Here is a 65,174-nt window from a genome sequence, read left to right as displayed (position 1 = left end):
TTTCTCAAATCACGTTAAAAAAAATCAATTGCTTATTAGGAGAAAGCTAAAGAAAAAGATGAAATGTTATCAGTCAAATAATTGGATTAAAAAAAAAAGGAATAAAACAACAAAGATGTAATTTTCAATACATTTGTATGTTGAAACATCTATATTTAAGAATCCATCAATATGATCCCATTTCATTGTCCATAATATCAACTTCATGTCCATTGTAGGGATAAAGGCCCAGAATGACATGTTGGGCCTTGAGCTTTTGTCCGAGAACGCTGAATTGTCTAAGGAGAAGCAAGTAGTTATCAGGAGTCCCTAGTGAGAGTCTTATAAGTAAGGAACGAACGAAAGGTGATCCAAAGAGGAGCTCCTCCTCGGATATGATGAATGCAGTTCAAGCATGCATTCAGCAACTAAGGTAACCAACCAAGAAGCTTCAGTGATAGGAACGTGTCTCATGAACGTGCAAAACGGAAGGAAACTCAAAAATATCTAAGGGAAAGCTGCTACCACCGCATTAAATGCACTACAGCTATTTTTTTGGCCGCATTTATGTGGAGAAGACCTTTGAACAGTGCTGCCTTGGCGAACGCAACTCACAGAAAGCCAAAGAGGGTGTCTGATGGGACAGGTACTCAAGTAAAGGCTCAGATGATCAACAAGTGTAGGATCAAGATGGTCTAGAGAGGGCTATATAACGTGAAAGATCCTCCATGGAAAAGGGGGAGGAAAAAACTATAAACAAATCTATAATAAAGCTTTAAGAGTAAATATTTAAGAACCAGTGTCCTCGGACCAATCCGAGAGCGTTATTCCTTAACAAACTTCTGTTATCTTTCTCTTTTTAGCATCAAAACTTGTTTTTCTGTTATCTGATTCACGAGAGCCCAGTTTTCCAACTCATTCTCTACAAATTTATTGTTTTGGGCTTAAGTCCATATACACGTTGGGCTAGAGGTCTAAATCAGGTCCTTACATCCATCTATATTTGAATGTACTTGATCAAATGTGTTGTGATTGTTGTTGATCTTGTCTTGGATAAATCAAAAAGTTTTTAAGTCTTGTTTTAAAGTTTTTAATATGTCGTTGAGCGGTTGACGAAAGTTTGTTTTCAACCATGTGTTTTGTAAAAAAAAAAACAAGTGTTTTAGTGCCTTTCGCAGTTTCGCCTCCATTTTACGACCTGGTCCAATTCATGGACTCAAAAGTATTTGATCACTTGGAAGTAGTGATTTGGCGACCTACTGATGAGTTAGTCGCGACCTTAAAAAACCCAAGTGCTTGGAACAGTGTTTTACGTGTTGGGACGGAAAAATTTGTTGTAATTCACTCAGGGTTGGTTTGGATTGAGATTCAATGTAATTGTAGACTTGCAGTACATTTCAATTTTTTTTTTTTAATAATTTTTAATAAACATCAATCTTAAATAATATAGGTTTTAATTAGTAAATTGAGTTACAATAGTCTTGGCTTCAAACAACAAATGTATGTACACATGATTATTTTACCTTTCCATTTTATATTGCTTTTTATTTTTCTTAAATCACATGAAAAAAGTCACCATACATGATTACTTATAAGAGCATTAGTATCTGAGATGCCAAAAAAATTCTATTTTACACTCTAAAAACCTACTTTATCTATTTTACCATCTCATTTTATAACTCTCCCAACATCCCAGTTTCTATTTTTACAAACAACTCATTAAAATAATATAAAATATACCAACAAAAAATATTAAAAATTATTATCTCCTCCATCACTTCATCTCTGTCTCTACACACCAGCACCACCAAACCAACCACTTAGAAACACCAAACACCACCACCACCTCTAAAACTCCATTAAGGCTGTGTTTGTTTTCAGTGAAAATCACTTCCGGAAATACTTTTCCATATTTACGGGTGTTTGGTTGCGCATGGAAAATGCATTTTCCGGAAATGCATTTCAGTTGTCCTGTGTTGGGGTGTAAATTGATTTCCGTTTTTATTTTACCTTCAAATACTATTTTCTAGAAAACAGAGAGAGAGAGAGCTGAGTGAGAGGGAGAGAGGAAAAAGAGCCCTCGCGCAGAGAGAGAGAGAGAGAGAGAGAGAGAGAGAGAGAGAGAGAGAGAGAGAGAGAGGAAGAAGAGACCGAACCCAGAAACCGACTCCGACGAACCCAGAAAACCCAAGACTGAGCTTGTTCGTCGCGCCAATCGCACCATCGGCGAGATCGTCGCACCCCAGCACTGATCCACCCAAAACCGATCGTTCTCGTTGCACCCCAAAACCGACCGTCTCGACCCAGATTCGTGATCCCCGATCACGATCTCGCCTTCACACCGATCGCGATCGCAGCACCATGCCGATCGTGATCACAGCACCGCGCCGATCGCGATCACAGCACCACGCCGCGCGATCTCGCCTTCGCCTCCGCCACGCGATCTCGCCTCTCGTCGAACCCAGTCGCGACCGAATTATGAAATTTTTTTTTTGGGTTTTATTTGTGTTTCTAGATTGAGGAATGAAATTATATATTTGTTTGGCAGCTGAGAAAATGTGAGCAATAATAGTAGAAAATGTGTTTTCTATGGTATTTTCAACAACACAACCAAACACCAGAAAATATTTTTCACAACATTTTCTGAAATGCAACCAAACACTTAAAAATATTTTCTTTTCCTGAAAATAGCATTTCCGGAAAATAAGTATTTTCCGGAAAATATTTTACATGAAACAAACACACCCTAAAACACCAAACCAAACCCCCAAACCCACCATTGTAACACCAAACTAAAATCCAAAATTAAAACCCATAGAACAAATCACAGCCAAGACCCACAAAAACCTAGTCGAGCAAACCACCCACCCATGCCTACACACGGCCACCCACAGCCCCGACAACCCCACGCCGATCTGCGCTAACTTCAAGAACCAGAACCACTCCAAGACGACTCCTTGGGTTCATCCAACACCACCAATGACGACTCTTTCTATCTCGTCGATGGCAAGCCTCCACCTAAGCCCAAGTTCAGCCCTAAGTGGAGGTTCCAACAATAGCGCCAGCTCCCTCAACGCTGCGACGAGGAAGTTGAAGCCAAAAAGCATGAGGTCAAGAAGGAACGCGCTTAAACGCTTCAAAAACCGTATAACTCACACGAAGCCACCCAAAGCAGATCTGAATCTTGAATAAAAAAAAAAAAAAAAAAACGATAGAGAGAAAGAGTGTGATTGAGCAACATGGAAAGAGCATGGAGCTTCTGCAATTGGGAGAGAGAGAGCAAGAAAAGTGACTGAGATGAGAGGTGAATGAAGAGAGAGAAGATCTGATTTTTCAATTAAATTAATAGTATTTGTTTTACATCCAAGTGAACAGTAGGTTCTATATATAAGAACCAACTGTCCATTGGTTATAAAATATATAGGATTCCCATACCCAGATGGAGCATGCTTTTTGATGTTTTGGTTGTAAAATAGCAACTGGGGGTATTTACACCTCCCAATACTAGTGCTCTATGGAGAAATGGGTTGGGTAGGATAGATAAAATTCACTTACTGATTATAACCTATTTAACCAATTAATTAAAACTTGAATCCAACCCAATCCAATTATATATATATATATATATATATATAGAGAGAGAGAGAGAGAGAGAGAGAGAGAGAGAGAGAGAGAGAGAGAGAGAGAGAGAGAGAGAGAGAGAGAGAGAGAATCAATTTAGATTTCAAATTGGAATTCAATTATAGTCTGATTTTGCGTCATGTGTCCCATCTGATCTAAGTTTTTAAATTTTTGTAAAATTGATATTTTAAGATTAAAAGAAAATATTGAATATATATAAAATATATATATATATATATTTATTTATAGCTTTTTTAAACCAAAGTTTAAAGAAAATTCAACTAGAATCAAAATTAAAATTTGCTTTTGTTAGCTTTCCATACAAACTAAATTGTTTAGATTTTTGTTATTATTTTTTCTCTAAACTAATGAGTATAATTTTTATACTGTTTCTATTCGAATATTTTGTATGTGAAGATATTGAATATAACAAACCGTAATTGAGCTGAACAATCCCATGCACCTATCCCCATTCAATTTAGGAGATACTATTTGACTAATTTATTATTTTATTTTGTATTATATTTGGTAAAATTTCACAGACAATAATTGTGAATTGATATTTAATATATAGTATCCAATAGTGATTTTCACGATATTGGCGTTACCAATTGTGATGGTCCTTTTTCGATGGTGACCTTTTAGACCTTAACGCCAATATTATGAAAATCATAAGGAAAAACTATTTTAGTACCATTAAATGTCCTGATCAAACTATGTTCTATATGGTTAATAACTTAAACTAACATCAATAGCACTACTACAATTCATCATTCTCATGCATAAGCACCACCCAATAACCAATGAATATTTTTTTATAGAAAAAATCAATGAATATATATATAACTAAAATACTACTAAATTCTCTAAAATTGCCAAAACACCCTTAAATCTATAAAATTACCAAAATGCCCATAAACTTTCAAATTGGACAAAATATCCTAAAAACTCTCAAAATTACCAAAATACCCTTAAAACCTAAAAACTCAACCCACGTTATAATTTTCCGCCAAGGTGATTTGGGATTTAATAATATGCAATTTTTTGGTTTTTTGGTCTAGGCCAAATATCATGCTTATAGTAGGAATTTCTATGGCTTAGACAGTTCGTTCCACACGTTGAGCATAAGTTCAGTGGTTGAAAACTTGAAACCTCTGTAAGCTATCCATGGAAGAGACAATGTTAATTGATTATATTCATAGCCCTTTATTTTATATTGTATTTTATACATATAACAAAGACATACTCTGTAGTATTATCATATGATAAGGAAAAAAAAAAAAAAAAAAAAAAAAAAAAAAACAAGCCAAAGAAGAAATTAAAAAGGAAAACTAAATTCCAATATACTTTTCTTTATTTGTTCTGTGCTCTTGCTTAATTAGTAACCTTAAAAGCTGAAGCATCCAAGAAATTTCTTTGGTGTATATCCATTAGAGCGGAACTTTTTAGCCATCTCCTCTACCTTAAGGAAATCTTCTCTTCGTTTGGCTTCGATTGTCGCCCTCCTTTCTTCTGCTGCCTTGTGGAGCTCAGCAATTTTGTTTTTCATTTGCTCAGCATATTCTACCTTCTTTTTATCGAATTTTTCCTTTTACATAGAAAAGGGTTTGTCAAATTAATACTATTCAATCAAGTATTGATGTCATGTCATATGCTAATATTTTCAAACTAATAGCTGAAAATTTTGTCATGGGCATCTGAACATATCATAACATTTGAGTATGCCACTAACAATTGCATAAAATATGAAATATTTTATATTATGCCCAAAATGAGTTTGCTTTATTGATAATCGAGAGTCGAGACATGCACTTCTAGTTCTAGAAAGAATGTTCACTATCCTATTCCTAGTTAGCGGAGCCTTGTGCTTGTGCATCAATAAGGAAGCAACAGAACAAACACCAAAGAATAAATGCAAGCAATCCAAGAGAGCTTACTACCTCAATCTGCTTCAATTGTGCTTCTACAGATACTTTCTTGCTATTTTCCCATGATCCAACGGCAGACAGATTTTTATAAGCCCTGTTGGACAATCCCAATACTGAGTTATACTATAATCAAGCTGAAAAATGTCATCTCCTTTATTAATAGTATTGAGAAAATGTTCCAGAATATTAATTATTTAACTAAATTTCATGTTTTGATTTGTTGATTCAATTTCTTTGATTTGGCCTTGGCTAGCAACTTATATAGAATTACTGCATATGTTCCAATAAAAATGATTAGTAACACTTCAATAACATAATAAATAAATGGTTAATTTTAATTTTGTGATTAGAGACACATTATTTTATAAGATTTGTGTGGTAAAATTTATAATATGTCTAACATTTTATTATAAATTTTGCTATCACAGATTCCCTGAATATCTTTTGAAGTCACATTAACTATCAAAGCTCATGATTAGATTGGTACAAAGAGTATATATAGTAAATTTAATAAGATGGATACAAGTACACAACATTTTCCAACTCAAAATGTGTAGGTTACAAAAATAAAATTTTCAAATTTGTAGAGATCGGACCAACCAAAATTGTTTTTTTTTTTTTTTTTGAAGATAAATAAAATTCTATTTTAGCATAATCTAAGTGTATATGTGTGTAAAGTTTCCTCTTAGAGACTTCAACTTTAATCTTTGCCCCCCACACTGTCACAAGCTCTAATACTTGTTTAATCACCAAGAGTAATGTTTTTTTCCCCAAATTAAAGTTAATTGATATAATAATTAATAACCTTCTTTAATTTACCCTCTAGGAAATTGGGCTGTACAAGAGAATACAAAGAGAAGGTGAAAGGAATTTGAAAGTTTAAGATAGCCTCTTACTTATTCTCTACTTTCGTTTTTTCGCTCTCTTCCCATGCTTTAATTAAAGCCAACCTTTTCTCAGTTGTCACCTGTGCAAGCACTGCATCTGAGAAAACAATTTACTCTATCAATTTGAAAAAGATATCAATCTCTTGATTCTCTTTCATATTCAAAGTAATATTGTACAAGTAACTTAAACCCTTTACCTCTATCAATTGCACCCTCCGAACTTTCCTCAACAGCAGGATCTGCTATTTCTGCCACAATAAAGTTTCAAACAAAATTACATAAAGAATGAACCGGTCCCACACTGAAGTAATCTTTGATTCTTAAATGGTATCACCCATTGAAGGTAGTAACGAAAATAAAGAGTTGGTCAGTTTCAGCTGCAAAGTGCAAACTCTTTTTCAATAACAATAAGAGCTAGAAAGAATTTTGTGACATGCATTGGTTTAGTACGTAGCCTGTATGCTCTCTTAGTTTTCCTGTGGTTTCAACGGTCAATCATATCATAAAAAAACGTTACAGAAATTGAATGGGTCATGTCTATGAAACAGAAAGACTGGGTGACCAAGCTAACATATTAAAGGATACAAATTGCTCTCATGTTCTAGTAGGCCTATACTAGATAGTGAATCGACCATGAGTTAGGTATTGATATATTGATATTCACAGTTGGACACATTTTCTGAAAACTTGGGGACAAATGATTTACATCCTAGTGGTTTTCCAGCAATATAAGCATATCAGTTTAATTTTTTGAAGCATTACAGTCTCAGAAGTTAGAAGTCATTGTTAGAAATCATTATATATATATATATATATATATATATACCACTACGAGAAGCTAAAAGGCAAAAGAAACCTTCTTCTCAAATAAATAAAGAAATAAATAATGGCAAAGAAACCTATTATATATTAGATTTGGGATATTAGAATATTAGTTAAATTATTGAATTTACGGTTTGTTGATAGCTAGAGCCGGCCATAGGTCTTGGTCTAAAAAGCCTCCAAATTTCCAAAATTTGGAGATAAATGACTTCCAAGATTTGACTTTTTAAATGAGACCTAGGATGGAAAGTAAATTCCAACTCATATAACATGATTTAATACCATGATAAACTACTATTTGTCTAAAAAACTTAAATTATCAAGATGGCCCCCTTGATATATAGTCAATGACAATTATAATTTGACTTCAGCGAGGAAAATATATAAAAACATATACCAAACATACTTATATGTATATATTAATTTAATTTAATTGTGTAATTATCCCAACTTACATAAATTTATATTATTATGTAACTATCCCAAAATTGTATTCCTTATTATACAAATTTTTATGGAGGTGAAATAATTAGTACATATAGAATTTGAGCTCCTATCAGGTTTTTGCTTTTATATAGAGTTATAACTCATTCTTGTTCTTTTCCACTTTTTTTTCTCAAAGCTTTATTTAGTTTTATATAGTTTGAATCTGAAAAGAAATCGATAGAATAGGAACGATTTTCTTTCCTTTAAAAAAAAAGTGAACGTGACATAAAAAGATGTAATTGTGTATTGATTACAGTATGAAAAAAATTAATATATCAATAAGAAATAAATAAAAGAAATTCACCTCAAAGTTTTAAGATAAACATAGTTTTTAATTATTATTTTTTGGGTGAAAAAGGGGGGCAATTGTCTTCCTTGCCCTTTTCCCCCTCGGCATATTGATATAGTTTGAGGTTTTAGGCAACAATTTGAAGTGGGGTTTTTTTTTTTTTCATATTCAAAAGTAAATTCAATAATATTTATTTCACTTTCTGAATTATAATTTTCTAATTTTAAATCCATTTTTGTTGTTTTTTAGTGTGATATTATTACTAACAAATAGTAATTTATCATGTTATTAAAACATGTGGTTTGAGTTTGAATTCACTCTCAATCCTATAAATTTAAAATGTTAAAATGTTAAAATCTATCGGTGTTGAGGTTACTAATTAGGAAAATATTACTTTTATCACACTCTTATGATGCATTATTAAGCTCCAGAGAGCTTAATTCAGGATATTTCTACGAATAGGTGCCAAGTAAATATTTGAATTAAGAAAATCTAAAGCATTATAAGGCATAATAAATTAGAAGTACTGAAAAAGAAAATCAAGAAACTAATTGAACATCAAATTTTCATAAATTAACTACCCAAGCAAATAAGAATTAACACTAGATTTGGTAGCAAAGAAACTGTAAGAGAGAGTAGTTCTCAAAATCCTACATTTTTTCATCTAAGTATAAATTGGGATTTTAAGAAAACCACAAACTCTATCCTACTTAGACTACAACACAAATATTTTGCTTCCTTGAGGTGAACTTATTAAATCAAAAGCTCCATTTTCTCTCACTTAGTTTTATCAAGAACCAAAAACGAGAGAGAGAGAGCTCAAAATCCTACATTTTTTCATCAAAGTACAAACTGGGATTTTAAGAAAACCACAAACTCTACCCTACTTAGACTACAACACAAATATTTTGCTTCCTTGTGGTGAACTTAATAAATCAGAAGCTACATATTCTCTTAATTAGTTTTCTCAAGAACCAAACACACTCACAGAGAGAGAGAGAGAGAGAGAGAGAGAGAGAGAGAGAGAGAGAGATCACTTACTCTCCTTAACTGGAGGAGCGGTCTTGTTCTGATCAGGAGGAGGTGGGATCACAAATTTCCCTTCAACTACACTCAAGTTAAAATAAAACTTCATTATTTTATATAGTTTTTATATAGTTTGAATCTTAAAAGAAAAGGTGACATAAAAAGATGTAATTTTGTATTGATTAAATAAATAAAAGAAATCCACATCAAAATAAGAAAACATCAAATTATAATGTGGAGGGGGCAAAGCTTTAAGATAATCAAAGTCTTAAAATTTACTGGTGTTGGGGTTAATTATTCAATTGGTTACAAGTATATATTAGGAAAGTATTACTTTATTATTACACTCTTACGACACATTATTATTAAGCTCTAGAGAGTTTAATTAGGGATATTTCTAAGAAAAGGTGCCAAGTAAATATTTGAATTAAGAAATTCTAAAGCATTATAAGGCAGAATAAATTAGAATTACTGAAAAATAAAATCAAGAAACTAATTGCACAACTAATTTTCATAAACTAATTACCCAAGCAAATAAGAATCAACAATAGATTTGGTTGCAAAGAAATTGAGAGAGAGATATCTCAAAATCCTACATTTTTCCATCAGATACAAATTGGTATTTCAAGAAAACCACAAATTCTGCCCTACTTAGTCTACAACCCAAATATTTTGCATCCTTGAGGTGAATTTAATAAATCAAAAGCTCCATTTTCTCTCACTCAGTTTTATCAAGAACCAAACACACTCAAGAGAGATATCTCAAAATTCTACGTTTTTTTCATCATAGTATAAACAGGGATTTCAAGAAAACCACAAACTCTACCCTACTTAGACTACAACATAAATATTTTGCCTCCTAGTGGTGAACTTAATAAATCAAAAGCTCCATATTCTCTCACTTAGTTTTCTCAAGAACCAAACACACTGAGAGAGAGAGAGAGAGAGAACACTTACTCTCATGAACTGGAGGAGCGTTCTTGTTCTGATCAGGAGGAGGTGGGATCACAACCTTCCCTTCAGCTACACCATTTCGAGCTAGCTCCTCATCCTCTTCTTCCTTTTCTTTTTCTTCAACAGGTGCAGGCTCTTGATCAACTTTGAGGGGCACCTCCTCTCCCATAACGTATTCTTTTAACTTAGCCACGGCTTCAGATCACTCCAACACAAACCAAAAGCTACAGTTCTGAAAGTAGCACACCAACTGTCACCACCAACTTAATTTTCAGTTTGGAGAAGATAAACTCAGAGAACAAGATTTTTATTGGAATCCAAAACAAGCAAACTCTTCCAAACTGGTGGTTGTGGTAGTTGGTTCATATATATAGAGGACTTTGTGTCTTGACAAATTAGCGGTTACTTAATAATGTCCCACAATAAGTTGTGCATTCTTTTTTCAGTGTTTACCTAGTCACAAAATAGATTTAAATCTGGTCTAAAATAAAATTAAGTTTAACTTATCTCCGAGAATATGTGTCAAATTCGGACCTAATTACTTGAATTAAAAAAAAAATAAAAATTACAAGAGCTAGTCCAAATCTTTGACGTGCAAAACGCCAGGTGTTCTAATCAGCTAATGACAGCAGAGCAGTAGTAGTTGTAAGACATGCGTTAAATATGTAATGGTGAGCCATGCGTTATTGCGTTGCTTGCAAGGTGTCACGTCCTTCTTTTGCTTACAAAAATGCATTCATTTTTTAAGGGACAAAAAAAATTAATTTGTTTTTGTAGAGTCATGAGTCATGGGTATTTTGTTTTTTTAATGCTAATGACAGTAACAATAAGATGAGTTATACATCGTTTAGAAGTCTTTAACTCCTAAGGTTAGTACATGTGTCGCATTGTTGTGTAGAATAAAATAAATACTATATAGGACCCTGTATGCCGTGTCATTGAGAGGCAAATTTCCAATCGTTATCTTGCTTTTGTTTGAAATATACATTGTCTTTTGAAGGTGTAAAAAGGTATGATCCGGAAAATGACCCTTTTTTTTTTTTTTTTTAATAGAAAGAAAAATGACTAAAATTTTGATTCAATTGAAGTTGATACATTAAGTATACAGCCTTAAAATTTTGATTCAATTGGAGTTGATACATTAAGTATAAAGCACTATTTTCGCTTAATTAATTAATTTTTTTTTTTTTAAATAGTGTCATTGCGAGGAGATTTTAGAATTAACTAAGACAGTTACGATTTTATAAAGATTCTCATAATAAAACGTACTTTAATCAAACGGATATAGTTAATATGGGACAGAAACAGTGGCATTAGATGGGACAGAGGAATTGCAATTTGAGTTTAGTTGGATATTAAACAAGTGCTTATTTAAGAAGTTTCGCCAAAAAAAGAAGTTTCGCCAAGCTCACATTCAAGCGTGCTTGAATATTGTACCATCACCAACTGTTTTTAAATCTGGGCTAACGTTTTCTGTTTCTTAAAAAACATACAAGTTAATTAAATCTGGGCTAATGCATCTAATTTGGCTTCCATATTAATGAACCTGCATGTTGTATTTATAAGCTACAAAGTAAACCATTCCTTGAAGCCGGCAACTTAGCCTAATTTTCATCACAGAAACATTAAGAAGAATAGACCATAAATCGTACTATTTCAAAAGGCCAATAGCTTATGAACCGAAATTAAAACTGGTTGGACCGTCTTTTTATTATTGGGGATAGAATTTTTTGTAAGTATACAAAGTTTGCTATTAAATTCAAGGTTTAATTCTTAAAAAGGAAATCATGGTTAAATGAGTAAATTCATTATTTTTAACAACCTAAATTTTTTGAATAATTGATAATTTATAGTTTGTAAACTAAAATTATAAAGACAAATGTTTTAATTTATGAATTGCAATGCATAACCAGTATGTTATTTATTCATTTTCTTATTGTGGTAATTAGGTTAACACAAACGATGCAAAGGAGATTCTCAAGCTTTCCCATTCCAAATTCTGAATACTAGATAGATAGGATCATATGGCCATACACTCAAACTGGCTCATACCAGGTTAGGAAAGGGTATAGGTTGTTCCGTTGTTGGCTAAGGCTAACAACATATGTTTTGTATGCAGCATGTATAGATAACTATTAAAAGTGATACTTTGGTGTACAAAGTTTCCACTTTTATGAAGTATGAAAAGAGATTAAAATAAACAGTCTTATACTTAATTAATTTTTGTTTGGAAATGCTAATTATAGAACATATAGATAAAATGATAAATACTAATTAGTTTAAAAAAGAAGAAGGTAAATATAGCTCATGAGCTCAAAAATACGGACAAATAGAGAGGAAAATGATACAAGTGTTATGATATAAGGCAGCATACATTGGGATTTGGGTGGCAAGGTTTATCTTATTTGACGTTTTATTGGCTTCATCATGAGGTCAATAAATAAATAAATAAATGAATCGCCAATCAGATATTGGCTTCATTGTTAAGCAATGCCCAACCACTTTAGAAAGCCACACAATAAGCTTGCATATTAACAAAAGAAGGTTTAATACTTCGAAGGTTTAAACTCACACAAAAAGAAAGAGGAAAAATAAGGTTCTAACAAAAAATAAAATAAAAACATCGAAGCTAACTTTCTTTCTACATTGACTTTTAATACTTTATTTGTAAAACTAATATATTTCATGCAAAGTAGAGATATATATTAAATTGAGTGAATGACCATTTAAAGAAAGTTATATACTACTATCAGTTTCTTCGAAGTTAACTTTCTTTTTACATTGATTTTTAATATTTTATTTGTAAAACTAATATATTTCATGTAAAGTAGAGATATATATTAAATTGAGTGAATGACCACTTAAAGAAAGTTATATATTTTTGTTAGTTTCTTTAAGATCTTCTCTTCTTCTTGTATGTGTGTTAAAAATACTTAGTTTCTTAAAAAAAAAAAAAAATATTCATATGTTATTTATTTCATTTACTCAATTATTTGTCTTGTCACTCTATTGTTAATTTGTTATCCTTGGTATTTTACAACAATGAGGAAAAAATTATTAATCGCATTTTAGGTGGGCGTTTAAAGTGTGTTAATTCTTAATTGGTTGAACTATTGTATTGTCTCTTTAATTGTACCTTAATATCATGTGCAGACCTTTATGACATAATAGCATTTGGGAGATGGAAGACGGAAGCATCGAGGCCCACTACATTGCAGGCGGATCTCATATTAGCAGTATCCCATGGGTTGAACGTAGTTTTTTTTCATAGCATAGGTTAGCTGTGCAATAATAAATTGAAAAAGTAGTCTTCACAGTAACTGGGTAGGACAATGGTTTGAAGAGAAAATCTTTCAAACTCTTTTTAATTTTTTTTATTAAATGTAAAATTTATAGATTATATGTATTTTATGTTTTTAATAAGCATGTCAAGTTTTGTTTAAATCAAATATTATTTACTATTTGATCAAAAAAATTATTTTTTATTCACAATTTTAGACCACAAAAATTTGAAATTTAAATATTTGATTGATAACATAACTATTAATTTGATTTTTTTTAGGTGTCTATGGATGTTTTAAAAGTCACTATAGAAAAGAGTGTCCATTGGAGATTTTGGTTTTGTCGACCGTATCTTTAAAACTTAAAATGTTGGTGTTATAATGGAGGTGTATTGAAATACTCATAAAGACATTTGTAAAAGGGAAAAATTGTCTGATTAACAGGTGCCCTTAGAGTATTTGTTAATAGATCATTTAAAAAAAAAAAAATTGAAATAATTTTTATGAAAAATATAAAATGGTATAACAAAAATCAGTCACTTTTTTCTTTTATTATAATTTTTTTTTTTAAATATTTCTTAAACCAATGTCATTCATAACTTTTTCTAAAGAAAAAACAGGAAGAAATAAACCATTGATGCAATCATCCCCTCTCCCTCTCCCTCCCCCCATCCCCTCCATTGCGGTCAATGTGTTATGGTGTCCAGTCCTTTTATCATGCTTTTTTTTTTTTTGAAGGGGTCCTTTTATCATGCTTTGAATTTTACAAATCCTTTGCCAATTTATTTATTTGCTCTAGTTCGGCCTAGATTTTTAGTTCTAGGTCTATAGCTCTTATTATCGATGATTAGCGTTTGAACATGAGTTTTTGTTGAAAAGGCTAATTTATTTTCAGCAGAACCCATATTGAGAATGGATTAGATTTTGAATTGGGGGTTTGTCAAAGCGAACAAAAAAATCATATTTTTTTTCGCACTGTGTGAGGGGGACTGATTTGAAGTCTGACCCTTTTTCAATTTGTGTCAATTCGAAATTTGGTGGTGGTTCTAGAAGCTGGGTTGGCGAATAAAATTTTCTAGAGTAGTCTTGGCTAATTTAAACATCCTGTTTGTTTTAATGGAAATTTTTTTGTGAAAATAGTTTTTTTTTTTTTTTAACATTTTCCTATGTTTGATAGTATCATAAATAATAAGTTAAAAGAAAACTATTATTGGTTAACAAAAAAGAAAAAGTAGTAAAAGATCCTATTAAAAAATAAGTCATATTTTTTTAAAGATTGCTTTCTTCTAAAATTATCAACAAGAAAAAAAAAATCTATCTCAGATTTTCAAACCATGCTAAATAAAAAAAAAAGTTAAAAGAAAATATAGAAACTATTGAAAATAATTTTATCTCATTCTAAGGTTACTATCAAACATAAAAAAATAAAATAAAATAAAATAAAAAAGATAATTTAAAAAAAAAAAAACTTAAAAACATTAATGTGGAATAACACTTCCCCCTAATGGGAGATAATGATCATATATAGACCTATATGACATCAAAGCATCATGAAAATAATGAAATAGGCCCGCTAGCATATTAAGATGATATATGAAGAACCTCTATTTTAGTACATAAAAATAGTAAAAATAAATTCGAAGCTTTTTTTTTTTTTTTTTGGAGTAAACAGTAATTCTTCTATCCTTGACTCTAGGGAAGATTAAAAGTGTTCCATTATCCTTGTTGGAGAATAAGTTGTAAGAATTTCAATTTTTGTTTTAATTCATTGTAGATGAATCTTGTCTATAATCTTCAATCAACGTTTTATTAATCTTTTCCTTTCTTGGTAAGAAATACTCTTATGGTGTTATGGTATTTTATGCACTCAATCTCAAAGGCATGGCCAGCCCAATTCCTACCATCTGAGCTAAGGCCCATTAGCAAGTTTTCTTCAACCCGGTAGAAACATCTTGGGCTTTCATCATGGTTACTAATTCCCATGTGGGCTCACGTCTAACCTATTTAGTATTCTTTCTCTCTTTTGGATTTCCTAAGTTGCATACCACATCAGACCCATTAAAAAAAAAAAATCAAACACACTGTTGGCGCATTTTTTTATTATTAATTTTACAAAATATAAATTCTACTATAATATAATCTAAACATATATTTGTGTGAAACTACATTTTAGAGACTTAAACCCCAACCATTACTTCTTTTAACAAGAACTTTTTATTTGTGAAGTGACCATCACGCTAAAGGTGTGCGGCTATATATGCATAATTAGATAAATATGAATTCTAGTTCATTATTATAAAGTGTTTTTTTTAGTTGAAAAAAAAAAGATTTAAACTTTGTCTTCACCAAAATGTAATTACTATCTTGGTCAAATGATAAAAGAACAATTATGAACACCATATATAGAATTAAGTGCCAAAATTTTCTATTTTCCATGATCTTTTTTATTTTTATTTTTTATATACAAGATAAAAATTCTGCTCTAGCCTAATCTAAATATATATGTGTGTGAAGTCCCCCTCCTAGAGACTTGAATCTTGATCCTTATCCCCAATACCTCATAAGCACTTGTACTTATAGAGTGACTATCGCAAGAACCTATAGTTAGCCAAACATTTGCATAGGCAGAGATTCTGCTTGTGAACTAGATTCATGAGCTTGCTCCTTTAACAAAGGACCCACACCCTAGAGAGAGAGAGAGAGAGATGGGATTCTTTGATCACGTGAGACCTGTACTCTTTTTGGCTGTCCTAGCACGTGATCTTAACTTATTTATTTATTTTCCCAATTTTAGCTGAATGATCTTTATTTATCCTTGGCACTTTGAAGTAGATATCTTTAATTGCATCTAATCTATTCTCTCAACACTTTTTTCACTTTTCATGAGCAGCTTCCATAGGGGGCAACAGTGGGGCAGGACAAATCATGGTATGTGAATATGGACCTTCCTATATACAAAAATTTGGGACCCTCTTTGATGGTGTCTTTAAAATAGGGAGCGCGCGTGGATGGGGTCGACTACCTTCACGTGAGCACCTTCTGTTGTCTCTCATGTCATGCGTACACACATAACCTCATAATTCCACCCCCTGTCTCCCTTAACCCAAGTCCTTGTCCACCATAAAAGAAGAAATGAATGGCATCCTTGAGAGGAATAAAGAAAAAGTAAAAAAAAAAAAAAAAGGTTTATATAATTGTCTTTGTGATCTTAATATTTGTACTAGTTAATGATATAAAGACAATGTGGACTTTAATTTCTTATGTTGTCACGTTACAGAAAAGATAAAGTGCTAATCCAAAGAAATCACCTTCACGTGGCTGAAAAGAAATGAAAGAAAATAGCTAAACCTGTTATCTCATGCCTCCTAAGGACATTATTAGGATTGAGATTAAACACCTTTGCATGACAGTGTTATTGTTTCTTAGAATTCTTTTTTTTTTTTTACCTTATCACTTTTTGGTGAGATATGGCTAACTATATATGAAATTTAATATGGCTATGTTGGTGTAACTTTAACCAATGTTACACCAAGTTAATTCGGTTTTTTTTTTTTTTTTTTTTTTTTTTTTTTTTTTTTTTCACCTTATTTGACTTTTTGGTGATATATATAGATGGGTTCAAGTTACATCACTCAATATTTTTTAATTGATTACGAACTTTAATAAATCCATTATTGGATTACATTTTCTTAGTGCATTCTCCATACTTGCAAAATTTCAAAATGATTAAATATCGATAGTCATATCATCAATCAATTGTTTAAGTTCAAGTTTTTTGTTGTTTAAAATAATGTATAAAAGATGAGTTTATAAATCGAATGGTAAATAATAATTGATTGGCATGAATATATATTAGTATACATGTTAAGAATATGTAGAACATGTAATCTAACTGTGTAATTTTTAAAATATGAATTCAATAATAAGTTATTGGATGGTATAACGTTGTTTAGAGTTATATTAAGTGTAACTTGAATTTAACTCATATATATAATTTCATATCCTATTACTTAAAAAAAAATTATATTTTCATACATTTATAAATATTTTAATATTAATCTAATTAAACTACAGCATAACTTGATTTTACTCCCTCTCTATATTTCTTTATGTAACAAACTAGGTTTAATTGTTGATTGTTCCTCAAAAAAAAACAAAAAAACTAGGTTTAATTGCGTTATGACATGAGAGCTGGCCCTCTTTCCATCTTCAATTCTATGATTAATAACAAGCAAAAAAAAAAAAAAAAAAAAAAAAATCTATGATTAATAATATACCTATGATTAAAAATAATTAATTATCACTGGGGTTTAAAAAGTACAGATAAGCGACAGGTTTTTATTTTTTTTATTTTTCATGGTCCATTAATATGCTCTACGTCCAATATTAAGGGTTGTTGAATAAGGTCCCACCAATTACACCTCCCAAATTGATTGGGACGTACCATGTTAATGATTCTTTTTTTTTTTTTTTTTTTTTGAGGGGAACCATGTTAATGTTTCTTATTTCTTATTTTTCCTTTATTAAGGATAAGAGGTTTTTTTTTTTTTTTCGGTGGTGGGAGAAACGACGGGAGAGAATCAATCATGACAGCCTTATCTAAAATGACAATATAAATTAGTTCTTCACCGTTGAGTAACTAAGAGCATTAAATGCTATAAATGTTAAATTTTAACATTAAGTTTGTAAAAAGCACCAAAAAAATAAGTTACAATAAACATATTAAACTTTAAAAAAAAAATAGCAACTGAGCCTACTGAGCTATAGTGAGCTTTCATCTTTGAAAGCTCACTGTAGCTCCAATTAAAAAAAAAAAAATTATTATTATTTTAATGCTTGTGGTGGAAAAGGTGGTTTGGGTAATTGTTTTTATTATTATTTTAATGAGTAATTTATATTATTTTAAATGAAATGATAAAAAAATAGAACTTTTGATGTTAGGTGTATTATAGAATATAAAATGAGTTGTTAAAATTGATAAAGTGATTTTTTAATATGCTAAATACTAAAAATTTTAAAAGCTTTGATGTGAATACTCTTGATAAGTTTAATAAATTTGTTGGGCCAGAGGTTCCAAGTTTTATTTACATATTCTTAATGAGATTCTCAAAATGTCTTGTAGGTAAAAGGTGGAACAGAATAGTCAAATAAAAGAAAATGGATAGAGGAGATGGATCTAAATCCATTTAAAATACATAAATGTGTATAGTTAATAAAATAAATATACTATTTTCTTCTTTCTTTATTTTTGTAGTTATTTTTCTTTTTAATCAATTTATAATTTTGAGTTTCGAATTTTAGTTTAATTTGGAATAGCAAGCAGTTTTTCCTAAGATAATTATGCAACCTACTAACTAGCAAGTTTATCAAATTTTAACCCCAATTGACAGCTAAGTTTAGGCTAAGCTAACAATTAAGTCCAATTTGTATGTGATTAACCAGTTAACTTGAGCATAGATAAAGTATGTCAAAACACAATTGAAAACCCACCCACACAAAGTCGGAACTCAAACATAACACAAGGATGTATTAAAATTTAAAACCCAAGTATTGGGTATAAAAGCCTCTCTATGGCTTCATCGCTAAAAATAATCTACTAGAATAGATAGTTGCAGTGCATAATACTTAGAAAACCCAAGTCAAGTAGTATCTAATATTTATGTACTCAAGCCTCTAATTTCCCGCTAGCGATTGACTCCACGAGTCTTTTCTCTAAGGCTCTAATTGCAACTTCAAGCCTCCAAGGCTTGGTGGCTTCAATGCTTTCCAAACACCAATTTACATTCATAACTCTTGAGGTAGTGAAGAATGTGACATCATCAATCTCCTCTCATTGTATATGGCTATGTTGAGATGAAGAATGTAGAGAGAAATGGGTTTTTGATCTAGGGTTTATCTTGGCTCTCTAAGTCTTCAATTAGAAATTTTTGGGTGTGAAAAATCATGGGAAATGAGGCTTAAATAGATGAGCAAAAGGCTGAAATTGTGAGAAATTAGTAACTAATTTCTCACAGGTTTTGACGATTGTAGTGGGCCTTTTTGGTTATATCAGGCTGGGCTACCTCCTGCGGTATTGGGCCAAAATATTCTGAGTAAGGGAGTTCAGACCAGTCCAATTGCAACTCAATTTGGTCCGACTTATACACAAACTATGCCTCGTTTGCCAAGAGCGCACTTACGGCAGGCAGAACTGTTTTAGATGAGTTGTGGTAGGCAGATATGATAATAATAAGATAAAAGAAAGTACTTTGACTCTTTAATTAAAGTGAATAGATAATCCCTAATTAAGAAAAGATAATCATAGTTTAACAACAATTATTTTTATAAAGAAAGTAAGGGAAACAAGTGGGTAGTATATGGGTTATTTAAAAGAAGAAAGAAATCAGATTAAATCTAATCCGTAGGAACAAAACCAGAGAGGGAAGAACGTCTCTTCTCAAAGTGAATAATCTCCCAGGGAAATCCTGCCGAGGATATTAATCACTTTAAGGGAAGCGGACCTGAATGGTTGGTGCACAGGAGAACTCTTTGTTTTTGGCAAAAAGCAGGACTTTGAGAGGGAGAGAGGGAATCAACCTATTGGTGCATGCCTGCCGCTCTAACTCTCTATCTTTTTCTTTCCTTCTCCTCTAATATTCCCCTTTCTTATCTTTTTTTTCTTTCTTCCTCTTTTTCTTAATACTTGTTTCCTATTTCCTGGTTTTCGAATTTCTAATACTGTGGTGCGTGTTGTTGTCCCCTGTACACAGCAAGGGCCTTTTTTTATAATGCCTACCGTGACCGGGTTTTACTATTTTAACCCTTATGATGTGAACCCCGTCAAGAATAACGAGACCCAACAACGAAAGGGAACCCAAGATTGTTCTATGGACAGATTCAAATGGGAGACCTCGACCCGTTGTTTATGACAAACAAGAACCTCGGTATAAGGAAGACGCCACAAACGGTGGTAGAAACTTCGTTTGATAAGTTGAGATGAACGCCACGGGAATTCCCGATAAGTTCGAGTAGTTCTTCAAAGAACCAAAGAGAATAAACCTCACAAGTTTTATCAATAATCTCTGAAAAACGTTTACAAACTTAGGGGCCTATTTAAGGGCTCCTCAAAACTTGATAGACAAGAAAATATATTATAAAATAACTCCTAATTGATACCTAACCATATTAGGAATAAAGTTTGACCTAAAAAGCATTAAATGCACCTATAAACAAGGAAATAAATCACCTAAACCTAGAATAACGTTTTTTACATAGACCCAAAATATTTCATGCCAATTCTTAGCCTTGACTGGATCCTTGTAGAACTTGAATCAAGTTGACGATTTTTTGTTGCCCATGTGGATCATGCTCAATGGGTCTCCATGAATTTGCTTGAGCCCATAACTCTTGGATGAGTCTGTTGAGTACATCCTTGAACTTCTTTGCTCGTACTCTCGTAACTGGCCCAATTGGTACTTGAACGAGATCCTTCGAAACGGTGCCTTGATCTCCATCATTCCCCTCCTCTTGAAAAGGATTTGCCCTCAAATCACCACCTACATCAAAAGGACTCAAATCAGTAACATTAAAAGTGGCACTTACATCGTACTCACCAGGTAAATCTAGTTTGTAAGCGTTGTCATTGATACGCTCGAGGACTTGGAAGAGACCATCTCCTCTTGGGAGCAATTTAGAACATCTTTTCACCAGGAATTTTTCTTTTCTCATATGCAGCCAAACCCAATCTCTGGGTTCAAAAACCAGTTTGTGACGTCCCTTGTTGGCTTGTGTGGCATATTGCTCCGTTCTTCGCTCAATGTTGAGTCTTGCTTTCTCATGAATCTGCTTTACAAAGTCAGCTTTCTTTTTGCCATCGTTGGGCTGCACTTTGGATTTAGCTTGCCTACATGTGACACATCTACCACAAATCCGTTCGATATCTCGTTTCATGTGAGGCCAATAGAAGTGTTCCTGCAAAATAGCTAAAGTCTTTGAAACTCCAAAATGTCCCATTAATCCCCCACCATGTGATTCCTACACTAATAACTCTCTTATAGAACAATTAGGTACGCATAGCTTATTTTCTCGAAATAGGAATCCATCAAGCTTAAAGAACTTACCAAAGGCGATTTTCTCACAAGCTCGATATTCCTCACAAAATTTGTGGTCTTCAACATAAAATTCTTTAACGTGTTCAAAACCAAGCAATTTTGCATCAAGTGTGGAGAGTAAGGCATACCTGCGAGAAAGTGCATCGACGACTACATTCTCCTTACCTTGCTTGTACCGAATGACGTATGGAAACGTCTCTATGAACTCCACCCATCGCGCATGCCTTTTGTTTAGCTTGTGTTGGCCCTTCAAGTATTTCAAGGACTCATGATCGGTGTGAATCACGAACTCCTTAGGCCATAGGTAGTGCTGCCACGTCTCTAAAGCCCGAACCAATACATACAACTCCTTGTCATAAGTTGGGTAGTTTAAGGCTGCCCCGCTGAGTTTCTCACTAAAGTAAGCAATTGATCGTCCTTCTTGCATAAGAACGGCGCCTATACCAATACCTGAAGCATCACATTCAATTTCAAACGTTTTAGAAAAGTTGGGTAAAGACAACAAAGGTGCGTTAGTCAGCTTTTCTTTGATTAATTGAAATGCCTTCTCTTGTTCTTCTCCCCACTGAAATCCAACGTTCTTCTTGATCACTTCGGTAAGCGGTGCAGCTAAGCTACTGAAGTCCTTTACGAACCGCTGGTAGAAACTAGCAAGTTCATGAAAACTACAAACATTACCTACACTTGTGGGGCTCGGTCAATCTAGGATTGTACGTACCTTCTCTTCATCAACCTGTATACCTTGTGCACTAACAACAAATCCCAAAAATACAAGCTTATTGGTGAAAAAAGTGCACTTCTTTAAATTAGCAAACAACCTTTCTTTCCTTAGCACATCTAAAACAGATTTCAAATCTACTACATGATCGTCTATGTTTTTGCTATAAATGAGTATATTATCAAAATAGACAACAACAAATCTGCCTATAAATGCACGTAAAACATGGTTCATAAGTCTCATAAAGGTGCTCGGAGCATTAGTCAAACCAAAAGGCATAACTAACCATTTATACAAACCATATTTTGTTTTAAAGGCGGTTTTCCATTCATCTCCTTCTTTTATCCTAATTTGATGATAACCACTTTTTAAATCAATCTTAGAAAATATGCAAGAACCATGCAGCTCATCTAACATATCATCTAAGCGTGGGATAGGATGACGATACTTTACCGTTATGTTGTTGATGGCTCGGAAATCAACACACATTCTCCACGTCCCATCCTTCTTAGGTACAAGTAAGACCGGAACTGCACATGGGCTCATGCTCTCCCTCACGTGCCCTTTCTCCAACAATTCACTTACCTGCCTTTGAAGCTCCTTTGTCTCCTCGGGATTGCTCCTATAAGCTGGTTGGTTTGGAATGGTTGCACCGGGAACAAAATCAATTTGATGTTCAATCCCTCGGATTGGAGGTAACCCATGTGGTGTTTCCTCGGGGAAGACATCCTCGTACTCCTGCAAAAGAGAAACAATAGAACTCAGCAAAGCAAGGTCAAGTTCGTTAGTGTTTAAAAGTGCCTCTTTGTACAAAAGTACAATCGTTGGCTTATTTGAAAACATTGCTCGCTTGATCTGGCTCACTTTTGCATAGAAATTCTTTTGTTTTCTCTCTGATTTTCTCTCAAGGGCCAAACTTTGATTTTCTTTTTCTCCCTCATTTTTCTCGGCCTCTCTCTGATTTTCACTCTTTTTCTTTTGCTCACTCTCTTTCTTTTGATCACTCTTCTTTTGTAATCTTACTTGATCCTCGTATACTTGCTGCGGTGTCAATGGTACAAGAGTGATTGATCGTTGATTAAGTACAAAAGAGTACTTGTTCGTAAAGCCATCATGCTTCACTTGCCTATTGAACTGCTATGGACGCCCTAGCAATAAGTGTCCCGCTTGCATCGGTACTACATCACACAACACTTCATCTTCGTATTTACTAATTCGAAATGCAACTAACACTTGCTTGTTCACCCTGATCTCACCACTATCATTTAACCATTGCAACTTGTACGGTCTAGGGTGCTTTACCATGGGCAATTCCAATTTCTCCATCATAATTGTGCTTGCAATATTAGTATAACTACCACCATCAATAATCACACTACATACCTTGTCTTTAACGTAGCACCTAGTGTGAAAGATATTCTCCCGCTGTATTTCATCAACTCCTTTTGCTTGCAAGCTCAATGCTCTCCTCGCCACCAATGTCAATGCGCTAGGGGCTAAATACTCCTCCTCGGAAACATCCTCTAATGACGGCATGTCGTCGGTGTCGGAATCTTCATCATCGGTCACAATTTCACCATTGGCTTGCAACACCATGACTTGCTTGTTTGGACATTGACTTGCTATGTGGCCCCTGCCTTGACATCTAAAACATTTAATATCACGATTCCTAGAGGTAGAGGCTTCGGTTTTACCCTGAGGAACGTGGCTGGTGGTCGTGGACTTGGGCTCGAGTTTGGGCGTTTGTGACTTGTCCAGCGGCTTAGCATGACTCGATTTCCAAGAGGTAGAACTAGAGTTATGGCCTGCACGTGTCCCATTCCCTCTCTTGAGTTGTTGTTCCACTTTGATAGCCATATGCACCATATCTTCCAATTCCACATAATGCTGCATCTCTACCTTATCATGGATCTCCCGATTTAAGCCAAGCAAAAATCTAGCCATTGTAGCCTCCCGATCCTCCTCTATATTAGCGCGGATCATAGCAATCTCCATCTCCTTGTAGTAGTCCTTTACGCTTCGACTCCTTTGTCTAAGACCTTGTAGCTTTTTGTACAACTCTCGGTAGTAGTAACTTGGAACGAATCGCTTTCTCATCACTACTTTCATCTCCTCCCATGTGTCTATTGGGTGTTCTCTATTCTGCCTCCTGTTTATCACAAGCTGATCCCACCAAGTAATAGCATATTCAGAAAATTCAATCATGGCTAATTTTACCTTCTTTGTCTTGGAGTAATTGTGGCAATCAAACACGAACTCCATCTTCTTTTCCCACTTAAGATATGCCTCAGGATCAGACCTACCTTAAAAGGACGAAATCTTCATCTTAATACCACCCAAGTTGTTATCTTCGCGATTCCTAACTTCTCTAAATCTTCCTCCAGGTCTCCTATTGCTAACAATGGAATCCCAATCTTCTTCTTCATCAAAACCAGACCCATAACGCTCTTCATCCTCCTCCCTCGGTGGAACTCTTTCCCTTCTACGCAAATTACAACCATTTTGTGGTTGCTCCTCACGTCTATTCTCCATTTGATTTATCCGTTCGTGAACCTGCGTCATCTCCATCTTCATCACACGCCTCATCTCACTCATCATGGCCTCCAAAAACGCTTTCGGATCAGCCAATTTTGTATCATTTTCGGCAATGCTCTTACCACTATCGTGAGACATGATTGCTGCAAAACAAAGGTTAGAAGAAAAAAAGAAAAAAAAAAGGAACCTCACAAATCACTCCCTTACGTGTTTACACTCAAGAATGTGGATCACTCTCCACTCGTGTTTCACTCAAAATAATATGGCTTTTACCCTCTGATGTTCTTACCATTCTTGCCTTTTTCCACTTGATAATTCTCTTTTAGTTCTTTTGAAACTAAACAAACAACTCAAAATTTCCAGCAACAATTCACTAAGAACTAATCAAGGAATCTCAAATTTGAACGTAAGGAATATGGAAATTTTCAAATTAGAATTAGAAGGAATATGGCAGTTTTGGAATTTTGGAAGCACAGAATAGTGATTTTTTTTTTTTTTTTTTTGGTTCAGACTCCTTTTTGTCTTCTTCTTCGAGTTTTTTATTTTATTTTTTATTTTTATTTTTATTTTATTTTATGATCAGCAACTAGCTTTTAAGAATAATGAAATAAGATTTTGAAATAACTAAGAGATGTGAGACCAGACCAATAGTTTAGACATCAACAAGACAAACAAATATTGAATAGATAGGGTAAAGGAAATTCGGCTAAGAAGAGATAAATATGTTAAAGGATAGGCAAATCTGAACTAGAAACCAGCTCTGATACCAAATGATGTGAACCCCGTCAAGAATAACGAGACCTAACAATGAAAGGGAACCCAAGATCGTTCTATGGACAGATTCAAATGGGAGACCTCGACCCGTTGTTTATGACAAACAAGAATCTCGGTATAAGGAAGACTCCACAAACGGTGGTGGAAACTCTGTTTGATAAGTCGAGATGAACGCCACGGGAATTCCCGATAAGTTCGAGTAGTTCTTCAAAGAACCAAGGAGAATAAACCTCACAAGTTTTATCAATAATCTCTAAAAAACGTTTACAAACTTAGGGGCCTATTTAAGGGCTCCTCAAAACTTGACAGACAATAAAATATATTTTAAAATAACTCTTAATTGATACCTAACCATATTAGGAATAAAGTTTGACCTAAAAAGTATTAAATGCACCTATAAACAAGGAAATAAATCACCTAAACCTAGAATAACGTTTTTTACATAGACCCAAAATATTTCATGCTAATTCTTAGCCTTGATCGGATCCTTCTAGAACTTGAATTAAGTTGACGATTTTTTGTTGCCCACGTGGATCATGCTCAATGGGCCTCCACGAATTTGCTTGAGCCCATAACTCTTGGATGAGTCCGTTGAGTACATCCTTGAACTTCTTTACTCGTGCTCTCGTAACCGGCCCAATTGGTACTTGAACGAGATCCTTCGAAGCGGTGCCTTGATCTCCATCACCTTAACTACCTTTGTCTGGTCTGGGTGTACTTGTTGACCACCACTGGTTCGTCTGTGTGCCACTCCCCATTGCTAGACAAAAGAAAACTATTTTGTTTGTTTGTTTGTCGTGGCACCCTTTCCTGCTATGGTGTGGGTGTCTTCTCTCTCCCTATCCCTCATGGCATGCATCTAGTGGTTCCAACTCAGTTTTGCTTCTTTTGGGTGGTATGTCATTCCAGCAAGACACTTCCCCCAAAAGAGCCCAAGCAGGAACCTCAAAATAGGTTTTTCCCCTCTCCTCACCGCTAAACCATGCCCTCTTACCTCTGACCCATGATCTCACTGTATCCTGTATTGGCTGGGTATAGGTTGGTGAGGTCTGGGCCTTGTGCGTGCCTCTCTTCCATGTATGTCCAAAATCTGTTTGCTGCTCATGCGTTTGCCGTGGTTGGCCTGCACAATCTGCTGTCCCTTTTTGACTATTTTCTGGTTCCCCTTTCCTTTATAGCTTGCCACACTTAGGGGCTGGGCCTTGCTTGATGGTGGGCTTTCCCTTTTTTCAGCCCACCCTTTTTCCTACTACCATTTCCTGCCATACCACTCTATCATTCCTGCTGCGAAATTGTTTGTCTCAATCCTACTGGGCCTCTTTGGGCCTGCCATATATTCTTCTCCCAATGGCCCAGTACATCCATTGGTTCTTTTATTACATCACTGGCGGGCTCCTGTGTCTCATTTGTTTTCTTTTGGGCGTCCCTAGCCCATTTGCTTTTCTTGGGCTTCCTCGGCCATTTTCTTAACTTTACATTCCTATGGGCTTTTACTGAGTTCTTTGGGCTTCCCCGGCCCAATTACATTATCCCTCATTCTTGGGGTTCATGGGCTTGCCATCAACCCCTTACTTTCTTTACTTTTATTACTTTGGGCTTGCCGTGGCCCATTCTTACTTTTCCACAACATATACTGCCCATGGTTTGCTTTTTCTCTCTTTCTGGGCTCCTTTAAGCCCATTTACCCCCTCAAGGTCCATTTGTTTATCTCATGGGTCTGTGATCCATTATTTATGTCGCTTGGACTTAATGAGTTTTCTATTCATTTACCAACTCTTTTTTGTCCGCGTTGTTGGGCTTCTCCTTTCCCTTGGGCTTCCAAAATGGCCATCAACAACGATTTCGCCCAAGTTGATCTTCTCAAAATGTCTAGCGAATTTGCTATGATCACTACTTTTCAATATCCAAATTCATCTATGACCTCAATTTTTCTTGGGCAAAAATCTTCAACTTGTAATTCTGAATTCCAGCTTCACACATCTTCTACCCAATACAAAATTAACTCCTCCACAAATTTACAACTCAATGTTCAGTAAAAAGGTTTAAAAAAAAAAATACAATCAATTTCCTAACCATTGTAAATAGCAAGGTAGCAAGGTGCCAACACATATTGTAAATAGATCTTTTCTTATCTTAGTATAGGTAATCATTCATTACAAAGGACACCTATAGGTAAATACTACTATACACATTTTATTACATACAAGTTTACACTTTATACACACCCATAAAATGCACTGAAATCATGACTTCAAGTTATGATTTTGAAGATTGCAACTTGAAGCTATGATTTTAGTGTATTTTATGGGTATGTGTAAACTTGTGCGTATAATAAACACCACTCATAGACCTATTGTCCTATTATAAATTCCTTCACACACACACAGATAACAATCAAACTTTCTGCATTGAATTTTTATAAAAAGATCGCAACTTTAATTAAATTTATGTTTTCCATCTTTAATTTGGTTCTCCATTTTGAATTTTTCATTTTAATTGCTATAAATGGAAGATAATTACCAACCATAAAGCTATAATGGCCCCTACTTTCCGATTAGATTCTGAAGATGATAGCATAATAATAAGCCCCAAAAGAGGTTCCTCTTTGCAATTTGATGCATATAAACTTACTTAAGGTGTGGTTCTGCCTACGTAAATTTATGGTAAAGCTTTAGAGTGGAAGTCATGATGAATAAGTGGCTTAAGGGTCCCTCTCATATATATATATATATATATAAGTCGGAAAGGCTGAAGGGGACCATCTAGCTAGTGATAATAACCGTCCTCTCTGAACAATTACATCATCAAGCAGCAACATCCTTTGTGGTTCTTACTTTTACCTCAGTGAAGGTGCTATCCTGTCTTCTAGTTCTGCCTTCCCCAGCCAATTTCTTTTTCTCTAACATTATCCTAAATGTCATTTTTTAAGGTACATGCTGTTGACATAGCCTAAGATCACTGTTGCTTTCCTCTTAGATTTTTTCTTGGAGCTTTGGAATTGGAACCTCCTTATGCACCTTAAATTAGCCTTGTAGAGACAACAAGACACCAAGAGAATAATGGTGTTCAAAATTTAAAGGCTATATAATTTCGCCTGTCCGCTAAAAAGGAATTGGTGGCATTCATATCCAAATATACTCACCATATTGAATTTTACATACAATATGATATGGATTGGTGTTTTTAGTGATTGGTCATAAAAGATTTCACAGTTCACACATGTTAACATTTGGCTATTGAAGCCAGGTTTCATCCACAGCTGATATAAATACGTTTCACATGAATTTACTTGTCTCACATAAATTTACTTAGATATAAACATGACGAAGATGATTAATTGCTGCCATAAAATGTAATAGAACGACACAAACATTGTGAATGAAAAAAAAAAAGAAAAAGAAAAAAATAAGAAAAATATGAGTACACTTCAAATACAATGTAATGAAATGGAAATGATGCTACATGAAATTACAGAGAAGTCCCAGTGCATTCAAGTCATGGGGTAATGTTCACACCTTATTGAGAGTTTCTAATTTCAGCTATGATCCATCCAGTAGGCTCCACCTATTTTGAGGACAGCCAAATTGTGTGGACTATAGCCAACTTATAGATAAGTATTTTGATATCTAAAAGTTTGTCAAATCCAGCTTACATTGATGGATAGAATTCAGGAATTAAAAGAATTACCGCCTAATATGTAACTCATAGTCCAATTTGCTATGAGAAAATGAAGAAGAAAAAAGTGTACTAAAGCAATTATGAAACTGTGGGTAAAATGAAAATAGACAAGAAAAACAGAACACCACGAACTTATCTGGAACCATAAAAAAAAAAAAAAAAACCATGACATTGTCGAGCATCCAAAAACTCAAGCTTTTAAGGGTCCAATCAAACCATGTGTTGTGGTTCGATAGGTTGCAACAAGATAGAAACGTTACCTTAAAGGACTACCCCACAAAGTTGGACCACCCCTAGAAAAATAGGCCTCATGAGCTAAATTGGAATTTTGGTTGAGGATCCCAATTGAGAGCAGTTAGGTTGGCAGTTGGGGTTTGCCAAGGTGGGAGTCCTCTCAAGTCTCAACTCTCAAGTTGTGACTCATATTGACGGACACACTGCTTTCCCAATTGTAATACGTGTGTAGTGTTATTGTATTGGTTTGTTTGTGACTCAAGGTGAGACTAAATTTTACCAATAATTGTATTACATATATTAGTGGTGATAATTACACACTATATACTTAGCACGGTATAGGACACAGCTGAAAACACATTTTCAGCTGTAGTATGTAACTTAGTGTGTGTAACAATAATTAGCATTCATGTGACTTGAAAGTAATAGTGCCTTAACAATTGTATGGTGTATTGGTGATTTTTCTGGTACTATATATATGCAGACGCACGCTTTAGATTCACGTGGACTAGTGATTGATCATAGTTAAACCAAGCTCACCTCACGCCCAACCCATGACCAGCTTTAAAGCCAAGTAAACAGAGACAGAAAGCAACGTCTACCACCCCCTATTGTAAGCATTGCCTCATTTCTCTTCCATGTACCGTTATGCCATACCTTCCTCATCTAACTTAAAAATCTCCTACAACCCAATAAAAGAAAAAGAGTTAGAACCTTAAAATGATACCTTGTAAAGGCAGTCAAATAATTTTCAGGATTACAAAATTGTTCAGGGGTACTATAGTATCTCCAAAATTGTACCTTCACTAACCTACTTAGAACATTGATTTGGAAGATGCCGTAATAGACACGTTTGTTTGGAATTTGGAGATCTTTCTATCTACATTTTTACGTTCGTAGTTTGAATAGAAATATCTTGTTTTCCACTTCACATAAATTACCAAACGGCAGTTGCATTAGTTACTCGTACCTGTATCTTATTATATGTATATAGTATAGTATGATTAAATTGATTCTACATACAACGAAGATAATAGGACATTCTTATACTTCGTGTCAAAACTAACATTATTTTTTTGTATTGCAGATGGTTTTAGTTTAATTTGGGAAATTTTTGTTCCGTAATTATGGTATGGTGTACTAATAAGCATTTTAACCCATACTATTAGGACTTCCATATAATATAATGGAAAATTCCATTTCTTTTAGATAAGTTTTTGAATTTTTATCTTTCGCTAAATTTGACAGAAATTCTAACCTCAATAGGTAAAGTTCCTTGTTACTGATGGTTAGTAAACATTGCTCTGTTTTAAGATTTAGAGTAACATTGTAATTGCACAATAATGAAGAGAAAAAAAGATGCAATTACACCCCCCACCACCCCTCCCTCTTTTTTTTTAGAAACAACAGTTACCCCTTTAATTTGTCTACAAATCAAATTGATGTACATAGGGTCTAAAATAAATGCGCCATCTTTCAAATAAATATTAGTTAATTAAACAATAAACATTAAACAGTGTCAATAGTAAAAGAAAATTATTAGGTACTCCCGGAATATCATAAATGTGTACTCCCTTCTCTCACATGAATGGTGGGTCTTACCAATGATTTTAGGAAAGTTTTAATACCACTTTTATGAAAAATGAAAAAAGCTGTCAAAATATTAATTATTTTTTTTCATTTCCTATAAAAACTTTTTTTAAATGGATTATTAATCAGTACTCTAAGGGCACTCATTAGCATTTCCCATAGTAAATTACCCCATAATAAATTAATCCGAAAGAAGACTTAAGTCAAATGTGTTTTAAATTGTTTTAAGGAAAAATAAAATTCATTGGTGAAATTTCAATGTCAAATAAATGAAAACATCTATATCTTCTCTGCCGACCATCCATCAATCTGACCTGGACATTATTGTTACTCCAAACACTAGACCAGATTATGAGGGGTTATATGTAAATCCCAATACTAATTTTCTTTTAATTTTTAGTTGAATAGGTCAACTTCATGAACCACATAATCTTCCTCCAACCTAATGAGGTGTGTAATTTTAATTGGTATCAAGCCCGTGATGCCACTATTCAGATACCATTAGTAATGACAAAAAGTTCAATTCTTTCTAATCTTTTGCTTTAAATTATTAGAATGTTCATCATGATTTTTTTTATCAACTTTCTCATTCAACATTGTGACTAATTGTGTAATTTTGTGTTGGGAACTTGGGATTGAGACCCTTCAAAGTAGAAAGAATCCAATGCTGTCCCTTGTATGTACATATAGTATTTACAGCTCCTCAATCACTAATGTATTAGTACAAAATTATTAAATGGAAACCATATTTCCATATTAGAAAAATACATGACAACAAAAGCTTACATAATAGTGATAATACTTATCTTGAAACTGTAGACGCTAAAATGGAATTATTTTGGTTAAAATGTCATTTTCCAAAGATCAAGAAAATCAAAGGGTACATTGTATTTGTATATACTTAAATATTCATTACTGACCGTTGGGGTTGGCTTACACTCTCTCTCAAAGCCACCGATACTCAAACTACTCTGTCGGCGCCAAGTCCCAACAAAGAAATAATGAAAATACTATATTGTCACCCAATATTTAAAAATCCCAACCAAATCGTAGAATGGTTAAATTAATGGTGTCAACTACCTAAAATAATTAAATTCGCATTCTTTATCAATGTAGTCATAAATATCATACATTTATACTAGATTCCAACAAACCCAGATGAAAAAAAATAATGTACTATGAGCAATTATGCTATGAACCTAACTTTAATGGGGTTAATTCATCTCTAAAATCAATGTGAGCTAGTATATGTAATACATTATTTCAATCTATAAAGTGCATGTTTCACATTGATTGTGACAGTCTCTTCAATTCTACAACTTCACTGCATATGCAGGAAATAATAGAATTGCTGTTGCTTACATTACAATGTGCAATTGTGGAAGCCAGGACCAAAAGGGCCCTTTATTAAATCACTGGTCCAAATATGCCACCTTATAAAAGTGAATGAAAATACAAGAAAAATACATTGCTTCCGAGGCCAAAATACACGGAAGATTCCCATTTGAATGACAATGACACATTCACACAAACCCAATCATTCTATAAGGGGCCAACAATGCAAGGTCAAAAATCCATTTAACTACTTGGACAATGCACGTAATATGCTCACACGCAATGTGACAATGTAAATATTTTTCTATACCAACTCTTCCAGCCCACCAAGAATCTAGTCAATAAGAATGACTGATAATGAACATGGTATTGCTATGTTAAAAAAAGAGCCAAAAAAGAAAAAAAAGAAAAAAAAGGAAAGCAACTAATGATTTTGCCTAATATTTTTAGATATGAGTAAAAAAATCACTCAATTGTTATCTTCCCCATGTAATAAATTAATAATTTGACAATTTCAAAAAATTTCTACCACCTCTACCCTTAGTTCCAACCTCATAACACGTAAGACAAAATCAAAGTTCATTCCGATGCATTTAACTCTATTTATGTGAGTTTCAGTTAGTTTAATTGGTAAAATCTCTGATGGTTAAATAAAAGATTTGAAATTTAATTCTCCCTACACTAAAAATTGATTGATATCTTAATTTAATGATAAAGAATTATCATCTAGAGCAGACTTTATAAGTTGAAACTTAAAAAAAAAAAAAAATTTATAATTATGTATGATTAAGAAAATTATTTACTTACGTATATTTTTTTAATACAATTATAATTTTTTTTAAGTAAAATAATTTGACAAAAAATAAACCCAAATGGTAATCATATTTTTTTTTAATAGCAATGAAATCCAATTGATAAACAAAAAGTATGCTTAGTTGGAATTTAACTAAAAAAAAGAAAAAGAAATAAAAAGCTGACAACACAGAATACCTATTAAAGAAAAACATTACAGAAAAATACAAGGGCATGTATGTCCAAACAGATAAATAATCGTACTTGACCATATACAGAAACCACTAAATTACCAACCTTTACCTAATCCTCATTTTTTTACTAATTAACTAATCAATTAATAATCTAAGAGAAGCTTCTCCTTCAATTTTAAATTATTTTTTCACTTTTTTAAAATATAAAAAAGAAAAAGAAGAAAAAAAAAAAAAACCAAGTGTCATCTTTCCTTGTAAAAGACTGTTACAGAGATATAAATGCTACTACTTACTACTTTCTCAGATCTGTTTGTTTTCCCAACTCGCTCCGAGTTCTTTTTTCTTGCACTGAAAACCGATTCCAGAACTCGGTTTTGTTTGGTTTTCACTGAGTGAGTTGAACTCGGCATTGGATCCGCTCCCACTGTCTGTGTCAACTCGCTGCTCTCTGTGTTGCTGCTTTTCCCAATGAGCTAAGGTTGCTGAGCTCCACCGTTTGGTTTCGCTTGCATTTGAATCGCGAATTGTGATGTGCCGAAGAGGCCTACCGGAGCTCCGGCTGAGCTCGGATTATGGTTACTGAGACTTGGAACTGAAACAGAGATAAAATGTTCAAGTCAGCGAGGTGGAGGAGCGAGAGGAACAAGATCAAAGCAGTTTTCAAATTGCAGTTTCATGCAACGCAGGTAATTCTATCAAATTTTTTTATCGTATTATTTTTTTTTTAAAAAATTTAATATAAATTAAAATTTTTTTGTCGGTTTCAAAATTTTGAGTCCAATTCTATTGAATTTTGTTAGAACCGGATTTTTTTTTTTTTTTTTTTTGGGTACTACTAGTGAAGATATGAGTTGAATTTGCCTCTGTTTGGTTGCCGAGAAAATGTAGGAAAAGAAAATGAAATCAAATGAGTTTTAACTTTACCGAAATTTCGAAACAAAAACAGGAAGCAAGAAAGAAAAAGTCTAAGACTAAGAATTTTCTTTCCTGTAATTCTTTGGAATTAAAAGAATGTGTATGTGAATAGGCATTGTAGTGAGAATTAATAAGAGCAGTGAGGTTTTGTGATTTCAGGTGTCATATTTTGGTGCGGATTCATTGACATTATCTTTGATTCCTGCCGATGTGGGAAAGCCAACGGCGAAATTAGAGAGAGCTACCGTTCGGAACGGGACGTGTCAATGGGAAACTCCGGTTTACGAGACAGTGAAATTCAATCGGGAGCCGAGGACTGGGAAGATCAATGAGAGAATCTACCAAATCCTTGTCTCAACTGTATGAAATAGTAAACCATGTTATTTCCAAGTTTCGATAAGTTGTGTCATTGTGTGAGAGATTTTAAGATTGTAATTTTGTTTGGTGGGGTTTGTGTTTTTGTAGGGATCATCCAAAGCAGGTGCTATTGGGGAAGTTTCTTTTGATTTTGCTGAATATGCCGAGGCCACAAAGCCTTCCTCTGTTTCTCTTCCCCTTAAGACTTCGAATACAAATTCAAATGCAGTTTTACATGTTAGTTCTCTCTTTCCTTCGAATTCAAATCCTTTAGAGCTTTTTTTGCTAGCTCTCATTATTCATGGTTGATTGAAGTGTTGAATTGAACTTGTGATTCTGTTTTTCAATAGGTATTAATTCAGAGGTTGCAGGAAAATGTCGATCAGAGGTATAAAATAATCGTACTCAGATTCTTTTCTCTTTGAAGATTGTGGAGTTTGCTTTTATAACTATTTATTGTGAGTTTACCCTTGTTCAATAATGACTTTTTGCAGAGAGGTGGAAGAATGTGAAGATGCAAAAATGGCATCCGAGGATAGGAGCTTGAAGACCTACTTAAGCCATGATGATGCTGATGAAAGCATTGCAAATCATCATATTGATGTAAGGTTTCATCACATCCAGCTGAAAAATTTTCAGTTTCCTTCAAATTCATTTATATATTTTGTCACAGAACTCAAAACTTATTTAATTTTTGCTCTGTTTAAGGTCAAATATATGAAAACTTCTGAAAATATAAAATATGAATAATTATTGCCCCCCCCCCCCCTCCCCCCTCTTTTTTCTTGTTCATCTTGAATTGGTTTAAAAAGAAAAAAAAAAAACTTTATTACGTTTTTCTTTTCCTAATTGTTTCGCAGGTTGGGCCAATCAACAAAACTACCCATAATGTTGAATTGAATGGTAACTGTACAGACTCTAGTGGATCTGACATTACATTGTCGAGTTCCGAGAGCAGCTCTGGACTTAATACTCCACGTGAACTTGGAGTGAGAAATAATAACATTCATCAAGACTCTTCTAGGTTCTTATCATCTCTTAGCCACAACTCATTGCCTCATAATCCAGCAGTAAATTCGTCAATTACAGTATATGAGGAGTGGTCAGGTGGTTCTGATCACGGCATAAGTACTGATGATTCAACACATAGTTCTCATGATGCGCATCCAAGAGAAAGATCTCAAGAGGCTTCAGATATTGAGATTGAAAAACTCAAGGCTGATCTTGTTACTTTGGCTAGGCAGGCCGACATTTCAGAGTTGGAATTACAGACCCTTCGAAAACAAATTGTGAAAGAGAGCAAAAGGGGGCAGGATCTCTCAAGAGAAATTGTTAGCCTGAAAGAGGAGAGAGATGCACTCAAGTCAGAATGCGAGAAACTCAAGTCCTTCCATAGACGTATGGATGATGCAAAAGTTAGAAACAGGTTGCAGTCAGAAGGTGGGGATCTGCGTGCTCTTGTTGAAGAAATCAGACAAGAATTGACCTATGAGAAGGACCTGAATGCCAATCTTCGGTTACAGTTGCAGAAGACACAGGAATCTAACACAGAGTTGCTCCTTGCTGTAAGGGACTTAGATGAAATGGTGGAAGAGAAAAATGGGGAAATATTGAATCTTACCAACAAAATGGGATCCAGTGAGAACGCGGAAGAGTTAAGGGGAACCCTCTTAAAAAGTGAGACGGATGATGATGAAGAGCAGAAAGCACTAGAAGAGCTTGTGAAGGAGCACAGCAATGCCAAAGAAACATACCTGCTAGAGCAAAAGATCATAGACCTCTATGGCGAAATAGAGATTTACAGGAGAGATAAAGATGAACTAGAGATGCAGATGGAGCAGCTTGCACTTGATTATGAGATATTGAAACAGGAAAATCATGACATGTCATATAGACTAGAGCAAAGTCAACTACAAGAACAACTGAAGATGCAGTATGAATGTTCATCTCCTTCTGCAGCCATAAATGAACTAGAAGCCACTATTGAGAGCTTGGAAATTGAACTCAAGAAGCAGTCAAATGAATTCTCAGGTTCTTTGGCTACTATAAGGGAACTTGAAACCCATATCAATTGCTTGGAAGAAGAACTGGAGAAGCAGGCTCAAGCATTTGAAACTGATCTGGAAGCTGTGACACGTGCCAAAGTTGAGCAGGAGCAAAGAGCCATCCAAGCAGAGCAAGCCTTGCGAAAGACAAGATGGAAAAATGCTAGTACAGCTGAAAGGATTCAGGAGGAATTTAAAAGGCTCTCAGTGCAAATGACCTCTACATTTGATGCAAATGAACAGGTGGCTGCAAAAGCAATGATGAAAGCTAATGAACTGCAGCTGCAGAAAAGTCAACTAGAAGAAATGCTCCAGAAAGTCAGAGAAGAGACCAACTCAGTGAAGGACTATTACGAGGAAAAAATACATGAGCTTTCCAACCAAATTGATACAAAAACAGATCAGATAGAACAAATGGCAGAGGAAATTGATAACAAGTCCAAGCAGCTTGAATATCAGAAGCAGCATGTCAAAGAACTTAGGAGGGCTTTCTCTGAGGAGACTGAAATGCTCAAAGCTGAAATAAATAGGATCACAGAAGATAATATATGCCTTTGTGAAAAAACAGAGCAGCAAGAAAAATTGCAAGCTGAGTTGGAAAAAATGTCGACATCAGTTAAGGAATCTGAGTTGCTGTTACAAAGTGGAAATACAAGAAGAATTGAACTGGAGAGTACAATTGCTTTGATGAAGAAGGAAGTGGATAAGTCTCAGGAGGAGTTAAATAGAATGAGGCATCTCAAGAATGAGCAGGAAGCAACCATTGGAGTCTTACAATCGGAGATGGAAACAATCAAAGCTCACAGTGATGAAATGAAACATTCATTGTTTGAGGATGAGGCTGAGAAAGAGAGACTCAGAAAGCACGTCTTCCAATTAAAGAATGAACTAAAGAAAAGGGACGATGCAGTAACCAGTATGGAGAAGAAGCTCAAGGATAGTAATGGACGCACAGCAGTTTCCGATGCAACTAAAACTACTGTGAAAAACAATAGATCCCCTCCAGCTCCCCGTGGTTCAAAAGAAGTTGCCGGTCTGAGGGAGAAAATAAAATTGCTTGAGGTAAATTACTACTCCAGTTAGTATATAAAAGCATGAGTTTTGATACATGTATGTGTATGCATAAATGATTATGTGTAGGTGACTATGCCAAAGGCAAAGGTTTTGCTAGAGACCACAAGATGATTAACAGTTTCTTGTGTGTGGTTGGTTATCAAGTTATATTTACTGTCCTTCATAGTTCATACATATGTTTGGCCCTCCTACACACCGTCTAAATTGTTTTATAAATTTATTTTCTTGACTTGTTTGTGCCAGTTGTGGTGGATAAACTTGGATCCATTGTATTGATAATTGTTTTTTTCCGACAGGGACAAATAAAGTTAAAAGAAACTGCCTTGGAAGCCTCAACAAATTCCTTTTTGGAGAAGGAAAAGGATCTTCAGAACAAAATTGAGGAATTAGAGAGCAAAATGGAAGAACTCAATCAGAGTAGTGCATTTCTACAGGTTTGCAATAGCGAACATTACATCATGCATCATACATTTAAGGCTCATATTATTCTAGTATTATAGCAGTACCTTCTTGACCTGCCAAATTTCTTTATCATGGTCAGAGGATCAATGAAGGTTTGATAAAAACCTGTTCGGAGTTCTGTTTGTTTTTCCTGGTACTGTTAGAGCTTAATTTCATTACAGTTTATAAGTTTGAGTGCCAGCCTAAAGCATTTTAAAATGCATTCTGGGTTTGTTCCCTTTCTAGTGTATAATTTCCAATGCCATTGAATTGCACTATCCTATAAAAAAATTACTTATTCAATGAGTTATCTCAATATGCAGATACTCGAAGATAGAAATGGCATTACTTCAACTAGTGATATACCTGAAGAAGCAGGAACTGCAGCTGAATATTTGTGCAGTACTGTGTGTCTGCCGAATGGAAATGGGAATACATTGTCATCAATCAAGAGGTATGACTTGAAGACCGACTGGTAGAACTTGTTGGTAATGTGGATAATTGCAGTGATACATATTAGAATTTCTTTCTAATTGCAAGTTACTAACATTATTACTAAATGTTTCTCCTCAGCAATGAGGAAACTTCATCAGAGAAAGAACTGAAAGCCTCAAGTACTAGTAATAGAGATGGAAACCTTGATGACTTCATAGCTGAATTGGCATCATTAAAGGCGAGGAACAAATCGATGGAAAGTGAACTAAAGGAGATGCAAGAGAGATACTCAGAAATAAGTCTCAAGTTTGCAGAGGTAGAAGGTGAAAGACAACAGCTTGTAATGACAGTAAGGAATCTTAAAAATGCCAAGAAGAGCTAATAATATTTTCCTGATACGCTGGAAGATATATACCATGTATAGTTAAAGTCGCAGGGTGGTGTATTTCCCACTTGGCAATTCAGATCTGCAGGTCCCTCAAAAGTGAATAAATTAATATGTACATGGGTAACATATTTTTTTGTTCTTTTTCATTTTTCCCCCTTTTAAATTGCTATATGTCAGCCCCATTGGGTATATAATAGAAAGCTGTGTAATAGTTTTTCAATGTAGCTCAGTCTTATTTTGCGTCCAACCACACTCTCTCTGTAATTCTTTTAGAGCTTGTCATTATATACGTGACATTTTTATCATTACTGTATTCTTTTCTTTTTTTAATAATATTTCTTGGTTGAAATAATACAAACGAACAGTTCTGGTTCTGACTGTATGCGAACAGGATTGCATCTTTGTCTGTAGCACTTCCAATTGTATCATGCTTTTAGAATTTTTGTATGCCGTGCATATATTTGTTCAATCCATTACCTCACATTGAAAATGCGTGAATATTCTTCACAATGGCTAATTTCTCTCACATTTTCTCCCTGTAAAATTCAAATTGCTTGCAATTTTACAGTGAATACAAATTATTGGATGACTTGCTTACAACATCAATTCATTAATGGGACCTCTGATCACTGAATCGTATCGTCAAATTGAATTTTTTTGTGAATCTGTTTTTTATGAAAACTATAGTCGCTAATTTGTGATTTTTTTTTTTATTTATTTTATTTTTTTATTTTATGGAAACTAGTCGTTAACTTATGCAATACACAAATTTTGCATTAATGTGATAAGACATGCATTATAATTAAATAACATTTTTCCACTACCCAAAAGACTAAAAATCCAAAAAATGTTAAAGAATGAATACAAAAGAGATCTATTATTACAAGGTAAAAATCCTTTTATAACATGACACTCAATTTGTTCTAGAGCAAATTAAAAAAAAAAAAATATATCCATAACAGGGATCTCAAATCTATACATGGAGAAACTCTATGATTAACTCTCAATGTGAGTGTATTTGATAATTGCTACAATTATTTCTTAGAAATCTAAAACTGCTACTCGCCTTTACTTTTTTTGTATCACTTAAAAGTGTTAATTTTCTTGCTGGTGAATAGTGGATCTATTCTTGAAAAAAGACAATGTCTTAGATGAAGAATCCTTGATTGGGAAAGACCTATATGAATGCAAATCTTAGTCATTGTTGTGCTACTAATGACTAATATATTTTCTCGATCATAGGTTACTAAATTATGTGAAAAAAATTAATATAGCTAACCTATTACTAGCCAATAAAAAGTAATGCATTTATATTCAAAGTTATAACCCTTCTTTGTCAATTATATTAATACAATCATATTTTTATTAAAAAAAATGTTAGAGATAAGCCAAAAATAGAACTATATAAAAAAAAAAAAATAATAAAAAAATAAAAAATAAAAACTAATTCAAAGGAAATGGACCAAAGTAGATTGAATTAGACTGACATAGACCGAAGTGGGTCGAAATGGACTAAACTGGACCGAATAAACTGAATTGGACCGGATAAACCAAACTAAACATAAATGGACCGAATAGACTGAAAGGACCAAAGTGGACCGAAATATACTGAAAGGACAGATCTAGAGTGGATTGGACTGAAATGGACCAATATAGCTTAACAGAAGTGCAACAACAATAGATTAGAACCAAAGCTAGCTAGTTACAGTAGCTAAGTTTGCAGATAGGGACTAGGGATTGTTTTGTTATGTAGACATATATGAACACATGAACACATGATTGATGGAAGCTAGGTCAGTCAACCATTCAAACTTACTAGGGCATAGCAATTTCCATAGTCAACTTGTTTTATTTATATTGGTTTTGTAATAAAGCGTGATTGGTACGTATCAGATTTGCTATTTGGGGTCAGGTTTATTTGGGGTAGCGTTGAGACTATTTGCTTCGTAGATCGGTACTGTTTGGTGGATATTGTGTAATGTGTTACGCAACGGCTTCATTGTGGGAGTGTGGCATACCGGCAATTGGCATTTACTATGTGCTTTGGTAGCGTATTTCAAGGTGAAAGGGGTCGCCTCGCACCTTCCATTTCAATGTTAGGCACAATGGATACGTAATGAGTTTATGCGACCAAAAAAAAAAAAAAAAATGATATATGATCAATAGACCGCTATTATTGAAATATTGAGTGAAACATCTACAATATGACAAAGGATTATTGAGAAGAGATTATTAGGTTTTACTCATATTTGTTATTAGGCCAATGAATTTGGGCCCTTATGGCCGTAGTAGAGAGGATTGGAGAGGAGTGAAGTGCATCAGACGGAATAGAACAGAGCGAAGCTCATTAGACTATGAGTATTTAATTAGAGTTTGTTTGTATTGGGTAAGGTTATTATATATCCATTGTTGTGACCCTATCTTCTGATATAGTGGATAATTAATTAGTTGTTCCCATGGGCATAGGCACACTGTTGAATTGCATAAATTCTTTTTGTTGATTTCTTTCTTCTTATTTCTTTAATTTTGCTTAAACCGATACTTTCACTATAGAGACATACGTTCCCTTGTAAATTATGATTACAAAGACCTCATAGGCCCTCTTGGTAACAACTCTTGCAAAGTTGTTACTAAAAAGGGTTATGAGGCCAATGCGCCTTAACAACTCAAGATGTCGCGTTTACAGCTATTGTTAAAATAAATTAGATATTTTAGGCCTTTTGAAAGTAACTTTGTTTCAGGTTTTTTTTTTTTTTTTTTTTTTTTTTTTTTTTTTTTTGTGGGGGGGGGGGGGGGGGGGGGGGGGGGTGGGTTGAAATAAAGGGGGTAAATTAAGAAGCAGCGAGTACCAATAAAAGAAAGTGGAAATTGAAATTCTACTTAGGTGTTAGTGTGTTACTATAGTAAGCCCTACTTTATCGTACGTACAATCAATTCTTGAACTAGGGATTTTTTCTTTTTTTTTTTTAATTTCGAAAAATGGAGTTTCTCTGTAAATAAATAAATAAGTTCTCACGTATGTGATAACTGTGTATGGCATGAGACCGTCACAGCAATAGTAGTGTTTGTCATTTTTCAAATCTACAACTTTTAAACTCGCAAGTATGATGGTTCATAAGAGATTGTTTATCAATAAACCACGCCTCCTAATAAGTAGGGTAAAGAAGTTGCAATGTTCCATCCCATATGGTTACCATAGCTTGAGGTCACTCAAGTAGGGTCCTAATAGCATTAATCGATGGACATCCCAAGTGAACAAACATCATGCAAATATTTGAGTTCAGAACGTTCACCTTAACCAAACAATATGGGAGTATATAAGCATTTGTTCTTAGACCACCGACCCTCTATACAGTACTAGAAGTTTTTATTCAATGGAAACTATTCCCATATGATATCAATACCGTCCGTCTATATCGAGCAATATTGGTTTTCTTTACCCAAACATGCATTCAACAAAAAATGGCCGTTATATTGTTAATTAGTTCTATGATATTCACATTCTACATTGCATTAAGCCGTACGTACACAGTGACTAGAGCCATGACAATGGAATGGTCTACGTGAGACACCACCATCAAAGTCAGCACATCGTGTCCTAGTCCTACTCCTGAGAAAGAGTGCTTTTGCCTTGCCTGCAAAATCCAAATCACAAAATCTTATATTGTTGATGGCAAAGTACGTTAACTTATAAACATTATGACATGATAGCTAGGCTCACCTCTGCAACAAGTTCTCCCATGCTGTCGGTTATTTTAAAAGCTAATTCACCAGTGGAGATCTCTAGCATGTAACAACTTGCTTAAGTATTTTCAGATAGCATAGTAACTTGATAGGACACATCTCCTTTGGGAACTCTGAAAATTTTTCTTACTTGAAATAGTGGCTCCTCCTTGTTATACATTGAAGCATTATCGCATTTATATAAGTCCCAACGTCTAAAAACCCAAAGTTTCTGCACAAACAAATGAATAAAAGTACATGTGCATCAGCGCATATGCATTTCAGTTTATATAATGATTCGCTAGCAAGGTCATATTCAAGTTATCCATTAATTAATTACAAACATATGTAGTTTTAGTTAACGTACCTTTCTAAGTATTGTAAAAAGAACATTGCCTTAGAGATCCATAAGATTCAGTTTGTTGCTGCATTTCTTGTCATAATTATCAATACGATAAACAATCTCGCCATTAATTTTCGTTGAAAACGGTACATCCATCTCCCTGCAATATCACGAGAGATTTCATCCATATAGTGAATGCTTCTCTCTTTGAAGTAATATAAGAAGAAGAAGAAGAAGAAGCATTGAAGCAACATTAATGGATGTGGGAACATGAACCTTGTCCATTTGAAAAAAAGTTGGACTTGAGCTATGAATAGAGCTTTAGGGCCAGCTCCAAGATACTTGGTGACTCCTGTTTAATACTTAGGGTAGGTGTATAGACGTGTGAGTGGTAGTCATGCGTAGAAAAACAAAATAATGAACATAAAAAAAATAATATAACATTATTTGATCCAAACTAAGTATGGTCATACCCATTAGGTAATGGATATCCAACTCTATTCGATCCAAATATTTTGGATAATGTTCTTAATGAGTAGGAAGTAATTGGGTAGGGTTTGGATATTATCCAAAATTTTCAGGTAGGTTTTGGATATTACCCGTTTATCCATTAATATTACCCATTTAACTAATTAAATCTAACCCAAACCCAATTCAACCAAATTATTATGGTAAACCTAAATCCCAACACACCCAATTACCCAACAATCAAAATTACCAAATTGCCCCTAAAACTTGAAAATGACCAAAGTACTCCTAAAATCCTCTAAAATTGTTGAAATGCATGCACCCTAAACCTAGAAAATGACCAAAATAACCAAAATAACTCCCAAAACCTAAAAATTACCAAAATACTCTCAAACCTAAAAAATGATTGAAATAAGCCCGAAACATAAAAATGACCAAAATATCCCCTAAACCTAAAAAGTAACTGAAATACCCTCAAAACCTAAAAAAAGACTGAAATACACCCGAAAACTAAAAAATGACCAAATTACTTCCTAAACCTATAAATTGACCAAAATACCTTTAAAACTTTAAAATAACCAAAATACCCCTGAAACCTAAAAATGACCGAAATACCCCTTTGAAAGCTATAAATGACCAAAATACCCCTAAAACCTATAAAATGACAATAATGCCCCTAAAACCTATAAGATGATAAAAATACACCCTAAACCTACAAAACTATCAAAATAACCTTGAAATCTAAAAAATGACCAAAAGACTTCGAATTTTAAAAAATGAACGAAATACCCCAAAGCTTAAAAAATAACCGAAATACTCCCATAACCTAAAAAATAGCCAAAATACCCCGAAAGCTAAAAAATTACCAAAATACACCTGAAACCTTATATTTACCCTTTGAAACCTAGAAAACTACCGAAATAGCCCTAAAATATAAAAATTACCGAAATACCTAAAATCTAAAAAATGAAAGAAAAAAAAAATGCCACCGCAACCTAAAAATGACCGAAATACCCTTAGAGTCTAAAAAATGAAGAAAATAACCCCGAAACCTAAAAAATTACCAAAATTCCCTCCAAACCTATAAAATGGCTTAAATATTCTTAGAACCTTTAATTTGACAAAAATACCCTTGAAACATCCAAAATATTACAAACCTCTATTTTGGTAATTTAAGAGGTTTCAAGTGTATTTTGGTCATTTTACAGTTTAGGGGTATTTTGGTCACTTTAAAGGTTTCAAGGGTATTTTGGTCGTATTAGATATTTTGAGGGGGTATTTTGGTCGTTTTAAAGGTTTAGGGCTATTTTGGTCATTTGATAGGTTTCAGGGTATTTTTGGTAATTTTAGAGGTTTGAGGTTATTTTTGTTCATTTTAGATGTTTTGGGTGTATTTTGATCATTTTAAAGGTTTAAGGGTATTTTGGTCATTTTATGGGTTTAAGGGTACTTTAGTCATTTTTTAGGTTTAGGGTGCATTTTTATCATCATATAGGTTTTAGGGGCATTTTTGTCATTTTATAGATTTTAGGGGTATTTTAGTCATTTTATAGTTTTCAGGAGTATTTTAGTCATTTTTTAAGTTAGGGGGTATTTTGGTTATTTTATGTTTCAGGGGTATTTCAGTCAAATTTTAGGTTTCAAGGGTATTCAAATTATTTTTTAGGTTTAGGGGTTATTTTGGTAATTTTTAGGTTTCAATAGTATTTTGGTCATTTTTTTAGGTTTCGGAAGTATTTTAGTAATTTCTTAGGCTTAGGGGGTATTTTGGTCATTTTTACTGGTTTTTGAGCATATTTGGTGATTTTTGGGGGTACTTTAGTCATTTTGAGGTTTCATGGGTATTGTTGGTAAAACATAGTTTGCATCGCATACAAAACATACGCAGCAGAAAATTAATGGATCTATTTCATTCGCAATTGATAATATGTACTATGTAAATTTCAGAATTTAAGAACAAGAGAGCGTACCTTGGTGAAGTGAAATTCAACACCAAAAATTAGAAGTACTTGAGAACACTTTTAATCTTCACTCTAATTCCACTTATGCCCAAAAATTGTGGCCTCTCAATCAGTTTATATGTATGTGTTCAATGGAGAATAAGAGAGTAGCTTACACTCATATACACACAATTTCATTCAAATTAAAAAATTATGTATGTTTCTCTTTTTATATATAACTGATTATCTAATTGGGCTAGTCTCTTGAACCATTCCAATTGGGCTGTAGTATGTGGTTTGGAGTGGGACCAAAATAGACAAATAAGACACCAGCTCCAATGGGTTTTGGGCCTTTTTGTCAACTCTTGACAAACCCAAAATTATCATTAATTATATTTAATACCACTATATAAATATAATTGCATTTCAGGACTTATTAATAAATTATATCCCAAGACTTTATTATACATTCAACCCCTTTATTAAAATATTTGTAGTAATACAAAGTTATGAATGTTGACTGCTACTTTGAAGATTACTACATCTTAATCCTTGAGTACTCGATTTAATCCCTTAAGTTATTCATCATATATTTATGAAATCCAATTTCATAAATATATACTTGAGTAACTTCTTACTAAAGTGGTTGGGTCTAACACTCTGAATAACCAAACCTATTAAACTTATTTCAAGAGAATATTTTATATCTCCGTTAAGAAATTATGAATTCAATCTTGAGAATATATGTTCCTACAATATTAAATGTGGCTACCCAACATACTGAAATTTTGATCGTGACTTTAGATCTCACTTCTGATATATCAAAGCAACCTATACTTCATGATTAGGTTCATTATTTTTTCAAGATTGAGAGTTCATGTAAATAGAAGTCGTGAAATTTATTATTCACTTGACAGTTATTAATAGAATAATAAATCTCACAGCGATCCAGTTCAATATGTCTTAATACTTAAAACATATTAACATATCAACTAGAAGTCTTCATTTCCATGATCAAGAAAAATCATCTCAGTTGATATGTTATAGTCTTCGCAGATAAAATGCCCAATTTCATTACCGACTACGAACTAAAATTTTGAGTTTACAAAGAATTTTTTATTTATATCTTCTGTGACTAAATCACATAAATCACATACTATGCATCTCATGGGCTATATGATAATGTCCAAATATTTATGTTACCATTATTTTAGATAATAATAAAACAACTTTATTACATAGAACATAATGTCATACATAACATCATACAATAGGATTTAAAGGGAATATATCCTAACAGGTATTTTGCTTATTTTAGAGATTTTGGGATATTTTGGTCATTTTAGTAGTTTTTTAGCATAATTTATGATTTTAGAGATATTAGGGGTATTTTGGTCATTTAGAGGTTTCATGGGTATTTTGCTTATTTTAGAGATTTTTAGGATATTTTGGTCATTTTAGTAGTTTCTGAGCATATTTGGTGATTTTATAAAAATCTAGTTTGGGTAGGGTATGGATATCCATGGGTAAACAAAGCGGGTAACAATTAGGTATGAGTACTAATTGGGGAATAAAGTTTCTCTCCAAACTAGTTTGAAGAGAAATCTTTCAAACTTATTATATATTTTTATATTGAGTGTAAATTTTGAAAATCTAATCGTTGGATTTCGTATTCTTATTATATCCTTCATGCTTGCAAAATTTCGAAAAGATCAAAAGTTAATTACTAAGTCATCAAACAAATGTAAAAATTTCAAGTTTTTGTGTTCTAAAATTGTGTATAAAAAATAAGTTAATTAATCGAATAGTATATAACATCTTATTTAAATAGAATTTGATATACATGTTAAGAACATAAGGAACATGAAATTCAAAAGTTAGATTTTCAAAATTCACAACTGAAAAAGAGATATATGATAAGTTTGAAGGATTTCTCTCCAAACTAATTTGGAGAGAAACTTTGTTCCTAATTGGGTAAGGTAATCAGATATCTATGGATAAATTAATTTGGTCGGGTTTGGGTATACCCTACCTATTGTCATCCCTAATCCAAACTTATAAACTTAAATTTTGAAGTAACATAGTATTTTTATATGTTATATTGGTCCCAATTCTCTTAAGAAATTGTTTCTACAATAAGTGATATCAGACTTAAATAGTGAACTAAAAAATTAAAAGAAACTCAATCATTCAAATGGAATCTCTGGTTTTATGGATTAGTTTGGCCATAAGATAGTCTATCACGTTTATTGCATTTGCATGCATATGGATATCCAAAAAATTGTATTTACAGCTATTTTATTAAGAGAAATGTTAAAGAATGTGTAATGACATTAGTTTAGGAGCTATTTTTAGAAACATTTTATGGAAAAATAATAAAACAATTAATTTTATTTTCAGCTTTTTATATTTTTCATGAAAGTAGTGTCAAAACTTTCCTATTGTGGTTTATGAACAATTGCCTTAAGGGCAGGGACAAACCCAAGTGGGGGCCCAATTTATTTTAGTTATTATATATTTCATTTTTGTAGTTGGACTTCCTTCCAAAACCTTAGGCTCTCCTTCTCCCAAATTAACCTAGCTAGCCTAACCCAAATAGTAACTATCCAACCCCAAAACTTAATAAAAACAATTAAAACATTCAAAATAGTAATTGTATTTTAGTAAAAAAAAAAAAAAAAAAAAAACACAATTTTAGCACAAAAGAATAAAAAAATCATGTATTATTGGAGAAGCTAAAACTAAATTTTTTGCAACTACAGTAAACTAGTATAAATATAAATTGACTTGTATAAAAAATATATATATATATATATATATATATATATCAATTGACTATAGCAAGTTGTTAAAAATAAAATACAATAATTTATTAAGATTATATATCTTCCTTCAATTAAAAAACTCAAATTCTCTCTCTTCCTTTATTATTTTAATAAGTTGTTTATATTATTTTAAATGAAGTGATAAAAAAATAAATAGTTAATATTGGGTGTATTGTACAGTGATGCGGTAAAATAGAAAAATTAACTTTTTGAGATGCTAAAGTTAAATTTTTAGTATCACCACTGTAAATGCTCTAACTTCAAAAAAAAAAAAAAAATCCTAACCAGTCTAGTATTAAGGTATTAAGAAAAAAATATTATTTTGTTTTTATTTTTATCTTTGTTGATAGATGATTGCATCTTAATGTGTTTAGAAACAATGATTTTGTGTAATTTTTTAATACCGTATGGATGCTTGGATTTTTTTTTTCTTTATACTCTAGTCCCCGCTAACTTAAAATCTTGAGTCTGTTCCAGTCTAAGCGCACCTGTTAAGATGAGTTTTGTCGAATCTCTTCTACATTTTTTGACTTCTTCTAGAGTTCTAAGAGCACTCACAATAGTGGAGCTAAATAGCTATATAGCTATTTTAACTCCACTAAAACACAAAAAACCACCACCCAGTGGTGGAGCTATAGCTAAAATTTTTAGCTTCATTACTACAGTGCACATCTATAGATAGATGTGCATTGTAGCTAAGAGCTAAAAAAAATTTATTCTAGCCGAGGATTAAAATAATACAATTTGCTCCTTTCTTTTTCATTCTTTTATCACACTGTGCCTCTCTCTCATTCACTCTCATCATTTGAAGCTCATCTCTCTCAAGCTCACTTTCTCAACTCCAATCTCTTAAGCTCACTCTGTTTACCACCTACACTGCTAATCCGCCCATGCCACCGATCTCTCTCAAGCTCAGACCCACTCTGGACCCACACTCAACTCCGGCCTCTCAAGCTCAACTTCGGCCTCAGACCCACGCCCCCGATCCCCCTCAGACCCACTTCTCTTCCACTAATCCACTTTAGGTCAGTTGTCTCTATTTTCTTCATGTGGATGATTGGGATTTTTGATTTGGGTATAACATCAAAGAATGTGGGATTTCTGATTTGGGTATAACATCAAAGAATGTGGGATTTTTGATATATGATATTTTATTGTTGTTCTAGATTATTGGCTTGGTGATTTTATGTTATAAGATTTCATTTTGCTTTGTTAGCTGTTTTGAGTTGCTAGAAATGGATGAATGCGGTAGTTTTTTTAGGATTCTTAATGTTCCATATTTGATTTTGGTAGATTGATGATGATTATGGTTTGGTAAGTGTGAGTGTGAGTACTGAGTAGAGATATTAAAATGATTTGTGATATTGTACTGGTGGATTTTGTTCGGCTCTTAATGTTTCACATCTGATTCGGGTTGATTGATGCGATGATGATGAAACTTTGGTGAGTGGGGATTTTATTTTCCTGTGAGAGTATATGCTTTAAGGTACATGGGCCATGGTGTTTTAGATTTGTGAAGAAATATATTAGTATAGAGTTTGTTTAATTGGGATTGGGCACTTAAAAAGTTTTAAGGATTGTTGTGTAATGAGTGTGGTTTTAGAAGCGTTGTGCTGCATTTTTTTGTTAGAATGATGGATTTATGAAATTGCATTTAGCCATAGAAATCTCTTTTAGCCAGTCAATTGTTTCTTCCGTTGCACAAAACCAGAAACAGAGCACACAAAAAGGATTTCTTGTGGTAATTTTAATGAGAAATTGTTAGTTTGGTTTTGAGATGCTCAAAAATGAATTTGTTTTTTTCTTTATCAGTGGAATTAAGTTACATGTGAAATTAAGTATATATGCATAATCATGTTCTATTGTTATAATTCTAAGTATTTTAAGTTTTGATATAAATGTTGGTTTGGGAATTTTCTATGTGCAGGGAAGTTTACATTTTTTTTTTTTTCTAATTTTATGGAGTCACGTAGAGACATGGAGTTACGTAGAGACCTACCATATTTCACGAGTATCATGAATGGGGATATAGAAATTGACTCACAACTTTTGGGAACGTTTCAAAATACTCCTATGTCAGTTTTTGATTCTCCACCTCTACCTTAACCTCAAGTTGAAAATGCCTCTTCTACAAAAGGAAAACGGGGCTCTAACTTTAGTGTAGAGGAAGATCAACTCATAGTGTCAGCATGGCTCAATACTAGTGTTGATGCCATAAACAGTAATGAACAAACACTAAATACATTTCGTCAAAAAGTTTGGGAATACTTCACATAGTACAATACATTCGGTACCACACGTACTATTATCTCCTTGCTAAGTCGTTGGGGAACAATTAGTGAAAAGACAAATAAGTTTGCCAGGTGTATGACTAAAGTTAACGTACATCATCAAAGTGGTATAACCGAAGAAGATAAGGTATAAATTATATTGCAATAGTGTTAACATACTCATTCACCAATAGTTTGAAGATATTAATCATGTTATATTTCTTTTAATTTTTTTAGATTACCAATGCGAAAGCTTTGTATAAAAAGACGCAAAATAAACCCTTTCTTCTTGATCATTGTTGGCTCATGTTAAAGGACCAACCAAAGTTTGCCAATCCTAATGGAAGATCGAGAGCATCCGTGCCTCCAACTCCGGAGTCAACATTTATTGGTGAAGGGGATTATGGGTCTGGACTTGGTGACACTTCCAATTTTGAGAGGCCAATTGGTAGGAAGGCCGAAAAGGCCATCTGAAAGAACAAAGCCACCGGAAAAAATGTAGGGGAATATTTGACCAAGAAATTGAAATTTATTGAGGATGTTACTTGATTGGAAGAGGAAAAAATGTTTATTGAGAGGGAAAAACTTGCAATTGAGAAGGAAAGAAGTGAAGAAAAACTTAAGATTGAGAAGGAAAAAATCATGATTGAGAAGAAAAAATTTGATATGGAATATATGTTAAAGGAGGAGAGAATCATGATAAAAGATACAAGTGGCTTGATCAGAGCACAAAAAGCTTTTTATGAATAACTCTAAGAGAAAATCATGGCAAGACGAAGTTCATGTAATTAATGGGTTTGATTGCATTTTGGATGTAGCTTAGGCTTTTATGTATTTTGTAGTGGCTTATGTAGGCCTTTATGTATTTTGGTAGTAACTTATGTATTTTGTAGTGGCTTATGTCACTTGACTTTAATCTTAAACTAGATGTATGTGTTTGTGTTGTGACTTGTGCATGAATTGGTTATATTTATTTTGTTGTGGCTTATGTCACTTGACTTTAATCTTAAACTAAATGTATGTGTTTGTGTTATGACTTGTGCGTGAATTGGTTATTTTCATTTTGTTGTGGCTTATGTCACTTGACTTTAATCTTGCATCTATAGTAATAATTACTTTCCAATTGCCTTAAAGGTTGCATCCATAAATCTCTCTTTGTTGTGCAAGTTGCTTTTTGATGACTCAGATGAGGATGAGATAATTGAAGAACTTGTTATGGAGACATCACAACCTAAACGTTGTCGCTTTATCTGACGTAATCATTTGGTAGGCCACGAGAGGCTTTTTCTTGATTATTTTGCTCCCGCACCAATATATTCACCCGCTTTATTTCGTAGGAGATTTTGGATGAAGCGTTCTCTTTTTCTCTGTATTTAATTTAAGGTAGAAGCTCATGACTCTTACTTTGTCCAAAAATAAAATAGTGCCAACAAACTTGGTTTATCTTCATTACAAAAGATAACTACTGCACTTAGAATGCTTGTGTATGGAGTATCGAGTGATTTGATAGATGAATATGTACGGATTGAAGAAACTACTTATGTGCAGATTGGAGAAACTACTGCATTAAAATTTTTTGAAAAATTTGTTACTGCAGTAATTGATGTTTTCTCTGAGAAATACTTGAGAAAGCCAAACAGTGAAGACATTGCTAGATTGTCAGCTCATGGCAAACGCCAAGGTTTTTCAGGTATGTTAGGTTCAATTGATTGCATGCATTGGAAGTAGAAAAATTTTCCATCTGCATGGAAATGTCAATATTGTGGTCATATTCGTGAGTCTACTATTATTTTAGAGGCAGTAGCATCGTATGATCTTTGGATATGACATGCATTTTTTGAGTTACCTGGGTCAAATAATGATATTAATGTGTTAGAGCTGTCTCATGTATTTAATGAACTTACTAAAGGACGTACTCATGCAGCACATTACTCAATCAATGGTCATGACTACACAATGGGATATTACCTTACTGATGTTATATATCCAAAGTGGGCAACATTTGTGAAAACAATCCCATCTCCTTAAGGACATAAGCGAAAATTATTTGCAACAGCCTAAGAGGCGTGTAGGAAGGATGTTGAGCGTGCATTTGGAGTGCTTCAAGCATGTTTCGCAATTGTCCATGGACTTGCACGATTTTTCCATTTTGAAACACTCCAAAAGATTATGAAAGCGTGCATAATTCTCCATAACATGATTGTTGAAGATGAGCGGGATGATAATGAATTTGTAGACTGAGATTATAAACAAATTGATGGAGTGGATAATCCTCCTATGCAAGTGTTACATGAACAAAGTGATGGATTTATGTCCTACATTGAGACGTATGGATGCATTAGAGACCGAGAAATTCATTTTCAACTCCAGTTGGATCTCATTGAACATTTATGGCAATTGCAAGACGAGTCGTAGGAACTTCCTCTTTTATATGTTGAGAAGCATGAGTCATAGGAACTTGTGCGAGCATGTGAGTTTTATTGTAATTTGGTTTGAGTTATGTACGTGAGAAATCTATGGACTACATTGTTCCAGCTATAATATGTGTTCTATTTTATATGTTTTCTTATAAAGTTCCTCTATTTCATAGTTCACATTATTCCAAGATTGCTTCCGGACAATTGAGACAATAATAGGCTATCGTGACGATTGAGAAATTTTTTTTAGTCAAAAGATAAATTTGTATATATATAATTTGGAGTTAAAACAAAATATTATTGTTACTCTAGTTTTTTATTTGCTATCACGATAATTGAGAAATTGTTTTAGTAAAAAAAAAAATGTATAAGTATAATTTGCGGTTAAAAAAATCATGTGTTAACACTAGACGATTATTTGCTATCATGTGGCGGCGGCAGTGGAAGAGTCGGTGATGGCAGCAGTGGCGTCGGCGGCGACATTGGCGGTGGAAGAGTTGGTGGCGGCAACGGTAGTGGCAGTGGTAGCGGTTGCGGGTGGTTGCGATTGTTGTTTATTGTAGTGGATATATTATTTTATTGTGATGTTTATATTATTTTATTGTATTGGTTGCGGGTGGTTGCGATTGTTGTTTATTGTAGTGGATATATTATTTTATTATAGTGGATATATTATTTTATTGTGATATTTATATTATTTTATTGTGTTGAAAGCTAAAATAGATTCACTGCTGCAGCATGTGTGTAGATAAAATAGATAAAGTAACTTTTGGTGGAGTTAAATAGCTAAATTTTTAGCTCAATTACTATGGATGCTCTAAGTATTACTAAATTATTTCTCCAAAAAAAAAAAAAAAGTATTACTAAATTACAATATAAAAATGAAGGAGATTTTCTTATTATTTTGAGGGTTTTGATGACTTGGGAACAGTAGACTTTCATCAATATCTTAAATTTGTATTGCTTGTTCCTCTTTCCAATAGATAGTTTATATAATCTTTTGCTTGATTGGAACTTTATAGGTTCCGTTTCTGGACCGAATCCAGTGTCCATCGTTAGTGTTGGTGACAAATTAGCTAGAGTCTGGGGATATGGGCAAAGCTGGCAGGGATAAGTACCCCTTACCTTCTTTCTTCTAAAGTACCCCTTATCTTGTCTGTCCCCTTCTACCAAAAAAATTAAAAAGGCTCCATCCCCTATTTTATAAAAACAATAAAATTAATTTTGAATATAAAATTTGAATGATAAAATGGATTTTCAATAAAATAGAGAGAGAGGATACTTATTATAATTGAGGAAGATTGTATTTATTTTAACGAGTGAGGAGAAGTGACAACCAAACCAATATTCTTATATTCTTATGTTATTAAACGTAGGAATAACAATTATAGCTCTTGTGCTGACTTTACACAAATTCTTGATTATTGCAGAAAGTTTATGAACCAAATCCCAACCTTGAAAATCAACCATTGCTTTAGGGAAGAAAATACCAGCTATGGTGATGTGCTTTACTAAGAAAGGATCTCGCCTTTAGCATAATTTTGTTATTCTGGATTTTTAACCTGTGCAGATTGCCCAGTTTTTAATTAGAGACTCATCGGTTTATTTTGTAGCAGACTTTGTTCTGACTCAGCATTCTTATCTGAGTAGTAGTTTGTTTGTTTATATATTTCCCTATTTTAATTTACCCCAAAAAAAGAAAGAAAAAACTTTCATCTTCATTGGATATTGGAAGAACTGAATCATCCAATTCTACTTTCAATCGTTCGAAGGTAAAAAGATGTTTATTTTACATCTAGTTAATCACCAATCACTTATTACACGGTTATTGTATAATCCTACCAATAGGAATAACCGAATAAGCACTTGTGTAGGTCATCTTCTTCCTTGAGCCTATAAAAGGAAGGGGACAACCGACACCCATTTGTACAACATTGTTCATTATACATACCCAGATTTAGTAATAGGTAGGCATTGGAGGTTAGAACATTTTTCTGTACCTCATCATGATCCATGATTTTTTAACTTTCTTGTCCAGCCAGAGAGTTTTTCCACGTTAAAAATCATGGTCTCTATTATTATTTTTTATTATTACCACTCCTGCCCTATTCACTCACACAGTCACACGCCATTTCTCAACAATATAATGACACTCGGATAATGTGGGGTCAAAATTCTACTTCGAGTACCTTGTTTAACGGACCTCATCAACCTAAGATCATAAGACTTCCTCTTAAAATTATACTCCATATTTTAAACAATAATTTTATTTATAAACATACAAAATTTTTAATTGGGATTTTAGAGGTTGTAAGTATGTGTATAATATTGTTTTAAAATTTTGGGACCATCCATATATAAAAGTATAAAATATTTATGAATTTTTGCAAAAATTTTGGAGCTAGCAACCATGACCGCTGTCCCTAAGATGGCTTCACCACTAAAATTCTTTTATACATTGGCTCTGTGACTTGAAAAAAGCCTTGCACTTGAGCTATTGGTGATGTGAGGTTCTAGATTAACATCAACAAAAACAATAATAAATAAAATAAAAACTAGAAGAGTTACTTTATGAGGAAGGAAAAAACTCTCAATTAGTTTAACAAAAACTTCTATACACTATACCCAAGTATTATCCTACCTCAACATTACAAGGGAGAAGAATCATTTATTTATTTATTTTGATGGAAAATGGGAGGTCTTATTTATATAATATAAAGTTTATACATTATGAACATTTGAGCCTTGGGCACATAGTTTAGTCACCTTAAGGCTAGCCAAATCCCTTACATAGTACAAATACACAAAACTGGGACAGTTACTATAAACAGACAAAAGGTTTCGTTGGTGAGTTCTCTGTTCACTACAAAAAAAAGTTCTATAGCTGCATTTAAAAACGTGGCTATAGGATGATTTTGCCTATAGCAGCGTTTTTTTAGGCCGCGTTTTCAAACGTAGCCTAAACTTCGTGACTATAGGCCAGGACCAATGGCCGCGTTTTTATAAACGTGGCTATAGGACATACTCTAACCACATTTGTCAAACGCGGCTATAGGTGAAAGCTATAGTCGCATTTAAAATGCGGCTATAGGTGACAACTATAGCATCTGCACATTTATTGGCTTCACGATAAATGTGCTGCACTCGCGCCTCCCAGTCTTGATCCATGAGGCTCCTGCAATCACAAATTAAAGGCATCATATTAGTAAGGTAACTCGCATTGTGATTTGTTAACCATGTTAGAACCACTTTAGAATCAAGTTCAAGCTGTATAAATTCAAAACCCATATTCCATGCCATTGCCAAGTCCTACCTGACCGTGGCCAATTTAGCCATATTGTTTGTTACTAGTCCCACATAAAGTGAGAAACCTGAAATCCATTGTTCTTGGGAACTTTCATTGGAAATGCAAAAAATAATTGCCCAAAAAAAGTTATTTTTTTTTCTCATAAAATGTTTTTAAAATTTCATAGAATCCGTTAATTTTTTTTTTCTCTATAATAAAAGTCTAGCCAAAAAAAAAATCAATTCAAGAGCCTGTTTCAGAAATTGAAACGTACACACAATATTTCATGTGCCATCATTGGTAACGTGGACGAGAAATGTGATTTCCTATTAGCCACCGATTACGAGCCACCGACTTACTATAAGGAAAATTGAAATTATAGATATATATCTAAATTATGTAATTTAATCATACGGTTAGAGCTTTTTACGAAGAAAAAAGAAATCAGAATAAAATCGTTATTCTTCTAAAAAAGAAAATAAAAGCAGTGACATAATGATTTTTTTTTTTTGTTAATGGAAGACATAATGATATTGGTTGAATATTGGATAATATCTTTTCCATACATGATACAACCATAAAGATTGGAGGAATCTATTTTATTTTATTTTTTAATTATAAAGAAAGATGACGGATGGAGTGAAGTGTAGAAGTATTCTTTATTATTAGATTGATGGTATCCGATTGATCACATTTAAATTAAGCATGTAGACGGGATATCTAGATACTGTATTTGTGTGTACCGTATACTCTCTCAATCTCAGTTTGTTTATCTTCTATTCTATTTTGGGATGTCCCAAAATATTGTTTTATTTCTAAAAATAAAAGTCATTAATTTACTAATGTTCCTATTATATCCCTATTTTATTTTCAAAACTATTTGAAAAAAAAAATATTTAAAAAAATCAATCTAATTAGGATACCTTTTTAGTTGTCTCATTAAGGATAATTATTTTTTTTTAAAAACTGATAAATTTATTTAAGTATAGTTTTGTAAACTTATACATTTTTATAAGGCTGACAAGACAATAAATGATGTTTTCTTAAAAAGTTTGACTTTTCAAACAAGACAAACAAATTGAGATGAACGAAGTAATCACCTATAGCTAGGTACCTTAATTAAACTTTCACTATACATATTTGACTTTTATTTATGGAAAATTCTACATTGATACTCTCACCTTTTTTTATTTTTATTTTTTATTTTTTTATTTTTTATTAAATAGAAATTCTACTCTAACTTAATCTTAAATATATAAGTGTGGATTCTCCAAAAAAAAAAAAAAAAAAAAAAATATATATATATATATATATATGTATAAAAGTGTGTGAAACTCCCTCCTGATCTAACAAATACTTATACTTCTGGAGTAACCATCGCCCCAAGAGTACCTAGTGGTGATACCTGTAATAGTTAATATCACTAAAACATCATATTCGATGGTAGCAATATCACTTTAAAATATTGAATAGCACTAATGTCATATGTGATTTAAAATGTTATATTTGATTGTTGATTACATTAGATGATACCAACTTTCATTAGATAATATTGACATCACAAATGACAATAATTACATTATATGTTAAATATATATATATATATGTGGGGCCCAAGAATTTGTGGTCCTGGCCCATTTTTACATTGGGGCCCAAGGCCCGAGCCAAAGAGGGGTATAGCCGAGGACGTGTAATAAAAGTCCAAGTAGTCTTGAGACATAGCCGAAGATAATCCTGTCCTCGGCATATCCGAGGTCCCCCTGAAAGAAAGGGCAAGAACAGTATAGGAACAGTTTTGGGAAAAATCTAAAATATCTATGTCAATAGAGAAGGGGGCGTTGGATAGTATAACGACTAAGGACAAAAGGAAAACTGCCATTATTGCCATTGAATACTCTGCACCTGACAGAGCCATGCTCTTTAACTTTTACAACCACCCCCAACCACTTTGGGTATGGGCTGATGAGACAAGTATCAGTCCTGAAAAGTCGATCCTACACGTGGACGTAGGATAAGGGATACAGGCTAATATAAAAGGAGAAGCAAGCAATCCGGAGAAGGGGACTGGGAAAAAAAGCCAAGAACCAGAGTCTCCTAGACCGCCTCAAGGAGAAAGACTCCTCGAGCGAACACGGTTTAATTCTGTATGAATATCACGACTAACCACCGTCCGGTGATCAAGGTCTAGCCTTTCAAACCCACGCTCTACAAATGATATTGTTTGAGCATTTTTTACATGTGAACCCAGTATCATTTTGGGTCGTTACAAATTGAGTCCTTACAATTGGCGCCGTCTGTGGGGAGGCTTGTGTGTTGGCACAGGCGATGGGTCGAGAAAGTCCCCTCATCACTTCCAACAGCCTGTTGCTAAAGTTTCACTAGGGGCTATGCTTCGAGGTGCTAGTAGCGCGGATGGTTCTAGGGGCTTGGCCGAGGGGCTAATTCCCCCAAACCAATGTCCCATACCTTGGCCGAGGGGCTAATCTCCCCAACTACTTAAAAAGGTTAAGTTTTGGACAAAACCAAGGTATTGCATGGTCCTTGGACTCAAACCTATGGGGAAACCAACTACTTAAAAATCAAGTTTTGGACAGAACCAAGGTATTACATGGTCCTCGGACTCAAACCTATGGGGAAACCAACTACTTAAAAATCAAGTTTTGGACAGAACCAAGGTATTGCATGGTCCTCGGATTCAAACCTATGGGGAAACCAACTACTTAAAAATCAAATTTTGGACAGAACCATGGTATTGCATGGTCCTCTGACTCAAACCTATGGGGACACCAACTACTTAAAAATCAAGTTTTGGACAGAACCAATGTATTGCAGGTCCTCGGACTTAAACCTATGGGAAACCAACTACTTAAAAATCAAGTTTTGGGCAGAACCAAGGTATTGCATGGTTCTCGGACTCAAACCTGTGGGAAAACCAACTACTTAAAAAAGCTAAGTTTTGGACAGAACCAAGGTATTGCATGGTCCTCGGACTCAAACCTATGGGGAAACCAACTACTTAAAAATCAAGTTTTGGACAGAACCAAGGTATTGCATGGTCCTCGGACTTAAACCTATGGGGAAACCAACTACTTAAAAATCAAGTTTTGGACAGAACCAAGGTATTGCATGGTCCTCGGACTCAAACCTATGGGGAAACCAACTACTTAAAAAAAGCTAAGTTTTGGACAGAACCAAGGTATTGCATAGTCCTCGGACTCAAACCTGTGGAGAAACCAACTACTTAAAAAAGCTAAGTTTTGGACAGAACCAAGGTATTGAATGGTCCTCGGACTCAAACCTATGGGGAAACCAACTACTTAAAAATCAAGTTTTGGACAGAACCAAGGTATTGCATGGTCCTCGGACTTAACCTATGGGGAAACCAACTACTTAAAAATCAAGTTTTGGACAGAACCAAGGTATTGTATGGTCCTCAGACTCAAACCTATGGGGAAACCAACTACTTAAAAAAAGCTAAGTTTTGGACAGAACCAAGGTATTGCATGGTCCTCGGACTCAAACCTATGGGGAAACCAACTACTTAAAAAAGCTAAGTTTTGGACAGAACCAAGGTATTGCATGGTCCTCAGACTTAAACCTATGGAAAAATCAGCTACTTAAGGAGAATTCTAAGTTGCTCAGTCCTCGAGCCAAATACCAGAAAAGACTAAGGTTATGAAGGTCATTAGGAAGAAGGCGAAACGCCTTATTACTCAGCGACCCGCAGGAGCTGTTCATTTTGGGTTACATATCCTCGGATGATTGCTTCCTACACAGCACCGAGCATTCAGCCATCATCTCGTTCAGTTTAGGGTATACAACCCTTTTTCAGGTCGGTTTTATTGTGTAAGATAGCTTCAATAAGTTTCTAATAACATCTTTTTTCTTAGTAAGGGTTTCGGCCCTAAGTATCGTTTTCTCAGGACGGCATTATTATGCCAGACAGCTCTAATAAGCTTATAATAACATCTTTTTCTTTTTTCTTAGTAAGGGTTTCTGCCCTAAGTATCATTTGTTCAAATCGGCACTATTATGCTGGATAGTTTCAATAAGCGCAGAAAAAGGTCTTTTTATTAATAGGGATTTCGGCCATAAGCATCGTTCAGAGTATATAAATGAGAAGAAGTCATACAGTAATACGTCCATTCACGGCATAACCATTACGGGAAAGAAAGAATACATAGAATAAAACAATGGCAACTTTTATTAATGTAAAGAAGTAGTACAGCGTACAATGAAGGACTTAAACAAGCCTATATAGGAAACAAATTACAAGAACTAGAATAATAAAAAAAATAAAAAAAAAAAACAAAAAAAATAAGAAGTCTTGCTAAATTCTGCTCTAGTAGCTACCATATTGAGAGGAGGACCTCTTTTGATGGATGAGGAGAAAAAGAGGAAGAAGGAAAAACACCAGGATGGATCTGGTGATGGGAAAGAAGAAGAAGGGGAGGCAAAATGGGGCATCAGTGAAGGAACAGAGAAAGAAGTAAGGATACTTAGTCTCTGTGTCAGCCCTGACTCCTAACACGCTGGTGCCATATTAGCTATGCTCATAAGAGAGCGGCTGGTACTGATAATGGATAACCCCAGCTCAATCGCGCCAAAAGCTTGATGCGACAAGCACCTGCTTCGGATTTTGGCTGAAGGAGGATAGCAAGCATCTTGAGTCTCTGCCAACCCTACCCCGACCGAGCCATCTTAAGCTTCGGAGGGACATAACACTTTTGAGAAGGATGTGATCTTTTCATCCCCGTTTTTACTTCAAACATGTCACACTATAAGTTTTGGCTATGCTGATAATGAAGACTTTGAGCACAGCTTGAGGTTTGAGGCTTTAGGAAGGTTAAAGAGTCTTTACACGAAGGGAGTACCCTCTCGTCTGGCTTCTTATATGGAAGGTAAATTCAGTGGCATTTAATCCGTACAGATTTCCAAGAAGATCTGCAAATGAGATAGCGTCTGTTCAACTCCCCAATGTCATCTATAACCGTCAGATTTGATCGGCCCGTAGAGTAAATCTATTAAAGATGCGCCTCGTACACTGAAACGGCAGGAGCGCCCAGTGTGAAAATCTAGACGAATGTCTCGTAACCCAGCGCATTTACTAAATAGAAGAAGGAACATCAATACTAATGAAGGTTAGAGCTGAACGAACTGTAATAAAGGCTAGGCATCGCCAAAACCCTCCTCTCCGACTAAGAGGTCGGACAGCAGGATTTTGAGGGGCTATTGTGGGGCCCAAGAATTTGTGGTCCTGGCCCATTTTTACATTGGGGCCCAAGGCCCAAGCCAAGGAGGGGTATAGCCGAGGACGTGTAATAAAAGTCCAAGTAGTCTTGAGACATAGCCGAGGATAATCCTGTCCTCGGCATATCCGAGGTCCCCCTGAAATAAAGGGCAAGAACGGTATAGGAACAGTTTTGGGAAAAACCTAAAATATCTATGTCAATAGAGAAGGGGGCGCTGGATAGTATAACGACTAAGGACAAAGGGAAAGCTGCCATTATTGCCATTGAATACTCTGCACCTGACAGAGCCATGCTCTTCAGTTTTTACAACCACCCCCAACCACTTTGGGTATGGGCTGATGGGATAAGTATCAGTCCTGGAAAGTCGATCCTACATGTGGACATAGGATAAGGGATACAGGTTAATATAAAAAGAGAAACAAGCAATCCGGAGAAGGGGGCTGGGAAAAAAGGCCAAGAACCAGAGTCTCCCAGACAGCTTCAAGGAGAAAGACTCCTCAAGCGAACACGGTTTAATTCTGTATAAATACCACGACTAACCACCGTCCAGTGACCAAGGCCTAGCCTTTCAAACCCACGCTCTACAAATGATATTGTTTGAGCATTTTTTACGTGCGAACCCAATATCATTTTGGGTCATTACAAATCGAGTCCTTACAATATATATATACACACATACGTATTAAAAAAAAGGCTAACATGCAAATTACACCCTCTAAATTTGGTAGAAATTCATTTCAATCACTTAACTTTACTTTTGTTTAATTGAATCCTCAAAGTTTCAAATTTATTCAATTCAGTCATTCTATTTAATTTTGTTAAAAAATTTCCCTTAAAAAAAAAAATTTATTTTCACATGGAAAAAAGCTATATATTAATAAAAATATTTTAAGTTTTTTATGTTAGAATTAAAACTAAAAAAAAAAAAAAAAACTTTTTTCATTAGTTAATTACATACCTAAAGAAATTTTTTTAATAAAATTGGACAAAAGGCTTGAATTGAATAACTTTGAAATTGGAGGACTCAATTAAAAGAAAATAAAATTAGAGGACTGAAATAAATTTCAATTAAATTTAGAGGGTGTATTTTGCATTTTAGCAACCAAAAAAAAAAAAAAAAAGGTTAGAACTATACTAAGAAGAAGTATTTTCACACATAATTTCTCTAGAAAGATTATTATAAAGGTTCTGCTTATTCCTTGATGGTATACTGAAAACATACGTAGGCTAGGTGAGATGACTGAATTTTGGAATCTAAAAGGAACAATATTTGTTCAAAATCAATAATATCCATACATATGCAAAAAAACAAAGTAGAGACAGTATTTAAATACGTGTGTATTGTGTAACTTATGAATATAATTATATAAGCATGTAATGTGAAATCATAGATCCATGCACCGACAATGCTATCAAAGATCAAGAGCAAAAAGATATAAATTAAAGAATGTAAATTAACTGGTCAGATTTACCTATATACATGTGATGCATGCAAAGGCTATATTGGTATTCGCATGAAGCACACCAGCAGGGAGCAGAGCAGAGTGCAGGTGCAGCTTATTTTTTAGACTGAAATTAATTTGGAACATATTAAGGGGAGGCCATAGCGGCAACAAACACGACGTCTTATAAAATTTTAATCAAAATTTATATAATGAAAAAAAAAGGATAAAATGGGCACCAAGTTTACGATGCCACACCATTTTCTATATATAAATGTGAACTTTTGTTGAAATTATCTCAAATCATTCAATGGATTAAGCATCTCTTATACGTTGGGTAACAGAGTAAAATTTATAAATTCATTCTTATTATTACTAGAAAATAAAGGGTTTTTTTTTTTAGCCGTATATACAACATATATTTATCGGTTAAATATAAATGAATACATAAATCACTTTAGTCCGCTAATTCAAAGTAGGGCAGAGAGTTTTTAACGCACTCATGGCCTTAACTTTTCTATACGTGCATATTGTAGTTAATTATAAAATGGAATACTCAGAGTAGGACAAAAGATTTTTATTCAAACTTGTTAGTTAGCATGGACATTAAATCACGTGGGAGATAAATTTGAATATCCTGTTAATTATAATAAGAAGAATGAATATAACTTCTTCTTGTCTATTAATTATATTTCTTTATTTTAGTAAATTCATGACAAAAGGAGAAAATTGTAGAGCTTGGAAAACAAGATTGGAGTAGAGCGAGTGGCCAAAATAGTAACCAAGTCATGAAACATAGATTTGAGACTTTTGAAAATACGTATGTTGAAGTCTTAAGGGCAGAGTGGTCAGCTTGTAGCTAGGAGCTCATTTAAAAGAGATTTTGCTTTGCGTAGAAATTAAGTGACAAAAAGGTTGCCCTGTTTGAGAGTTTGTAATTGAAACGCATATGAATTTGAAAATACGGGTATATTGGAAGCAAAGCAAGTGACACTTCAAGAGTAGTCCATATTTCTTGAGATGAAGAGAGGCCAACAACTAATGGTAAGATTTCATTTGACAAGGAAGAAATGAAAAGGCTCATGAGAAGCTGGTGTTGCCTGGTCCAAGAAAAAGACAGGCCAGATTTGGGGTTGGAACATTTTTTTATACGAATCGTATGTAAGGGGTATGGGTTAAAAACATCAACCAAACTAAGAAGATTTTGTCATTTAAGGTAAGGAAGCAATTGTAGTAACCCTCTCACACTCCATTGACAAGTTTCCTTTAATTGTATTTATATAAATGAATGTACATGATAAAGATGCTAACAGATAAAGATGGCAGGAATTCATACAAATTGATAGATATGGTCAATACTATCCTCATTTATACATTTACTCTCTCTCTATCACACGTTTGAATCAAAACTTTCCTTAATTAAAAGGATACCTAAGAGAAAAGGGACAAAATTAACAAGAACTAAATCACTAGCTAGTGAAAGGACAGATAGCCTTCAAAATGTTGCAGTTATGAAGACTATTTACATTTTACGGCAAATCAGTCCATAAACAATCACCAAAGCCATGATAAGGGAATGATCTGTATGGGGCTCTACCAACAAAGTTAGAACATCATCTCCCAGCTGTACCCCTGCAGATGATTGCTTTGGTTTTGCCTGCACAAATCAAAACCAACCTTTAATTTCATTGCCCATAACATTAATCTATCAATTTATCATTTTATTGCAACACTTGGAAGAAAAGAATCCTATATGAAAACAAAGAAAGATACTGACCTCTGCAATTATATCTCCATTAATATTTACTACTCTAAACGCTGCTTTGCCAGTCATTCTAACTATCCAGTACTTATCATAGCCCACAGTAACTTTACAAGCTAAGTCTCCCATAAGCATTCTGTAGTATTTCTTAACTTGAAACCATAGCTTCTCTTCTTTTATATTAGAACTACTGCATCTATATCCATTCCAACCTCTGAAAGCTACTAACTTCTGCAAAATAATTAAAAACAACAGAACTCAATTAAAATTTAGTTAAAGTCATCAGATTTTCCGAGTTCAAAAACCAGTAAGAATTGAAATCCTAATTATAATACCTTTCCACGAATGGTTGAAAGTACTTTGCCTCTGAGATCCATGAGATGAACTTCATGGCTACCTTTCTTGTCATAGTTTTCAACACGATAAACAATATCACCATTTGTATTGAAGACAGTGCAACCATTTGTATGACACACAAGAGATTTCATCCATATTGTAAATATTTCTCTTTCTGATGTTATGTGGGGAGAACAAGTGGGTACTTGAGGATACACTTTAGCCATTGAGAGCCTGAGCTG

At 33.8% G+C, this 65,174-nt stretch overlaps 3 protein-coding genes and 2 pseudogenes across 3 annotated transcripts in view; 1 reads left to right on the top strand and 4 right to left on the bottom strand.

Annotated features, from left to right (window-relative positions):
- Positions 1-4,762: 4,762 nt before the first annotated feature.
- On the bottom strand, positions 4,763-10,448 carry LOC126709855 (remorin-like). The gene is made up of 6 exons (XM_050410214.1): positions 9,996-10,448; positions 9,054-9,119; positions 6,613-6,663; positions 6,425-6,512; positions 5,541-5,622; positions 4,763-5,188 (listed from the first exon to the last, which is right to left on the bottom strand). Exons 1-6 carry the CDS (start codon positions 10,159-10,161, stop codon positions 4,988-4,990), a joined length of 654 nt encoding a protein of 217 aa, XP_050266171.1. The 5' UTR covers positions 10,162-10,448; the 3' UTR covers positions 4,763-4,987.
- A 10,103-nt stretch (positions 10,449-20,551) lies between these two features.
- Positions 20,552-24,343, bottom strand: LOC126708330 (uncharacterized; annotated as a pseudogene).
- A 9,145-nt stretch (positions 24,344-33,488) lies between these two features.
- LOC126710591 (uncharacterized) lies at positions 33,489-39,242 on the top strand. The gene is made up of 9 exons (XM_050411129.1): positions 33,489-33,899; positions 34,288-34,488; positions 34,594-34,722; positions 34,836-34,873; positions 34,980-35,088; positions 35,346-37,592; positions 37,901-38,038; positions 38,369-38,499; positions 38,619-39,242. Exons 1-9 carry the CDS (start codon positions 33,822-33,824, stop codon positions 38,860-38,862), a joined length of 3,315 nt encoding a protein of 1,104 aa, XP_050267086.1. The 5' UTR covers positions 33,489-33,821; the 3' UTR covers positions 38,863-39,242.
- A 3,129-nt stretch (positions 39,243-42,371) lies between these two features.
- LOC126708329 (protein LURP-one-related 4-like) lies at positions 42,372-43,184 on the bottom strand (annotated as a pseudogene).
- Positions 43,185-64,123: 20,939 nt separating this feature from the next.
- Positions 64,124-65,174, bottom strand: part of LOC126708962 (protein LURP-one-related 4-like) — a 1,097-nt gene continuing 46 nt past the window's right edge. Inside the window, exons 1-3 of the mRNA XM_050408997.1 lie at positions 64,932-65,174; positions 64,612-64,827; positions 64,124-64,491 (exon numbers count right to left, since the gene is read on the bottom strand). The exon at positions 64,932-65,174 is cut by the window's right edge and continues 46 nt beyond it. Coding sequence (XP_050264954.1) covers positions 64,357-64,491; positions 64,612-64,827; positions 64,932-65,159 — 579 coding nt within the window. The 5' untranslated portion in view covers positions 65,160-65,174 and the 3' untranslated portion in view covers positions 64,124-64,356. The remainder of the gene's footprint in view (positions 64,492-64,611; positions 64,828-64,931) is intronic.

This window comes from Quercus robur, chromosome 12 (genome assembly GCF_932294415.1).
Source record: "Quercus robur chromosome 12, dhQueRobu3.1, whole genome shotgun sequence".
Lineage (NCBI taxonomy): Eukaryota > Viridiplantae > Streptophyta > Magnoliopsida > Fagales > Fagaceae > Quercus > Quercus robur.
Note: the sequence above shows the minus strand (reverse complement) of the source record. Positions and strands in the feature narration are given on the sequence as shown.

Bases quoted from the DNA above. Each gene is read 5' to 3' on its own strand.
- LOC126709855 (XM_050410214.1), bottom strand. From the start codon at position 10,161: ATGGGAGAGGAGGTGCCCCTCAAAGTTGATCAAGAGCCTGCACCTGTT. The intron at 9,120-9,995 runs GTAAGTGTTCTC...ACTTGAGTGTAG, and splicing joins CGCTCCTCCAGTTCATGAGA to TTGAAGGGAAATTTGTGATC. The intron at 6,664-9,053 runs GTAAGTGATCTC...TTATTGTGGCAG, and splicing joins CGCTCCTCCAGTTAAGGAGA to AAATAGCAGATCCTGCTGTT.
- LOC126710591 (XM_050411129.1), top strand. From the start codon at position 33,822: ATGTTCAAGTCAGCGAGGTGGAGGAGCGAGAGGAACAAGATCAAAGCA. The intron at 35,089-35,345 runs GTAAGGTTTCAT...ATTGTTTCGCAG, and splicing joins TTGCAAATCATCATATTGAT to GTTGGGCCAATCAACAAAAC. The intron at 38,500-38,618 runs GTATGACTTGAA...GTTTCTCCTCAG, and splicing joins ACATTGTCATCAATCAAGAG to CAATGAGGAAACTTCATCAG.